Consider the following 72,089-nt stretch of genomic DNA (forward strand, 5'->3'; position numbering starts at 1 on the left):
CTTCAGTGAACCTAACAATTTTTAATGTGATAAACATAAGCCTTGTATTATCAATTTGATAAATCAGATATTTAGGAATGTGTTATAAATAGGAATAAGTTGACACCTTTGTTAAATATTAGACGTCACATTCCCCTCCTAAAAGTATATTGTTCTTTTCTCTGTTACTAAAATATAGAAGACAGACAACTTTTTTGGTTATTTTATGTTAACTTTCTTTTGTAAAAATTTTAATTGTAATTATTATCGACTGTTCTACTAGATTTTTCCATCCTTTCATTTACTTATCTATATTATGACTAACTAGTATGGAACTATTATTATATAAAACAACATGTCAAGAAACTAATCACAATAAAATGTATTAATTTATCAAACGATAATTAAAGTCGATTACAACAAGGAATTTTTGAGGATGAATTTATTGTGTCTGGATATGAATAATGCTCTAATAATGTTATTTATATCGTTTGAAAGTGTTCAATATTTCTGAGTTGTATAACACGATTTATAATCAATGTTGTTGAAAAATTTAAAACAGTAAAACTAATTTCAAGGTGAACGCTGAACTAATCAAAATAGTTTCTATTTTATTACTCTCAAAACAAGTTTATAGTTATGATAAAATAGTGTCAATTGAAAATCTACCTTGTTTTCAAAACAGAAATAGAACTTTCATAAGTGGATATCTTTATTTAATTTGCACAGGCTGTCTAACTGCCTACATAAAAATCTAGTCCTTGGATAAGAGATATTTGCTAATCAGTAATTTTAACATTTAAACATTGATCTGCCTGTCAGTTATATTTTGAGATATCTTAATGTTGAAACTAAATATTGTGATATCTTTATTACATAATTTCAAACATTTATTTCTTGCCAGAAAATCTTTTGATATAAAAAATAAATATATCGTTAGGTTCTAAAAAATATTACACCTCTTCATTAATAAATAAACCCTATCAGCTAAATCCTGCCTACACAATATGTAGCATATCCAGGAAATATGTTACCGATTTTGATTACCAAATATTTTTTAGTTACAGACAGGAGATTGTTAATAGACTGAAACCCTAAAACTGGGCTATGAATCCTGATAAAAATAAATTGCGAGGAAGCAGAACTACTACTTGCAAAACATGGCTTTTGCAACTTCGATAAAGAATTCAAAGAAATATCAAACACCTTCAGAAAATGTAACTACTCAAAACTAACAAAGGACAATGGCATAATGAAAGACTCCTATGCAAACTCTGCAAACATATATACTAGACCTTTTATGTGACCATCATAACTGGCCCACCAATATTAGAATCAGGAGTGGAATATGCGATAGCAGGTTTAAACAATAATCAAGCTGTAGGACCCCACAAAATATTAAGTATCTATGCAAACTCTTTAATAACATATACAATAGTGGAAAAATACCATCAGATTGGCTTTAGTCAACTTTCGCACCAATTCCAAAGAAGCAAAACACAAGTTGCTGCCAAGCTTAATAATCCACATACTCAAAGCGTTCTTAAAAATAATTCATAAGCGGATTTATAAGAAATGTGAAGAGAGAATAGGAGACCTTCAGTTTGGTTTCAAAAACGGTTTAGGAACACGAGAGGCACTTTTTTGCATGCAGTTATTGGTGCAAAAATGCTATGACCGTAGGAGGGTTGTCTTTATTTGCTTTATCGATAACCAAAAAGCTTTTGACAATGTAAGACATGATGTGTTAATACAGCCGTACTGGATAAGGATCCCCGACAGTCTATATATACAAAAAGTAGAAATAAGTAAGGGCGTGAGACAGGGTTGCATCCTCTCCCATCTGCTGTTGTAACATTTATGTAGAAAAGGGTCTTTCAACCTGGACAGCGGATTGAAAAAGGTATCGAAATACTTAAATGGAATTCCCCTAAATAATTTGCGAAATGATGATGATACAGCTAACATAGCAGACAACACAGAAGAATTACAAGAAATAGTAAATAATATTAATATGGTGGAAGAGGAATATGGTATCAACATTAACATCACAAAAACGAAAGAAATGATAATCAGCAGACAATCCCCTATGCAAGTACAGTTGAAAATAAAAAACCAACTTATAGACAGAGTTTATAAATTTAAATATCTTGGAGTTACCTTAAACAATAAATGGGACTGTGATGAAGAAGTGAAGATATGAGTAGCAATAGCTAGAAATACTTTAACCAAATTCATTAACTACCTTTGTCGGTGCGAAACTCATTTGGTCTCCGTATACTCGTCCTAAAATGGTCATTAATAATGTACGGTAGCGAGACGTGGTCATTTAAAAGTAAAATCGCAACACCACATTGAAGCATTCGAAATGTGGTGTCTCAGAAGGTTGCATAAAATTCCATGGGTCGACCATATTACAAATGAAGAGGTCTTAAGAAGAAGTAATACCCAAAGACAGCTTCTAAACATCGTTACAACAGCGAAAGGTCTCGGAAAATCTAGGCCATATTTTCAGGCGACAAATTTAAAAATCGTTTTAATGGACAAAACTGAAGGTCGGAGGGGACCAGGTCACAAACAACACCCATGGGTCAGATACATAGGAAACTCATGTGACATACTACAATTGTCGACCATGTATATGTGGATTAGTCAACCTCATATGCTATATACTGACCATGTAATAGTGGCATTTTCAACATATTAAAAAATATCAGGACCAGATAGTGTATTTAAATACGGCTGTGAAAAAGTTAAAATTAACATAAACAATATAAATTTATATTATGGAAATCATAAGAACACACTTTCATTTTAGTAGGAGCCCTGGTTGTTTTTTACTCCTCTTTAATTAATCTTATCTATGTAAAAACTGAAATTGCATGATTTTTTTTGTTTGTCAGATAATAAGTATAACATTAAAGTCTTAAACAAATGTAATTCAATGTGATGATAAATAACACAATATACACTGATAAGAAAAGCTTTATTTTTAAGCTGACTTTTTTTAAACTAGCCAACCTTGAACACTTAAATTTAGATGGTATTTTCACATTTAAGTGTTGCAAACAGTAAAGATAGAATCTCTGAAATCTTATCAGATATTTATAAAATAGTAAAATAACATTTAGTCAAATAAATTTTGATTTTTGAAATAAAAATAAATTGGAGTGCTATTTTTTTATAAACGTTTATACACACACCACAAACACACACTTTATATGCAAAATATATCTTTCAGACAAGCTTTCTGTAACTTTGATGTATTTTAGTTGTAAAATAACGCAAAAAGAAGTCTAAGTTCAAAAATTAAAATATATAAAACTCTGATAAGAGTTTAGCTTTAACGCAAGGGTCAGAAACTTGGACACTTACTCAAAAGGATAAGAATCTACTGGAAACTTTCAAAAGGAAAGCCTTAAAATCATATATAGAGCCATAAATGACAACCTGTTATGGATGACACATTTTAATTTTGAGCTATACATGTGGGGGCATGTGTTAGGGATGAAAGATGAAGAACTGGACCAAAAATCGATGTTTGAATAGCCTGTGAGTCACAAGACAATGCTGAAAGCCAAAAAACTCCCTCCAGGAAAATGTGGAAGCAGATCTACGGGTAGGTACTGAAAATAAAGTCATGAAGAAGACATGACCTGAATGAGGAATACTGAAAGGAGCTTTTAAGGGGATCCCAAGGCCCGTCAATGCTGTAGAGCAGCGGTGCCCAAACAGTCGATCGCGACAGCTTCTGGAGTCGATCGCAAAATATTCAGATTCTGATCGAAATATTCCATGCTTCTGAGGCAATCTGACCGCGTGACGTTTGGCGAATGTTACTGATTGTTCTCGAGTGTCCATTCTAGTAGAAGTTGAAGAATTAAAATAGCAATATTTAAAACATGAAATGGGTACGACAAATATCTCACATCAGGCTTACGGTTGGTACTCAGTAATTACGCAACATCTTACAAACAATTGGAAAGTATTTTCAGAAATCTACATATTTTAGTATCTAGGCTCCAATCTAATTGTAGTAGTCGGTAGTCGATCGCTTGTCTTTAAAATATTTTGTGATAGATCGCAGACACTGTAAGTCTGAGCACCTCTGCTATAGAGCTATAAAAAAAAAGAATAAAAGTCTAGAACAAGAAATTCTACTTATCAAAACAGGCTAGATTCTGAATTTGAGAGAATTTTTAAGTATAGGAAAGCAATACAAATACGTCAAGAAATGCATAAATGCAGGCACACAAGAATCCTTACATTGAACAGATTAACACAAAAAATAACACTAAGTGAGCTTGAACAAAATATGATTTTAAAGAACCGCAAGAAAATTTATAAGAAATTAGGAAACCAATTTGTAAGAAAAAAAAAACAAATGGGAGAATTTACTCCATAATACATGCACAAGCATGCAGAGTACTTACAGAAAACAAGGCATTTAATAATAATAAAAACAAGCAAAATAATCACTTCAGACTAAATTTGAATGTAAAGGAAGTATGCAACTTGCTAAAGAATGGTAAAGACCAAATTATGGGAAATATAGGATGAGCACTCATAAAAAGTGGAACTGATAAACTATATTCTCTATTGATAAATTAATCACAAAACCAACAATAACCGGTATAAATATTAACAATCTAAAAGAAAACATATCACTACCAAAGGAAAATTGATGAAGTTGATTACAAATCATCCTTGATAGTCAAAGAAATTGGAGGCCCGCAACAAAATAATGAACATAAGGAAAAGTATTAAGGAATACCTAAGAAAATACAATGAAAGACTGGTAGAAAATACAATCGAAAACATAAAAAACTATAAACTATAATAATAACCAAGAAGATGTACCAGAAGTCCTTCCGGAAGAGTAGAATCGACAATTACAAAAATGATAATCAGTAAAGCAGCTGGAATAGATGACCTAACAGTGGAACTGCTTAAATATGCTGGCAAAAAACTTGGAACATCTTAGCAGGCATATTTACGAACTGCCTAAGATCAAAATGCATACCAGACCACAGGAATACAGCAAACATAATTCTCATTAATAAGAAAGGTAGTTAAGAGGAATCAAAAACTACACACCTATAAGTCTACTAGCAATCATACACAAGATATTCACAAAGGTCATCAACAACACATTAACAAATGCATCAGATGCTTCACAGCCAAGGGAGCAAACTGGCTTCAGAAGAGGATTCAGTTCACGCTTTGAGAACTAATGAGTAGACCTAAATGCAGCTAGCAATGAAGTTGGCCTAAAAATTAACTTAACAAAAACAAAAACCATGTACAACGAGCTAGTGGATGTCCAAGATGTAATAATAAACAATATTGCACTTGAAACAGTAGACGAGTATGTATACCTGGGACAATTAATACATAAATCTGGCTCCTTACTCCCAGAAATCAAGAGAAGAATAAAACTGGCTTGGGCATCTTTTGGTAAAAATGCAGTTATATTTATATCCACGATGCCACTCTACCTGAAGAAAAAAGCATTTGATCAGTGTATACTACCAACCATGACATACAGCTGCGAAACTTGGAACTAAAGAAAGATATAATAGGGAAACTCAAAGTCACTCAAAGGTCAATGAAGCTATGCATGCTAGGTATAACAAAGAGAGATTGAAAAAGAATAGAATGGATCACACAGAAACCCAAGGTTACTGATGTAATCCAAATGAAAGAACTGACAATTGATAGTCTACTCGAATTACACTGTGGTATAGAAGAGACATCAAGAGACCAAGAAGACATCCAAATTTAAGATGGGACTATTACTTAAGGAAACAATCCAGTACAACATGGCACATGCAAGTGAAATGGATATAACAAATGAGGATAGAAAAAAGAAGACAAAAAGGAAGATATATTTATATACATCCTCTTCCTTGTCTTCCTTTTTTCTTCTTTTTTTTCTATCCTCGTTTGTCATATCCATACTTGTCTGGAGTCATCTATTCTTTGCAGATCTTTGCACTTAGTTATCTTGTTTTGAAATTAAGAGTTGACTCTAGTTCTAGCTGATTCCTTACTACTTTATTTCATAGTTTATCCATTCATGTGACACCTTTAACTGTTCAGAGATACTTCATCTCTACTGCTTGGATTTTAGTTTTTTGTTTTGGGTCATGATTCACATCCAAATGTTAGTATTGGTCTGTATATAACTTATGGACATTGATTGATGTTAGTTTTGAAATATCTTTGTATTTTTATAAAAGCGCTGTCCATTGCATATTATAATTTGATTGTTTTGTCTACTATGCCGTTTATTTTTAGTTCTTGTTTACTATCATTTTCTCTAGTGCTCAAGTCTACTCCTATATTTACAACTCTTTAGTTGTTATATATTTGATCCTTTGATTTATAGATTTATCTCTTGCATTTCTTCACTTACTACCAATACTTTTGTTTTTTTTATTATAAGAATATAATTTAAAAAATATCAGAAATTGTGTTATACAGAAGAATGAATACAAGGTAACCCCCATGTTATTTATTATATATCTATGTTTGACATAATAAAGCAATGTTCAAAAAAAGAGATCTGGGATTCTACTTTGGGATCTAAATAACAAGTCACTTGATGAAGCAAATCAATATTATGTAATAGGTTAATAAACAACTAAACCAAAAAGAGAATATATTACACTATAGTGAAGGTAGTAAAAATGTATAGTGGCAAAGTATGGTTATTAAAGGAAAGGTTGGAAAAATTATTAAAAGTCATAAAGATGGATTATTGGAGACAGCTAACAGGAAAATGAATAAATCAGTAAAATCAGTCATACTGATGAAATATGAACCAAGCAATTTGTAAGTAAGTATATATATAGGAGGGAGAGAGCAAGGCAGATTTAAAAAATGCCCATATGGTACTCATCAAACTACTATAAGACAAATTCTTGAAAAATATTGTGAGTATAAGCAAAACATGTATCAGATGTTTACAGATTTAAGATAGGCTTTTGATTTAATTAATAATCCAAAACTATGAAATTCAATGGTTGAGCTGGGTATACCTAAGAATCTAGCTGCGGTAATGTAAATGTGTGTAAGTAACTCCTTTGAACAAGTTAGAATATCATAGAGGGAAAACATCAAATGCTTTCTGCATAAATTGTGGACTTATGACAGGGAGATCCACTATCCCCATTGTTGTTTAGCCTAATATGTCATGTGAATAATTTATCCGAAAAGCAATCCAGACATAGTTGCTAAGGGAGCAAAGATCATTCTCGCTGTTAATGATAACATAGATGTAGTAACACAATCAGAATTAGAAGTTAATGATATTTTTTCAAAACAAGAATGATGTAGGAGCACCAATCACCAATGACAACAAAGTAGAACAAGAAGTTCAAACATGAATAATGGTCAGATCTTTTTTTTGCAATGCAACATCTAATTAGATCAAAACTTCTCTCACGGGTACACAAATACAGTTATACAAAACCATAATACAACCAGCCATTGTGTATGGAAGCGAAACATAGATGCTAACGAAAAAGAAGCAAATAAATTGCTGGTTTGGGAACATAAAATACTTCAATTAATATATGCTCCTTGCAGAGATAGTATGACAAACAAATGTAGGTACAGACACAATGAGTTAAGAGTATCTTTTAGAAAGGAAAATCTAGTGAGATATATAAAGTTACTACAATCTCCTTATAAATAATGTGTTTTGGGAAATACCAGATGGAAGAATGTCTATAGGATGGCCTAGAAAAGGTGGAAAGATGTAATTAGAGAGGATCTGGAGAAAATTGGAGTGAGACAATGGAAAAAAGGACTGACGGAACATGGAAGGTAATTGTAAATACAGTAAACATTCACGAAGAGTTGTAACATGTGGTCATCAAACTAATGCAAACATATGATAGTTACCTCAAGAGATTTTGTGGTGGCCAAAAAGCGTTTCTTCTTTAAATGTGTGAACATTTAGATAGTAGGAGTATTATGGAGTAAAAACTATTCATATTGAAAGTAATCATATTACTGTATTTATAATAATTCAAATATTGGATATTGTTCTGTTGCCGAACAAATAAAGGCACATTTTCTCTAATAGTGCAAACATGTCACATCCTAATTCATTTGGAATGGGAAACAACTTAAAATTAACAAAAATAGAAACAATTGTAATGCATATTCATGTTGAAACTTTCATATCCCATCACACAAGACAGTCCACCTAAATTAACAAACAATGATTTTAACTACTTGTGGGGAATAATGCATTAATAAAATTGCAATAGTGTTGAAACATTTTTTTAATTCAGTAAATGTTTAATATGTTTAGGAATGTGAAATTTGTTCATAATAGACTTGTTAATTAATTATAATGACCACTGCCAGGATTTAACTAGAAGAATTACAAATACTAGAAGAAAATAAAACAAAATTAAATAAGAATTGATTTATTAATATGTAACTCTTGAGAGAACACAAAATACATCATGGCCAGTATATAGTAATATAGTAATGAGGAAAATTTTAAATTACAAATGAAAAAGATTTGAATATTTTGAAAAAAAAAACATGTGTCACAGGAGGCAACAAAGTGACAAGAAAATAAAATAAACACCAAGACTAAAAACTGAAAGGAAAATACCTAGAAAATAGAATCTTGAAATGTAGTACTTGTTATTTTTACTGAGCAAATATATTTACGTACAATATTGTGTAAAGTTTATGATGTACACATTATGTTTAAGCAACCAATAATCAAATATTTTTAGCCATATGAAGAATGGATTTAATTTTACAGTGTGACCTTGTATGGTTGTGTAGGTATACCTATAAAGAGTGGATGACCTATAAAATGGCCTGAAATCTACTTGCAAATGTAGATTTATTTTATATAATTCACTTTCCAATATTTATTATCAAGAAGATATCTTTATTGATGTTATTTACTAATCCTATTTAATGGAGAAATGAGTCACATGTTCATTTCACACTTTCTCTACATATATATTCTTTTATAAAACATACCTATCATTGTCTTTGTCATTAATAATTTGTAAACAAATGTCACTTATCTCAAATTTTATAACAATGTTGATATAATCTTGTTGAAAAACGCAAAGATAAGAGACACATGTTTTTTTTTAAAATGTCCAATTTGTCCAAATATTTGGTAGAATTTAATGTAGATTAATGGACATGGTAAACAAGTAAATCACAAATTCGACTCCTCATTCCCAATCTGAAATTTCATTTAGTTGAATCACAGATTTCATAAATTTATACAAGATGAAATTTGAAAATTTTCAAGTATAAATTATTAATTTTAAGCGTATTAGCAGTAGATTCAAATTTAAGCGTATATAATTCTAATTATTTTAAGGTGTCCACAAAAAGCTAAATTATTTTGCCAAATATATTTGGATTGGAAACGGACATGAAATACACCTGGAGTACTTCATGTTTCATAAAAATGAGGTAAACTACACACATCAACAATGTCTACAGATAGATTTTTCCAACCAGTACTGCCCAAACCAAGGATAAATATAATCGAACCAAAACCTCTTATCATACATATCAATTCTTATAAAATTATAGAATCCTAAGAAAAATCATTGAATGATTTTTGTGAAACTGCCAAACAATTTTCTCAAATTTCAAATCAATGATTGTTCTTCTACGAGACTCATTCTTCCTTCAATTTGGACTTGCATTATGTTAAGAAGTAGTAATATATAGCAATATGTTATATAAACCCAACTATTTGAGGTAAAAATCTACAAGCTAAAAAAGATGATTTGATATTTTTTATAAGAAAGTAACAAAGGAGGACCTGCAATGATTGCATTATGTAACAAAAATACTTTTTTGAGTTTGACAGAGTTCTGATCAGTAACAAACAGCTTGTGTTTTACACTCAAATGACATGGATTGTAATACCTTTTAAATAAGCATGAGATGTAAATTGGTTACAAATGAGCAGAAAAAATGGATGGCCTAAATATTAATTCTAGATACAAAACTGTATTATATAGTTGAATAAACACTTTTTAGCATTAAACATAAGATTATATTATTTTTAAATGTTATAAAATATCAGTAGATTATGTTGATGAGTGTAGAACTAAAATATCCAACTTAACCAAAAAGTTCATAAAAATAACATTTTAGCAAGTTATTCTGCTGACGCAACTCATACTTAAATTTCCTACAAAAGGAACAATAATATTGAAATGAAATATTTACTTAGTATCCTATTTGTCCTGAGGTATAAACCGGAAAACTGGTGTTCTACACTCGTCGTCTGAGTCATAATAAAACTGTTTGGTACTAATTCCTAGTTGTACTCTTTTCACAGCCTCACTAACTAAACTTCCATCTCTGAGGAATTTTTGTAAAAGTTCGTAAGGATCCTCATTGGTAATTTCCTGTGTTTTGTGTTTACCAATACAATTCGGATCACAACACCGTCTGTCACTACATTTGGGGGGTCTGCTGTATGGAGATGCTCTAGAAGATCTCTTTGATATACTGCGGGCTCGAGTCATAGGCTTGTATTGTATTGTAGCAGATGCTGTTGATAATCGCAGATTTTCCTTTATTTCTAAAACTAGGCCTTCGATATCTTTTGAAGAAATACTGAACTGAGAATTAGCGTTAGACGTCATATTACACATTTCGGCTGACGGCATTTCTATTCTTTGGCGTATTTCCATGAATTTCACACTTTTATTGTTTTGTAAACACTATTTCAAAACACAAATTAATAAACAACAATCTTACCGATTGCACTACCTTCCCCTCCAACAAATAAATACAATATAACTATTGTAACGAATGTGAAACGTGGGCTACGAAGTTGAAACAGTATATCAACCTCATCAATTACTGCTTGTTTGGGTGCTTTCATAAAAACATGCGCCAACAAAAAGTAGTTCCACTTAAATATTGACGAATACGCCCGAATACCGTCCAAATGAAAACAATTATGTTCGCACAACACTTTTCTATGACTTTTTAAAACAGTCTGGACTAAACTAGACTTATTTTTAAAATTATTAACTTCATCAAAAATTATGTAAACAAACCATTTCCAGGCACTAAAACCGTACAATCAAGGCTATTCTTGTTGATGTTGTTTTGTTACCGACTGACGTCAAAAATAGTGTCATTGGTGGGGGGGCACTGTTTATTTACATTTCCTAGACTGTTATCGGTGAACCGAGAGCGGAACGACGACGACGGATGTATGGATTTTCGATAGTGACAGGGTAGAACTAGCATTTTTCAAGTTAATAAATCAAAAGAGAGCGAGGACATGTAAGATTTCATTCAGCAGCACTGTTCGGCTGATATTATTACCTCTTTTTGTTTGATATAATAGGTTTTATGAATACATTCTGAATTGATATAAGTTTGTTATTATAATATAATTTATTCCTCTAAAAATTTTAATTAGTAGATATTCTGCATAACCTGCTCAATTTTTTGTCTTTAATTGCCATTCAATCAAATGTGAATTAAAATAAAGAAAAATAAAAATACGTTAAGTGTTATGAGAAATGGACTTATTATTGATAACATATTAAAAAGCCCTAATGTGAATATAGGCCATTGATTATGTACTTTAGAAAGGAACTACAACCCCAAATATGAAAAAACCACGGAGTGCGACCATTTAAAGGGGTGCGTTTTGGAGAAATAGGTGAATTTGTCCCTATGCACTAGGGTGCATTTGGGTAACTTCTGTGAACGTTTTCCACATATACATCTACAGAAAAGTTGTTCAAAATTACATGTCCTATCGAAATATCACCTTTCAAAGTTAAAAATAATTTTTTTTTTTTGACAGAAATATATTCAAAAACGAAGCAAACAAAAAACGAGAACATACGCAATTTTTCTCTTAGTCCCCGTAACTTTTTTCCACGAGGGTATAGGTATAGGCATTGCTGTACATAAAAATTTATCGTTTCTCTTCAAAATAACATTTGGTAGAAGTCTTTAGGATTTACTGTATCTGAGATATGATTTTTCAAAATTTGACACTCACACCATTTTTGGGCCATTTTCCCTATTTTTTTGCAAAAATTGTTCTATAACTCTTTTCTACGCAGTTTTAGATATATGCAATTTTATATTAAATAAAAAGAAAACATAATTACCTTTAAAATGTTCTGCTACAGAAGGCTCTAGGACTAATTTTAACAGGTTGACCGCCAGCGTCTTTCTCCTTGCATTACCAACGAGTCATTTGAGTACCACATATGGTATACCACCAGCATTGAGTACCGCATATAGTGTTCTACAAAATTCTAAATATGTCTCCATTAATTCCATAACCACTTTCTAGGATACAGATATACCAGGCTGAGCTTCTTTTCCAGCATAAACTTTATATTGCAAAGTGTAAAAAGGGTCTGTGCACAACTTAAAAATTTTAACCCCATACTGATGCCTTTTGTCTTGCAGGTACTGCCTAAAACTTAGCCTAACTTGAAATGGTACCATTGACTCATCTATACACAGTAACATTTCGGGAATTACACAGTTATTAAACTTATCCACTAGTAAGTCAATAAGGGGCTGAACCTTGTGAAGCCGATCTCCGGGAACCTGTGTTGAGTTATCTGAAATATGAAACATGCTGCAAATAAATATATTTTAGTTATTAAAACCTGATATAAAATGTTGTAATAGTACCTCAAAATCAACTCAAATCGGTTTCTGGTCATGCAGTCTGTTAGTTTGCTATTATATAACTGTGTTTTTTCCAATAATGAGCCAAAGAGGGCACATCTACTAAACCCATCCACATAAGTATCCACAGCTTTTAATTCTTGCATTTCTCTTTACATTGGGCCCTCCAAGACATTGTTGAGCATAATTGTTTGTTTGATTTACTAACAGAGATACCACTTCTTCATAAAAAAAAAACAGAAGAAATCAAAAGGGCTGGAATCTTGCATTGTATCTATTAGATCGGGGTTTACGCCTACTTCTTTGGAATTCGTATAATATTTTATATTTTTAATCCTTTGCTGATCAGATATTTGCCAATCTTCCGATATGGAAACATTCTCAGGTGCTGGTTATTGCTCAGTATTTAACTCTTCATTTCTCAAAACTTCATTTTCACTAATTTCATCACTGTCTAGTGCATACTCTGGCTCCGCTGGGTCACTGTCATAAAACTGCGACATAGACGATGATCCGCTTCGTATTTCTACAGTCTCAAACAAATGCAGTAATCTCTTCGTTTCTTTGGAATCTATTATTACAATTTACAATCTCGACTGCATTGGAAAGTAACAACAGACAACTACAGAAATCTACAGGTCGGTAAATATTAGAATATAGTATTTTATTGTGAGTACCAGAGGTGGCACTCATGGCTCCCTGATTAAAACATCACTCTTGGGGCCATGAGCACCAACATAGGTACTCAGGTTAAAAATGGTGTGAAATACTTAAAAAGATATTAATTAAAAAATTGCTAATAAACATTTTTGTTCAACAATGTCTGAGTAATAATGGAAGTGCCCTAAATAAGATGATATAAAATGGGGAATGCTGACTTAAAATACTATGCTCTGCTGACGATGATGTCCTGGTAGCGGAAAAATAAGACGATCATTAAAGGTTCTTACACCATTTTAAAACAAGAAGGAAAAGTTTGACTATGGTAATAGCAAATAGCAACTAAAAAAACAAAATCTAACGGTAAAGTAGTATAAAAGACAATTAATTTTAAGTATCTGGGGATAGAGAATTCGAGATCAAGCAATACGGAAAATGAAATAAGAGGCAATCTACAAAAGTTAATATTGAAGCAAGAAGCCTAAACGACATAATATGGAGTAATAAACATCTTGATATAGACATGAAAACGAAAGTATGTAAGACAAAAATACGTCTCATTATGACGTACACTGTAGAAATGCGGCTTTACACAAAAACGAATAATGGAACCAACAGAGATGAAAATACTAAGAAGAATAATCGGCGAAACTTTATACGCTAGGAAAAGAAGCCGAAAAAATAGAAAGCACTGTAAAACAGATCCAGTTAACATGGATGCAAAAATATAATAACAGATTATTCTCGATAAACTATTATTATACGGCCTTAATGGTAATATTTTCAAAATTCATCAAGCACTTTCTTAGCTCTAGATCCTTCAGAGTCTCTGTAAATGGTTGCCTATCATCACCCCACATCCAACAAGACGGAGTCCCTCAGGGCTCTGTATTAAGCCCCACATTGTTTATTTTATCAATTAACCATATATGCCACAGTCTTCCCTCCCCAATCAAATTTACTACATATGCTGATGATCTTGTAATTTATTGCCATGGTGTTGCGACCACTACCACTTGCAAACTTCTCCAAACATCAGTGGACTTATTACAAAACAGATTGACTACCATCGGCCTGTCCCTCTCATCTACAAAATCACAACTCATTAAATTCAACAGAAAAATACTCTCCACTGCCCCTAAAATCTTAGTAAATAACCAGCCTCTCCCAGTCGTCGATCACCGCAAAATTCTAGGACTAATATTCGACTCTCGACTTTCTTGGAAACAACATATTCAGAGCTAACTAGAGCAGAGTGCCTAAAACGTTTAAATATTATCAAAACACTTTCCCACTACCAATGGGGCGCTAGCGAATGTACACTTTTAAAAGTATATAGGTCTCTTAATCGCTCTAAACTTGATTACGGCAGCTTTATATATATGTCAGCATCCAAAACATCCTTAAAAACCCTTAATTCAGTGCTATAATACTGCTATCCGCCTCTGTTTAGGAGCTTTTCGTAGCAGTCCAGCTGAGAGCCTCTACCGCGAAGCCAACGAACCCCCTCTTTGGCTTAGGCGCCAATATCTCCTCCTTTCTTATGCTGCCTCTACTTCAGCTAACCTTTCTAATCCAGTACACACACTGTTGACATCCAACTATACTAGTACTCACCCTCCTGCTCCACGCATACACACTATCGCCCTCCTACTTCCAACTTTAATACCACATATAAATTTATCCTTAACTAACCCTCTCCCGATCCCGCAGAATTCTCCTTGGACCAAAACTTTACCGAAATTTAATGTGTCACTTAAAAAGTTTAGTAAGGCAGAAACCAACCAGGATTTGATTAAGAAATCCTTACTAGAAATTCTTAATTTTAAGAAATTCGATCGGGTACTCTACACTGACGCATCAAAGAGCGAAACGGGGGTTGGTTGTGCGGTTACCACTATGGAAACAGTCGTTAGTTCATGTCAAATACCTGCCACATGCAGCGTTCACACTGGTGAACTGTATGCTATTTACCAAGCCTTCAAACTCTGCACAGCACCCAATCAACATATTGCCATCTGTACAGACTCCCTTGCCTCTACCCAATCCATCAATAATCTATTTACTAATCACCCTCTTGTAGAAAAAATCCATGACACTTACCAAAATCTTATCATCCACGACATCCATATCATTATCATATGGATTCCCTCTCACATCGGTATTATGGGTAACGACAACGCCGATCGCTTTGCCAAAGAAGCTGCTGTATCCAATTGTACACCACATATTATACAAATTGCCAGTGACCTAAAAACTAATATAAAGAAACTCGTACGAAATTACTGGCAGAATCATTGGAAACAATCCACTACATTTTTACACCAAATAGATCAGACGATTGAGCGGTTCATTATCCCTGGTATAACTAGAAATGAGATGGTTGTTGCTAGAAGATTACGTATCGGTCACACCAGATTTACACATGGTCACCTAATGAATTCTACACCTAAGCCAATCTGTCACTATTGCCAATCTCCACTAAGCGTTCTGCACATCCTTGTGGACTGCCCTCATTACAATAAACGACGCCAAGAACTGGGCATGAAGGGCGACATGACAGATATATTATCGAACCAGAGTCAAGTCATCACAGCTATCCAGTTCCTGAAGCTAGAAAACTTACTAAATGATATATAACTATAGTATATTATAATATGTAATTGTACCTTATATATAATTGTATCCACGGTGCCTCGTGCTAATGGCCGAAGCTGTCACAAGCACGTTAAATTAAATAAAAAAAAATATAATAAAATAAAAATATTGATAGTATGAATATATAGTAAGAATATGTAGAGATAAATCATTAATAGGGCAAAGAAACATAGGGTGACCTAGTGTTATCTTTTGGAGATTGAACAGCCACTGTGTCTATTAAGAAGAATGAAGAGAAAGAAAATAATGGATTTTCAAAAATGAAGGTGGGCATGGTATTAGATGTAACTCTTTTACTGGATTTGTTAGTCCAAATATGTCGGAAATAAACTTTTAAGGTAAGTTACTATTTCTAAGATATTTATATTTCTATTTGTTGTGTCTTTATAGCCTCTATGATGATCTAATAATGTAAAATTTTATGTCGGTTGCTATATCTTGTATAGCGATAGAGAGATATGTCTCAAAATACTTTTTATAGAAGATCTACGCATATTCCTAGATTTTTTGTTTGAAAATTTTACACTACGTGTGTAAAATAGCTTTGTAGTTTTATTTATTGTAGTCATTTCACAAGATGCTGCGTTTTTGCTGTATATTATATTTCATTACATCTGGATATATTTTTGAGGACTTAACCTCGAATCTAAGGTCTTTCCCGTACACATAATCCTCATAACAGTCTAAATGTTAAAATATATTATTTCTAGATTGTTTTTCGTTTAATACTTGATTCTTGCGACTGATCACACTGTTTTCAGCTTTAATAATGTATAAATATTCTTCTTGCTTAGTGGATGTTAGCAAGCATCACCTTATTAAACACTACCCAGAAAAAAAATTCTGTTTTTTGTGCATGGTAAACTGTCTCAGGTTTTAAGATACGGTATTCTTTACGGTAAAATACGAGTCTCTCATTAGACGTACAAGCTTCTGTGCGGCGTGAAGCAGGAAAATACATAATACCTCCGTATTTTAAGCTTCAGATCCAGAGTTATATCGTCTTCTTCTTCTTGTAGTGCCTATTCGTTTCGTTTCAGTTGCAAACTGCTGCTCTAAAAAGATTTGTGGCTGTTGTGTTAAGCCACGTACGTAGATTTTTCAGCCAGGAAATCCTTCGCATTCCTGGTCCTCGTTTTCCTTCTACTTTTCCTTGTAGAATTAATTTGCAGGAACCCATATTGTAACGAAATATTTTGCCTACCGCATAGGGTATTACTATGGGGGTTGAAAATTGGGGACAGAAGTTATTGGGGCAGAGATAGGGCAAGCAAAATAAACGAAACTGTGCGAACGGTACTCAGGGTTTGTTTGGAGAGCTGGGTCGTGGATAAGTTGAATGGCAAAGGGGTTGGATTGGGGCAACTACAAAAATAAAACAAAGGGGTACTGACATGAGTCTCTTGGAACAAATGGACAAATGAAACAACAAGAAAGACCTAAAGCTATTTGAAATAAGGATGCCGCTTCGAAGAATCCTAATCTTGTTGGATAAAGGAAAGAAGGCTCTTCTTTCCTAAAATAAAGAACACGAACAGGAGTTAGGAGATTTTTCTAAAATAAACAAAATGGTTCAGAGAGATAAATTAAACATTTATCGTGTCTCACCACAAACAGTTACAAAAATACAAATAATACGTAAAGACTATATTGATAGTCACAAAAGTAAATATAAAAATAACAAAGAAAAACTTACATGTGTCCTATTCGTTTACAACTGAGAATTGCCACATAACTTACAAATGTTACTATAAACTGTGGCAAATAAAAAATGATTTCAAGAATTATCTTTTTAAATAATGAAAGCAATTATTATTTTTTTAGAAAAATGTCTATCTTGACTTTAAAATTTAAAGACAGAAAAAGTTAGCTGAACCTCATAAATCTCACTCTGCACAATGTCTGGGGTCGGGAACTGGATACATTAAAACCTCTGGAGTAGATCTGAGATGACGACCAGGGACAAGGAGATAAGGGTGGAAGCCAGCACCGGCTGGAACACAAACCTCGAAAACTGGTCTCCTTTAAAGACTGAAACAGGCACAGCATAACGGCAACATGAGGTCATCTTCAAAAACTGTTGTAAAACTACTCAATACTACACATTTAACTGCTACTGTCACTTTATACTACATTTCCATGACAAAAAAAGGAAAACGAAAAGACTCCAACAAAACTAAACACGCCTTTAACAGCGGCCGGAATTACCCAGAGTGATCTAATAATCTTTTAAATTCATTCGCTTAACTTAGCATTAACAAAACACTTACAACGGTAAGGGGAACGCAAAATATCCTAAAAGAGGCTTCGATCAAAGAATACCGACAAAATACGCATCTTGTAAAATATAAACAAACTATAAAATGGTTTTTATTAACTTTAGCGACGCAAATAAAAGAGAGTTGAAAGATTCGGTGTTTTAACTTGTACGAAAGGAAACAGAAATACATTAAGATTATTCTTTTAACAAATAAATTATTTTAACAAATACGAGGGGATTTCAATACATATCCAAAGAATTTTCAAATGCTACAATAGCTTCAGGATTCGACGATAAAGCCACATTTCGAAAGCCTCAATTTTATTGCAGGTAGCGTCTGTGAGAGTCCACGACTCAACTCCGTATAATAGTATAGGAAAGATATAACATCGTAGTAACTTGATTTTTATGGGTACTGAAACATCATGGCATTTGAATAGCTTAGCCATTTTTTGAAATGCAGATCTTGCTTTCTCTATCCTACATTTTATTTCTAGGGAATGGTCCCAATTTTCATTGACCTTTGTACCAAGGTAGGTGATGTTTTTACTCGTTCTATTGGTTGGCCATTCACACTGATTCTTTCAATTTGCTGTTTCTTCTTCGAGATCATCATACATTTAGTTTCCTTAATGTTCAGTGAAAGTTTATTTATATCGTACCCACAAAGAATTATCTTATATTTAAAGAAAGCCTATTTAACAGCTCACCATTATGTGTCTCAATGCTTTTTTTTATCTTTCGACGGTTAAACTGCAAAACCTCGTAATTCAGCTTTATGTAGCTTTAGAGGAGAGGCGAGAAACATTTTGACTTCTTTATGAAATATTCAGTTTTTTCGTTTTTTGTGTGTAGGGTTCTTTTTAGGCAGATGTTACACTGGTGCTTTTAAAAAAAAGATTTATTGCAGGCAAAAAAATAACAATAAGTAAACTTCTATTTTGGCCTAAACAGAGATAAATTTTGGTCCTCAAATTGCCTTCTGCAATATGTGTGACTTACTAGGGCAAGTTCGTTGGTTGATCGGCATTCATTAGTGTAGCACCTAATAGTGACTTTCAAGTTTAGTCAACTTTGGGAAAAAGTTAATTAGGAACTTTTTCTCTTCCGTTGGCTCGGATTTACAATTGGTATTCAATTGCTCAATGTTTTGGGTTTGGGTTACTTTTACTTAACTTGCTACACTCCACTCTCCTACACAAAGAACATTTTTTACATACTCGAAGTCGTATCTTATTATTTTTTAAATAAAAGGATGCCTTTTCAATGTTTCTCAATGGCTTATAAAATCAAATTTACTTTTAATAAACCTATTATAATGTTTAAAACTATTATTAGTTACCTACTTTGCGTAGTTTAATTGATACTGTATCAACAAGGCCTTTACAATTTTTTTTATCGTTCCAACTCAACTACCAAAAATAATTGAACAACTCTAACCTATCTTCTTGCTAAATTTTCTGCATAAGAGTTTTGATGATTATAAAGACATATTTCATTACAAGCTGCACCCATTCAAACAAACGTTTAGAAGAACATCCAAAATCTATTTAATAAAACTAAAGAGATAGCTGGAAAAAATGGGCTAAATGTTTGAGACAACATCCGGGACTAAGTTTCCACACTTACGGTTTTCCAGTTTAACTCCACAAGGTGTATCCCGAGCAAGGTTATTGTGCTTCCCAAGAAAAAGGTGAATCATTTGTTGGCCTGTATGAAACTACGGTTTAATATTATAAAATACTTCCACAAGAAGTTTTCAACGTAGATGAAACTGGCATTGTGTAATATAACATAAAAAGATAAAAGTAATAAGTTTAAAAGGCGAGAGGCGAATTGAAACTATCACATCTCAGGAGAGAGGGCGTTAAGTAACAGGGGTAGCATGTATGAACGCTACAGGAAGTTTCGTTCCATCAATGATGATCTTTCCAAGGAAAAACATTCACAATTAAGATGACACGTGGACCTCCAACTGGGACTTATAAGTATGGGTGGATACAAAGCTATTTATTTGTTAAGAGGCTTCAGCATTTTATAGAACATACTGTACCTACAACAAATAATCCGGTATTGCTGTTGCTTGATCAAAACTATTTACACAGTAGAAATCTATCTCTAATTGAACTCGCAAGAGTGCTTGCTACTACACTCCAACCACTGCTTGTTGACTCTGGACGATGCCTTTAGGAACCTTTTAAAACCTTCTACCCTTAAGCAATAGAAGCATGCCTACGCAATAATTCGGGATGGATAGTTAGCGTATACTACATTACTACATTGCGGATTTGGTTGGCGAGGGTTATAAAAAAGCAGCGAACTAAGATGTTGCTCCAAATGGCTTTTACAACACAGAAATGATAAATGTTAACCGGTATATTTATCGTCAGATTGACTTTGCAGAGGAAAACTATTATTATATATCTTTTATTATTATTATTATTATATATATGTATATATATATATATATATATATATATATAATTTTCCTTTGCTATACCAAATATTGAAAAGGGACAATTTTAATTTTATGTGCTTTTTGTTGAAACAAAAGAAACTTTTAGAACTTCAGTAGCGAGTATTCCCTCATCAGACAATGATAACAGCTTGCAAATGACGAGGCATGCATTGGATCAGGTTTTGGATCACATTCTGCGGAAGATTGTTCCATTCCTGCACCAATATGTGGCGAAGCTCTCTTGAATTTCTGGAGGCCGGCACATGACTCTGTAAACGTCTCTTCATCTAATCCCAAACATGTTCTATAGGATTGATATCTGGACTACGAGCAGGCCAAACAAATCGTGTGATTTGAACATCGTCAAAATACTCAGTAACTATCCGAGCAGTGTGGGGCCGTGTATTATTATGCATAAATTTTGCGTTGTCTCCAAGAATAGCCATAAACGGTAAAATATTGTCTTCTAGAACCTGTCAGGTACCTATGCGCAGTCAATGTCTCATTCTCGATAAACGCTAACTGCGTGCGAGCGTTAAACGATGTGTCTCTGCGAAAACAATACGCGACTTCAATTTTCTATTATCCAAGCCAAGTGTTCTCATGCAAAATTCAATCTGGCAATTCGGTGTTCACTGGAAAGCGGCGGTCAAGTTACTTTAGTTCCAGAAGATAAACCAGCAGTATGAAGTGCCCTATTAACTGTCCATTCACTTACGTTTACATTTCTCATTTCTCATAGATGATTTCGAAGGGAAACTGCCATGACCGATCGGTCTTTCAAAGCACTACATCGGTCAAACGACAAAGCGGTCATCTCTAACTGTTATAATTCTGCCTCGACCTGAACTAGGTCTTCGAGTAAGCAGACTGGTCCCTTCGTACCGTTGCCATACTCGCTGCACGGTCGAGAGACTTACACCAACATTTCTAGCAGATTAGAGCTGACCGTGGCCATCGCCACACCACAATTATTGCCACCACAACAGAACTTATGCTCATTGCAATTCACTGACAGTGATAGCACTACACAAACAATTTACAATTGACGTTAAAACCACAGAAACAAAAACTATGCTGATAATAGTTTTTAGGAATTAGGGCAATGGGCCAGCCCTATTTATCTCAAACGCTTATGAAAACAGCAACAACAATTTTTTTCAAGCAATCCATAAGTAAACTATGTCAAAACCTAAAATAGTTAAAAAATAATAATTTCTAAAATACATTCAAATTTCCGAGTGACCTTAATTTTATGCTCGGCAGTGTATGTATATGTCAACGCCGCTGCTTGTCAAGAATCAAAGGATAACGTGGGTTAAGAGGGTTACCGTTGATTTTGATTTCAATTGAGTATTTTGAGTTGTTCTGTAATGTATAAAAATAGTAAAATGTAATATTTTGTCACATTTAAACAATAAATACTAACTATCAATAAATCAAATTAATCTTAGAATATATAACGATAATTAAAAAATGTTCTTGCTTGTGGTAGTTGGGCTATGCCAACCATGGTATTAGACTTGTTTACAGCATAAAGACGGTCTCTACTGTCTCCTCAAATTATAAATGCTCCCGGGTGATAAACAAAGATAAAAACATACAATATTGTATGTTGTTTTTCTCTGTTTACATAGAGGGCTTTTGAATTGCTAGGACAACAAGACAGAAATGGCTAATTTAATTACTGATTAGAAATGATTGTGTAACGTGTATCTACGTATACTTTTTATGGATTTATTATCAAGTAATTGCAAATAATTCGTTCAAAAGCTGTATCATCATATAGTTTTAGGATTGCTTATTGCATAAATTACTAGTAAAGCCAAAAAGTATATTTAATTATTACAATTTTTACTTCTATCTTATGTTTAGATCAAAAGTATAATTTACCGAATTAAAGTCTATATTAGACAACCCGTATTACGGTGTCTTGTGATAAAAGTTGCATAGTAGTTAGAATCTAGTAAAATAAAATTAAAACAGTTGGATGCGTATTCACTTTTTATTTTTTCTTTTTTTGCCAAACACGGCAGTTTAAAATAACAAGACTTAAAATAATTTAGTGAAATATTCAATCTAACTTTGTAATAAAGAAAAATAATGAATTTTACAAAATCATAAATTTTATTTACGTATAGTGGCCCAGTCGACATTCCTACTCTGGCCTGTAATGTTCGTATTGTAGGTTGACAGTTCTATGGCTGAGTGGAAGAGTAAGAAGAGTAGTCGGTAGAGAGAATTAGCCCGTACCATGCGTTTGCAAAAATTAAACAATTCATTTTTCCCGATAATTTCTTCAAATTAATTAAACTCTCTATTCTAGTCATACGGGTTTATCAATCTTTTACTAGATTTGTGATTATTTCATCATCTCCCATACACAATTTTGATAAAATGATCAGATCTAAACTTAAATTTATATTGCTGATTTTAGTAACATTTAAAGGTGCGTCTATAAACAAAAATATTTCGGTCATTTTTAAACTTATAATAAATTAAAAGATTTCCCTTTTAGGTGGTTTATCTAGTGGTCTTCGCTGTTATGTTTGCTCTGACGGGAGTGACATGCCCTGTATTAATTTTGATTCCGAAAAAGAAAAATATGTTCAACAATGTGGTGCTTCGCAAAAAGGGTGTCACTTGAAAGTTGAGGGTAAGTTTCTTTAAAATATTTTCTTGAATTAATAGATATGTGTTGTATTTTGACATTTGTGGATTTTTAATTTAGTGTACAAATTTGTCAGTGAATAATTATAGTATGTTCATTGTTTTTATTCATAAAAGAATTATTAGTTTATCCAATACAGCTTTAGTCACGGAATTTCGGGGTCCTATAAGTTGAATATTTAAAGATTTTCGCTTGCAATCTGTCATCTTTTGATGATATTTTTAGTTTTTCATCGGGTGAATGTACAGTATACTTAATTTTTGATATATTTCATATTTTTGGCTACTACATTTTCTGTATATTTTTTAGACACATGCAAACTTGTTATCTAAAATAAACTCCCAAGTTATTTTGATTCTTCTTTTTGCGCTATTTTTATTTCTGGTTTCATTAGGCTTATTGCGAATATGCAGAACCCCCGTGGCGCTAACAAGAGGATAGCTCATATTTCTAAACCATCCATATAACTTTTGGAACAGGAAAACGATTCGTTCCATTGTAACCTACCACCAAAGGTGGACCGATATATGCCCGATTTAAATATTCATTTTCCACAACCTAAATAATTCATAACCTCAAATCTCCTCCTCCTTAGCTCGACCTAGACGGAATTAAGATTGAGATTGAGCACTGATTTACAAACTATTAGTTGCTTCGCCCATTTTTATGGTAGAAATATTTTGTAAAATGTATCTTTAACATAAGTCATTGTCTCGTCACCACAGAGTACTTTTGAAGAACTAAATTATAGGATTAAACCATTCAACTGTGAAATTTTCATTATAAAATAAATTATCTAAAAACAAAGACAATTTAACACAGAAACGCATATTGCACTTATAGATTTTGAAAAACTCTTTCGACCGGGTTCATAGACACAAACAATTTTAAATCGTAAAAAAAAGAATTCAATCAAAAGAACAATTATTAAAAGCAAGGGCGCACCCAGGATCAAAACTAAGGGGAGGGTAAGTCTTGGCTTTTCAGGTTATGTTACGACGAAAAAGCCGAATAAAACCAAAATTTTAAGAAAATTGTATAATAGCAGTGTTTGATAAACTAAGTTATTACCATTAATTAAAAAAAAATTACCCTAGTGAAATTTCTTCAAGTAATTTCATTTTTTTTGGATTTAAAGAAAACTTCTTCAAAACTCTAGTTTTAATCCAGTCGTGATTTTCCTTGATGAATTTCCGATGGACATTCATCAAACACAACCCAGTCAATCTCTACCCTCCCATTGTATTTGTGATTTTGTGAGCCAGATCTTTATCATTCGAAAAGTACTGAAAGATCATTTAACAATAGCCGTAATGTATGAGAAAGCACTTAAGTGCGTGCAATATCCTTTAATTTATCCTACTGCTAAATTCTTATTTTTCCACAGATTATATCACAAATCTAATTCTGCGGAGAGGACTAATACTTTGATCTTTGCTTGTCTTATCAGCGTTATAAGTGTTTCTTCTAGCCTTAGAGAGTTAAATGGGCCGTGAAGGAAAGTCGATCCTCAATAGTGACCCTTATTAGATCACAAATTTCCTTCATCGCCACGTTGTTATTTTCCTAGGTTTTTCCAGTCGAAAAGCTTGGACTATTGTCGTCAATTATTATCTCTGATAATTTCAATTTGGTTTTTAAATTCTATAAATATTTGAGTTGATTATAAATTATTACGTTAGGAATGTCCTACGATTAATTTTCGTAAGAGACTCCTGGTTCGAAAAAATACAAAATTAAATTTCTATTACAAAAAAATTACTTTTGTATTAAAATACACAAATGACTTAAAAGTTTTATTTAATTCAGTTTCATTCGGTGGTACAAATTCGACTCAACTCATTTTAATCAGTAACACTGGTCACACAATTATCCATATAAAACCCAGTCATAAACTTTTCAATTGTGTTTTTAGAATACGGATTATCATTACAACATTTCTGCAGCGCCTTTATTAAATGAAACTCTATAGTGGCACCCAGAAGAAATGGACTACAATTGACTCCAAAAAACAACCCTCTTGTGTCGAAATACAAATTCCTTTCCTTCATCGTTCACCCATAGGAACCTCAAAAAATCTCTGTCCTTTGAATGTATAGAAATTTGAAGAAAAGCCTTTCGAATATCCGACACAACTCCTACCTTTTGTTGTCTGAATCGTAATAGAACAGAAGGCATACGTTCAATAAGATTAGGCCCTACCTCCAAACACTGACTTAAAGAAGAACAACCCTATTCATGAGATAATGCGTCAAAGACTGGCCTAATTTTTGTGGTTTCACTATTATTTTTAATAACGGGCCTGTGAGGTAAATAATGCACGCAATTATTCTCTTCGGGATTATTCACTATTTCAATCACACCCTCTTTCAACCACTCATTGAATATAAAGTTATACGATTCAAACAAATTAGACCTTTTTAACTTATTTAAAGTATTATCTAACCTTCTCCTCTCTCTCTCTTGTCGTTTCCTCATTGCTGAGGATCGTGATTTCCTACAATGCGGGCTGTCAATTCTCTCCATCTCTTGCGATTTTGGGCTGCTCTTATGGACTCGGAAAACGTCTCTCCAGTGGCTTTCTGTACTTGATCTGACCATCGGATAGGTGAGCGTCCTCTGCCTCTACGCCCTTCTACGTTTCCGCATACAATTAGTCTTTCTAAGTTGTCATTGTCTCTTCTCGCAATGTGGCCAAAAAACTTTAAAACATTTGCAAGACACTGAGAGGAGAGTCTGGTCTTTACCTAGCGACAACTAAATTATCTGAAATTAAAGGATGCTTATTCAACCAAGGTAACATAACTTCATACCTGCCTTCGCTGTCACATCGTACAGTCTCGTAGAAAAAATTCTTAGCCTCTTTGGCTGCCACCTCTAGTGTCATTTTTTCTACATGGTCGGTTATCCCAATAACATCAAGCTCCCAGAGTTTCGGTACAGAAGAATTATTAACAAACAACGAAAATGTAATCATACTTGTAGTAAAATTAGAAGCAACTGCCGGCACCTTGCCCATAAGAGTCCAACCTAACAAAGTTTCAACTGCTACAAGACCACATTGTAACTGATATTTCCTCCCTGTATACAATTTGTCTACAATATCAGCTCCAAACAAAATCTCAATTGGTGCTGTCTTTCCGACATCGCTGAGTGAAATATTCATGTCACTGAGTTCCTCAATCCAAGGGCCGTCATAAATAGAAGAGACATCTGCACAAATTTTTGGTTGATCTAAGGCATCAAATGAACAAGCGTAGGTTCCTTCACACGCAGTTACCTCGTACAATTCATGTCGTTGTTCAGAAGTGCTTCTACCGCCAAATAACGCATGTAAAATCTTTTCCGTTCCCTTAGCAGAAAATCCCATTTCTTGCGCGGTACTTTGTAAAATATATGTCCTCTGCGATCCAGTGTCAATAAGTGCCCTTACTTGTTTAGTAACATGTGCACTTCTTATGTTTATTCGCAGAGTTTGTAAAAAAACCCGTGTATTATTCAAATTAGCAAGCGTCTGATCCTCAGTTATATTTTCTTCCGAACGGGTAGTACTTGAGGTCGATGTATCAATTTTATTAACAGGCAAATTAGGGCACATCAAAACAGCACGTGATTTACAACATAATTTACAGTTCAAACGTCCTCTATACTTTTTAGAAGATTGTCCTACTTTCAGACATCGAAAACAGGCTTTCTTTTCTGACAATGCATTTCTGCTCCATAGTAAATTTTTGTGCTTTAAAACAATTTGTACTGTCATGCTGCCTTTCACAAAATACACACCTGTAAACCTCATAATTTACTAATCCAGCAGCGGTCGCTAAGGGCTGGTCAGTTCCTTGCTTAGGTAATTTTACATTTTTCTTGGCAACGAGGCTATTGAATTTATATTTATTTTCAGTCGGTAAACCAAAACCTTCCGTTGATAAATCAATTTTTTGTTCATTTTGAACTTAACTCTGTAAAAAGTGGACGTTTCTTAGCTAAGTTAGCAAAAAACACTTTTACCATTTTATGCTCAGAAGCTGCCTTGGGACAATTAAATTAAACTAGTGTGCATAACAATGGATAAAATGAGCATACGGAAAAGAACGTCGAATTATACCTTGAACTACATTAATTTTGCCTTACATGACAGCGGCGCCTCATAACTTTGGCGAATTAACTTATTGAGGAGTATTGTTCAATTTTAAATTATTAAGTTGCTCCAAAATACACTTACTAATGCCTTCTGCATTATGGGAAATATCCTCATTGAATTAATAAAACTCAGACCGTCAATACTGATAAAATTTTTGGCGAAGATCTTTAATAAATGCCTAATCAAACAAGAAAATATTCCAGAAGATTGGAGCTTGGCGTGTGTAAGCTCTGTCCACAAAAAAAGGAATTAAAAAAAGGTAAAAATTACATAGATATAAGCGCTATTAGCTCATTGTGGAGGTTGTACGCCTGTATGGTCGATTAATAAAATAACGAATCGAAAACCAATATGAGGAAATAGAAGATTAGAGTGGATTCCGTGCTGGCAGATCTTGTGTTGATAATTTGTACTTCAACAAATTATAGAGAAAAGAACAGCCAGAAATTTACCGACTTATTTAGTGTACGTTGACTTAGGAAAGGCCTATGATACACGATACAGAATTTATCAAAAATATTTTGTGTTTTTTCATATAATCCGGTAATTTATTTGTACAGTAATCTCGAAAAACCTGAGCTTGTTATTCCAGATAACATGAACTGATTTTCAAATACTTAATAAAATTTTAAAAATTACGCATATAAAGGGTGATAAAAATTATAATAAAAATGTCTCAAACCTCCAAAGAAAAGATATTAAAATAAAGATATATTGTACTAAACATTCTGTACAACAGATTCTGCCATTCGTCGTAAATATTTATTGGGTTTCTAATAATTGAGTGACTCATAGAGGAATTCCGCGAAAATAACAAAGATTTGCACTTCACCCTAAGCGGAATCGGCCTCCTCCTATACTTTGCGGTCGTTTTTAGCGATGACGAATGACGACTAAACGAAAAAAATAGCGGTGACAATGGAAGGGAGACCAGAATCGTTAGATATATTTGATAAAGGTGAACGGTCTTATAATTGGAGCATCCTATATGGTGTCGTGTTATATTCACTATCGGACTGTAAGAAAAACAATACCAAATCTGTAACAGAATAACGCAAAGTAATAAATCAATCTCTCATTATAGTACATTTGAAAATGATTGACAGCACAAATTTTATAGCAAAGGTCTAAATACAGGGTTGGTAAAAAAAAAACGTAATAATTGATAAAGTTTGTTTAGTAGAAAATGGTTGACTTCAATTAGTGCGGTCGTAAATATTATTAAATTTATCTGACTTGGCCCATTGTTAAGACCGGTCCGGAGCGATAAACAAACGAGGTAGACACAGTTGGTCTTTTGACAATTAACACTGACTAGACGGTACTTCTATAATAAAGCTAAGGATCCACAAAATTTACAATAATTGAATCGCTTATTTATGAAAGGCCTCTTGTCACAAAATGTAAATTTTGGAAAACAAGTAAAAACTGTTTAATTTTGTAAAAAACGATTTTATACTTTTCTGATTTTTCGAAACATTTTAAGGACCTTAAAACTCAAAATAAATCATGTTAGTTACACTTTTTAAAATCAATATTTTATTTTTTTTATTATTGAAAATAGCTGACAAAAGGCCTTTCATAAACAAAAGTGTTGTTTTACGGGGAAAGTTTTGGTAGATGAATTTACAGCGTGTTTATTTATAATTAATATTACTTTATTAAAACAGTTCTAAGACAATACAATTAGCTACAATTAATAGCCATTTTATACATTTTTGCTCATTTTTTGGTTGCAACTGTAGGCCATTGGGCAAGCTCATTGTAAAACCACTTGTGTTCTTGAGGGACATACTGCAAAAGTTTCTTCAGGTCATTAATTTTTTCTTGATGAATTGCTACCTTTGATTCATGAGTGCCAAACGGATAGACGGACAGTTGTCTAAGGTAGTATATTTCCTGCACTGAAATCGTGGGAAGCGATATGTTTGCCATATAATCAAAACATAAAAGCATCGCATTTTCATGTTCGGCATAGTATTCTTTCGTCTGTCGAAGGGATGAATAAAACTTTTAGGCTACGCCTCTTATGCACAAGTAGCTGCGCAACTGCAACTCGTTTTGCTGTTTCATCTAACTGATGATTTTTTATTGTAGTATTGAGCAGTTCACATTCACAAGTGTCAATTTGGGGCCTTCCAAATCTATAATTGAAATTGAAATGTTCTTTGAAAAGTTTGTAGTAAAATCTATACTTCACGTTTAACTCGTTATATTTCTCTTGAAACAAATTGAACATTTTTTTTATGTCCAGCTTAGTATCTAGATATTTTATTTCCTTAGAAGAATAGTGACTTGTTTTCAGTGGAAATGACTGAATGTGTTCTTTTACAAGATCCGTATAATCTTGTGGAAGAGTCTTCCGATTATTCTGTTGGCCTCTTAAATCTCTAGGAGACTTACCTTTCACAAGAAGATCTTGCAGTCTTCTTACTCCTTTTTCACCAATACCGTGCAGACTTAAAAAAGCCTTTTTGCAGATGTTGATCCTTTTCTCACGAAGCAAGGCATAGAATTTAAAAGAACTTTTATGCTCAACAGAATGTTTGGGCTTAAAAAAAATTTAAGGTTCATCTTCGGAAGTGTTTTGTTTTAATCTTGACCTCCTCTTCTGTATGGGCCCTGCTTCTATTAAGGACTGGTAAAAAAGGTCTTGCTCATTTTTGTTTGAAAAGTTTACCCCTCTGCATAAAATTTCAAGTTGGTCCTCTTCACATAACTTCTCGAAACATCTCAATCTGCATCTGCAACATTTGAAAAAGGTTACTATTGTGGAACTAAGCTAGGTTTTAAAACTGACTGCTAATTATCATCTTATTTCCTGTCTAAAATAGTACATTATAAGATAAAACGTAACTTACGAGCATGGTAATCCTGTTTTGCGTGGTTCAACAACATTTCCTATGTAATTTATATATTCTTCACCACGACATCTAGCTTTCTTAATTCGATTAACCTTATATTCTTCCTGGTAACGAACACCCCTCTTTCGCTTCTTGCTAGCTGCTTCTATTTTAACGACACTTTCACTCTATGACATTATTTCAAAACATAAATTAAATCACTTTAACAATTACTGAAGAGAAATATTTTATTTTATATAACATAAAACAACAAGAGGTTAATTATTAATCTCCAAACAGTGAATATCTCTCAAAAATCAGCTGACCGCGCAATGTTGCCAACAGTGGTTTTATTTATAAAAAGCCCCTTGTCATTGACACGAGGCTTTTCATAAATAAACAATAATTTTAAACTAATATATCTGATAAAGTAATAACAAGACATGAGGCTTTTCATAAACAAACGATGTGCGAACATATGGGTTATCATTTTCTAAGTTAAACGAAAATTTGAAAAAAAGTGACATGAGGCCTTTCATAAATAAGTAAAGTATATTGCTTTGCCTTATATACCCGAAATTAATGTTTTCAAATGAGTTTTAAAATAAATTAAATCTATTTTAATTGCTAAGATTATATAAAAACAAACATTAATAATAATTTGTGGTTCTGAAAAGAACCGTTTTTTTTAATCGTAACATTTGTAGATTTGATGACAGTATCACTCCACACATAGTTCTGTTTCGCTATCGCTATCCTCATCTAAATTAATTATGATCGGTTCAATTATATTATGGTCTACATGCACATATGGATTTTCTTTATTTATTTCGTTTCGGACTGAATTTCTCCAACTACTTGGATTAATTAAACTATGGGATTAAACATACAATAATAGGGTGGAAGCCGCAGCACTGTATGTCCCATTTCCTCTTCCTCCTCCGCGTATACTTTTTTTTTGTAGAAAATGCCTTTAAAACTTCTAAAAGCTCTTGTTTGGTGTAACATTCTTTAAAATACATATCATTCCTCTCCATGTAATTGAGGCTATGAGTGCAATAACGGACTAACCACAATATTAGTAAGTGTTAGAAAATGGGTTTGAAAAAAAAGTGAAAATTAGGAGATCAACTATAACCTTGTTTAAGAATATTTTTTGGTTTGAATGAATGGAAGTATGTTATATATATTACTTGTTTAATAAATTTGATAATAAATTTTGGATAAATACCTATATTCAATTTTTTAATGTGGGTTGGTCCACTTTGCATTTAAAATATTTTTAGTTAGTGAATGGGTTATCCCACAAAATAATACACTCAATATTACATCAAAGACTTTATTACCACAGAATGTGTAAAAAAACATCAGAAGTTAGAATGTCTAATCTTCTTCGTCGTCAAATGGGCCAATTACTTCACCTCCGGCTGCTTGAGCTCAAGATCTCAGGTTTTTATAAAATTCATGGTCTATAGGTGGTATCAATTGCATTAACTGAAGAAGATCTTTTTTTTAGCTTCGTTAATGGTATTACCATTTGGATACAGAAGTGACAATTCCATTGTATTCTTGAAAACAGATTTCCTTTTATTAAGATCCACTGTTTCAAAATACACATCTTCATTGTTCGAATACTTATATTGGATAGTATTGGGAAAGTCTTTCCTAAACCTTAACCATTGAATTTTAAGCCACTCTACCTTGGTTTTTGATTCGGAAACTTTCCTGTTGGTTGTATTATTTTCAAGCAATTTCGTAGAAAAAAAAATTGTTTTGTCCATGTTTATTACTGTGAACGGATTTTTCTTTCTAGCGTACTTTATCACTGTATGCCAGTCTTGAGGTATAAATACATGCGGGTGGAATTTCTTTTCTTTTTCTATTATACCAAAATCTTGGTCAGACGGTAAGTAAGAATGACCACTTACCAGAAACTTGTGGTCTATTTCTTTCACGGTAAAATCTGGAGATGCAGTTATATAATTGCATAGTAATGACATTTTAATATTACGATTCTGACCGCCACATTGGTCAGAATACATAATAAGTCGTTTCGATTTTACGAAATTTTTTATGTAAAATAAGATGCAGGATCCTACTTCTTGAGGACCCCTAGAGGCGACGGTTTCATCCCACAGAAACATAAATGAGTTGTTGGTTCCCATTTCATGAACATTGAAGAAGTAGGTCCATAATTGCCGCTTGTAGTAACAAATTCCTGCGGTAAGCACAGGTGTAGGTAAAGTCTTCATTAGATCGAAACAGATGACTGATGCGTTTCCATTTTTTGCCATTTCGGTGTCTCTTTTTAAAGAATCTCTCACTCTTCGCCTTCTTTTGATGAAGTTCTTTTTCAATTTCGAGTTGTTTACTTGATTCACTAGTGGCTGCCTTTATTTTAACTTTAAATAAATCACAATTCTTACAAGAGTCAGTAATTGGTGGATGAAAGTGTAAATTATATTCCTTGTTGAACGTTTCTCGGAAAATAAAATAGGATAGGGGATTCTGTGTTTCACCTTTATATAACTCAAACATTTTACCGAGACTCAAATCCGGAGACAAAGTATTTCCTATGGTTGCTTTTTTCCCGCCCATAATGTGATTCGTACCATGGAAATTTTTCAATGAACTCCTTTAGTTCCATTTTCTTTGCGTCAGATGTTTTATTGTGCGGTGGATGTTTGCCACGTTTATCACAAGGTGGTGGTGTTCCTATGGATTTACGTTTGAGCAGTCTGTCTAATCTACCGGCAGAAACTTGAAACACCACTTGAAAAAATGGTTTCCACACCTTATGCTCCACACCTTCCTGACTGGGTAAAAAGTAAAGTCTGGTTTTTTCCCTCTTAGATTCTGGGTTCAGAGTGTAGCTACGCAATTTATTAACGACTTTAATCAGAGCAAATAAATATGCAGTTTGCAATTCAAAGGATTCTAAAGTATAGAAATTGTTATGCAGTTCCATTTGCCTTTCTGCTGGAATCAAAAATGAACACCTTCCTTTACATTTACATTCAAATGGTTTAAAAGATTTTGAATGTATAATTTTACCCGATTTAGTCTCATACTCTTGTCCAGCACACTTTTTTCTTTTGGTTATGTTTCTCTTTCATTTTTCAGGATTGCGGACACGCTTTTTAGGCTTACTAGATGTCGTTGTTTCCGCTCTGTCGATATCTGCTTCTGTATCGTTGCCTTTTTCCACGTCCCTATTAGTTTCCGCCAAATCTCCATCCAAAGGCAAGTACTCCGATCCAGAATCCACATATGGATCTGATTCTGAGGCTGAGCCGCCTGCAACAAAACGCACAAATTAGAACCATAGAGAAATTTTTTAATCTAATTTTTAAGAATAACAACTAAATAGTATTATTTAAAAGCAAACTATCCCAGAAAAACAAAATTAAATCATAACCTAGAGACAACGTTTTTTACTTTCGTACTTTTTTTATTTATCTTTACAAAATATACCTACCTCACCTCTACTTACAATAAATTTTTAAGAATAGCAACTAAATTTATTAAAAGCAAATTAAAATATAAAAAACTAAATTATTTGAAAGCAAAAACTATCTAAGAAAAATAAAATAAAATCATAACCTAGAAACAATGTTTCTTCCTTTCATACTTTTTTATTTTTATTTATAAAATATACCTACTCACCTCTACTTGTAGCATCTTCATCGAAATCCATATCAATAGAATAAATATATTTCACAATAATTAAAAGTCACAATAATTCACAAAAAGATCCAAAAATATCAATCAAGAATGATAGATAAACATATAACTGTCAGCGGCACAGTGGACTAACCGCGCATGGTCCACTTTGCTTCTCAAAGATCCTATCAAATATAGAGTTCCAAAACTACTTTAGTGCAGCCATCTAGGAACCAATGGAACAATGTGGATTGGTCCACTATGCAGCTGATAGATTTCAACTAGACGGTTAATATTCTACAATAAAACAAATTTTGAATTTTTGTGGGTTGGTCCGTTATTGCACTCATAGCCTCAATTTTGAATTTCTAATTTAGTATTATTCGGAGCTTATGTTTGGAGCTTACTTAGTTGGCGACTGTGATAGCTTGCATTGTCCATTACTATCACGCTATTTTGAGGAATGTTTGGCATAAGATTATTTTTGAACCATTCTTCAAAAAGTTCTGCCGTTGTATCTTCGTGGTACTCGACGCAGGAGTCTTCGTGGTACTCGACGCAGGAGTCTTCGTGGTACTCGACGCAGGAGTCTTTAATATTCTTTGCAGAAAGCCACAGGGCATTTGGAACCCAACCATTTTCTGATCCAGCATGTAAAATCGTTATTATGTTCCCTTTATTTGACGGAGCTTTTGTCTTACATTTACCGGAGGAATCGGCAAATCCTTTAGGTCGCGTTGAATCTGTGTCAAACCATGTCTCGTCGAGGTAAATTATCGGACGATTTTCAGAACGGAATTTTCTTATCGAAGGTATATACTCATAACGCAATTTTTGTAATCTATGAGATTCTATAATTACTTGTCTTTTGTCAATTATACGATATCGAAAGCCCATACTTTTCAAAATTTTCCATAAACTGATGAGGCTACAGCTTATTTGGGTTTCGTCAACATTGAGCCGTTGCTTCAGAGCTCTTAATGTAGGCATGCGTTGCTCTTCGTACATGGTATAGAATTTTCGACATATCAAGTCCTTATCGACTTCATCCATACATTTGGTGGAACTGGAATCTTTACGTTTTTTCTTGTTTCTACGGGATTTGATGTAATTCATTTTACTGTGGTCAGAGGTATTTTCGTCAAATCGCATATTTCACTCGTAGCGGTCCTATTTTAAGTAAGGTACTGTATATAGTTTTTACAATTTGCTTTGCATCTACAGATAAATGTTTCTTCTTTACCGGAACACTAGAAGAAGCCTCATTATTATTATCCCGGACGCCACATAATGATAGAAAACGTAATGAATAAAATGAGTAATACTAAATACTTCCCGTGATACATAAAGACAAACACATTTTATCAAGAACTCGTATTTAAATACTGGTTGGTGTTCAGTTCCATAAACTTATTATATAAATACCTGAAAACCCTTAAAAGGTGATTAACAAACCCGTCGCGCACTACCATAGAATTCGAAAAACCCTCTTATCAGTACAGTTTCGTCAATATAAGTCTTATCTGTATTAAATAAATTATAATAAGTTTGGATTGTACGCAATTAAATCAGCATTAAGAAATGAAAATTGACAAATTTTATTTTACCCGGAAACATATTTAAATTTTACCTGAAACCGGGCCTTTTATACTATTATCGGTTAACCCAGGATGTTTATAGTCGGTACTAATTGAAGTCAACCATTTACTGCTAAACAAACTTTACCTTCTTATCTGAATCTTCACTCGACTTTAATATGATCACTCCGACAAACCTCAAATGCAATAAATACATCATACAATGTAAATGAGCAAACCCTAAGAAATTAACCAATAACTGAACGCCTCAGTGACAGAGAACATAAAATTACTTTAATATAAAAAAACTAAAATGTCAATATAACGTCTTCTTCTTCATGTGCCGAGCTCGATTATCGAGCGTTGGCTATCAAATTGGCTATAGTAATTTTGTTGAAGGCAGCTCGGAAAAGAGATGCAGAGGATCTGTTAAACCAATCTCTCAGGTTTCTAAGCCATGACGTTCTTCTTCGATCTGGCCTTCTTCTTCCGTCTACCTTGCCTTGTATTATTAAATGGAGTATATTATATCTCCCTACGTGGCGCATAACATGGCCAAAATATTCAAGTTTGCGATTTTTAACTGTTTTGACGACTTCCGTAACTTTTCCCATCCAATGCAAAACAACTTCGTTACGAACTCTATCCACCCAACTTATTCGTAGGATTCTCCGATACACCCAGATTTCAGTATATAATGTACCCATATTAATTTTTAAAAAGTTACTAAATATTGGTTTAGGATATTTCTTTACAATTTAATAATAAATATATTTTGAGTATTAGCGACAATTAGTAATCATCATCATTATCAGTTTCTTCATTTTCCACGGAAATAATAATTGGTTATATTGTTTTCTCTAATAACATATCGAGTTTCCAGAACGTTTCTTCCTCTGCTATGACACGTCTTATAGCTTTTTGCTAATTGTCAGATGAATTTTTTTATAACTTGACGAACATCTTGAAGTTTAAATGTATTATTTCTCGCGATATATTTCTTGATTTGATCCCAGATTAGTTCTATGGGGCTAATTTCACATTGATAAGGTGGTAATCGCAACACTTTAACTCGCATGTTCTTTTACTATTTCACTACACTATACTTCTTAAATTTTGGTGAATATTGACACATTTAGAGGGAAAAGCTTCATTAAAATATTGCTACTCTTCATTTATCATACTTGCTGAAACCAACATTTGTTCAGGGAGTATTTTGCAATGTTGTTAATGAAATGGAACGTTTAAATAATAAAAAGAAACATCTTTTCTGTTTTATTCTAGTGAGGATATACAACAATTTTTTTACCCAGTAATTGACATACTGATTTTGAAAAAATCAATTTTTTGACATCCTAGTTATTGACATGAGAAAATCCCAAAAACCTAATTATTAATGATATTACTAACTATTTATAAAAACGAAACTATATTAAAAAAAAACTGTATTAAAAAAGAAAAGAAACTTAAATGAAAAAATTAAATTGAAAGGTATTTAAGGTGCTTCAAATACATCGATAGGCTTTGAAAAGTTATATTTTAGCCTATCTCCTGAAGTTACAATCTCAGGAGTGTGTAATTGACCGATTATATCTAAAAAATTTATAGTTGAAACATCATTTTCGTCAGTTTTAAATTGAGTTTTTCACTTCTACCTCACTGTCTTTAGAAAATATGTTTTGAGCAACACAAGCATACTTATATGTTACAGTTTTTCATTTTTCCCCACGAAACTTAACAAGCAGATAGTCTCCTATAGCAACTGCACCAACAGCATCTACTTCTGAAAATTCAGTTTCTTCTTGCTTATTGATTTTTATGTCATCTAAGCTGTCACCACTTTCTATCCAGTCTTCAGAACTTTCAGAATCAAAGTTTCTTTTTACCTTTTCTTAATTCGGTCTAATTTCTTTTGCTCTCTTAGAAAAGCTCTCTCTTCTTGTTCTTTAAGTTTAAGTTAAATGCGACTTAAGGGTTGTCACTCCCGAAGGTACTTTTTAGAAAGGCTCTTTTAAAGGTACAACTAACAAAGTAACAGCACTTTATTTAATTAAATTACAACTGACTTTAAAATAGAAATTTACGGCATATCGGCATTTGTCGTTTTGGACTTATATATTTCAGGCAATTTAGGGAACAACTTTCCTGATGTCAGCCAATAGTTCGACGTTTTATTGTCGACATAGTCTTGACTGACCTCATTGGGATGTTGCCCATGCAGAGGTTTACCCATGCAGGTGCGCATTTTTTCGCAATTAGTAAGATGGTTTATGTGCATTTTTGGTTCCCTCAGTTTAATCGGTGTTGTGTCATCTACTGTGCAAATCGCCAGATGTAGAGTAGATGTCTCTTCCTGCATCTGAAAATTAGTTCTTAAATTAATAATCTGTTTTTCTAATTGCTTACTTTTATCATAAGTCCTCGTCCTCCTAAATACCGCGGTAATATCGTTCTTCCTACTGCACTTCGTGGATGGTGTTTTTGTGCTTTTGTGAGGTGTGTTCGTACTTTTCGTTGAAGACTTTCTATATCCATTTTTTTTTCACTTAACAATACCAAATGAATAGCTAAGCACGAAAAATACTTAGGTGTTTAGTGCCTTAAACAAATTTTTACTGTTAAGGTGTGAACGAAGTAACTGTTTTACCCTTCGTATAAACTCCGTTATCTCAGTTTTCATATACATATCATTTTCACCCATGACCTCGATGTTCTGGCCATTTTGCATATCGAAGTCGCCAGGCTGAACCTTTCCTCTGACTATATTTAAGACACGACACTTGTCAAGACCGAAGGGCATACTAATATCATTAGAGAAAATTCCCACAGTCTTTAGCAACTGATCGAGGTGGCTTCGAGTGGAAGCTAATAGTTTCAAATGATTCATATACAATAGTATTATTATCATTATTAATTAAATTATGAATTCACCACAGTGTAGAAAGTTAAAAAATATTATACAAATTTTATTTAATCGCTCAAGAGCAAAATCATCATCATCTTTGGCTCTACAACCCTGTGTGGGTCTTGGCCTGTTCAAGAATTAGTCTCTATTCCCCCCTATTTTCGCCCTGGCTCTCCAATTTCTGACCCCTAGATTCCTCAAGTCATCTTCGACTTGAGTTTTAAATCTAGATCTTGGCCTGCCTCTCTTCCTGGTTCCTACTGCCTCTTGATATAATATCTGTCTTTACGGGTCTCCAGTGTCCATTCTTTCAAGGTGTCCTAGCCAACCTAGTCTATTAATTTTAATAGACCGGACGATGTTGCATTTTTCATAGCATTGATACAACTCAAAATTGTAGCGCCTGCGCCATAACCCACTTTCTTGTACTCCTCTTCTTGTCCTCTTCTTTAACAGTTCTTCGTTGCTTTTTACCATAGTCCATGTCTCTGACGCGTATGTCAGGACAGGTTTAATATGAGTTTCATATATTAATATCTGGGTTTTTCTGCTAATTATGTGTGATGTAGAGCTGCTTTAGTCCAAAGTAAACTCTGTTCACCAGGTATATTCTTCTCTTAATTTCTACGCTTACTCGGCTGCTGTTATTTAGTTGTGTTGCAAGATATATAAACTCCGAGACCCCTTCGAATGTGTATGCTTCTGTCACCAGATCTTGTGGTGCCGCTATTTGTGTGCTGTTCGTGACCTTCGTGTATTTTGTTTTGGATACGTTGACCTGCAGTCCTATTGTCTTCGCGGCTTTTTCTAATGTTTCGAAAGCCTATATCAGGTCTCTTTTTGTCCGTGTTACTATGTCAATGTCATCTGCGTAGGCCAATATCTGTACACTTCTATTGATGATCGTACCTCTGGTTGTTATGCCCGATTTCTCTATGACTCTTTCTAGCGCGATGTTAAACAATAGGCACGATAGACTGTCTCCCTGGCGTAATCCAGTATGTGTTTGACTTTCGGAAGAGTTGCCTTTACCAATGTTATTAGATGCGACGGAATATCTAGTTCTGCCATGGCATTATAAAGTGCGCTTCCGTCTACACTGTCATAAGCACTTTTACAATCTATGAAGAGGTGGTGGGTATTGATTCCATATTCATATGTCTTTTCTAAGGTTTGTCTGAGAAGGAAAATCTGATCAATTGTTGACCTTTCTTTTCGGAATCCACATTGGTATTTGCCTATTTTTTCCTCAGTATATACTAGTAAATGATCATAAAGTATATAAGCCAGTACTTTGTAAGCCGTATTTAAGAGGGTAATGCCTCGATAGTTGTCACATATTAGTGGATCCCCTTTTTTGTGAATAGGTATTATAATACCTACATTCCAACTGTCTGGGAGTTTTCCTTCTTTCCAAATGGATGCAACAAGTTTTATTATGTATTTTTTTAGCGCGTTTGCTCCATACTTGAACAGCTCAGGGGGTATACCATCTTCTCCAGGGGATTTGTTGTTTTTTAACCTTTTTATTGCCTTGGCAACTTCTTCTTCTGTTAATATATTATTTTTCTCCCTCTTATCGTCTACGTCTCCACTGTGGTCATTTATGTCAGTCACTTCTCGGTTGCCCATATTTAATTTCTCAGCAAAATTCTCCGCCCATCTCTCCACTATTTGATCCGGCTCATTGATAATTTCGGCTTCCTTACTTTTTATTATGGTTATTCTAGGTTTAAATTCTTTTCTGTTATGGTTCTTCTAAATGTCGATTTTTATTTTGTTTTAGTATCTTTTTCTCTGCTTGTCTCATCTGTTTGTACTCCTCTTGATTTTGTCTTGTCCTTCTGTTTTGGAGTTTTCCATACGCCTGATTCTTTTTTTGAGTTGCCTGTGCGCATTCCGCATCATACCATTCTGTCCCCTTCCTTTCCTGTTTCTTCTTTCCTAAAACTGTTGTTGCTACTTCTTTCAGGATATTTTCGCACTCATTCCAGTAATTATCTATGTTTTCAACAGTACTACTCATTTGGTCTTCTAGTTTTTCTTTAAGTTTGTGTTCAAATTTTCTAACTATCTCAGGGTGTCGTAGTCTGTCCACCTCGAATTTATCTTATTTGCTTCCTTTACCTTTTTTTGCGTTAGAGATTCGTGCCCTTAGTTTAGCCTGGACCAGGTAGTAATCGGAGTCAATGCTTGCGTCCACAACAACATGGTCAATTTGATTGATTGTGTTACCGTCTGGGCTAACCCAAGTGCCTTTGTGTATATTTTACGCTCAAAGCATGTGCTGGCTATCACCATATTCATTGAGGCGGCAAGGTGTATTAAGCGTGTTCCATTGTTGTTCGACTCGTTATGGAGGCTACATTTTCCCATGGTGGTTAGGTAATCGTTTTCTTTTCCTATTTTGGCGTTGAAATCTCCAACTACTCTCCAAGCTCAAGAGCAAAATAAAATAAAATTAATGTATGTACTTACCTTTAATTTCTTCTGTCCTTGTAACCACAACACAACATGAAACAAAGTTTGCTACGGTTACACTGTTTACATTACTTACGTTTAAGATTAAAATGACACAAATTATCCGGCAGCATGCATTTATGTTATTTGATCACAGACGAGTATTTTCCTGAAAAATCCAGGACTCGGCGCGAAAAACAGGTTAAAACATTAAAACACCAAAATATAAGATTATATTTTCTAATTGGTTGTAACCTGAAGTTGTATACCTATATAAAAATTGAAATTTAAATATACAATTACAATTTATTTTCTTAAATTAAACTTTTGTGTCACTAGTACAACTCTGGTCATATATTTATGTTTTTATAATTATTATAATTAGTTTTTCCCAATTTTTAGGGAGGCTCGCGCCGCCCGCTTGACTTGCCGCCCGGGTGCCACCTTGCACCAATGGGTCGGAACGGCCCTATACTTAAGCAACTCTCACGTTTCTAATTTTTAATTCTACCGATCAGTAGTTTAGTGATTTTTTATTTTCGACAAATTGACACAAACTAATGTTATGAGTGTATTCGTTTGAATACAACAACACCCTGTAAACATATTTTCCCAGTGTGTTCGCTTACTTATTGTAAACGCTTTAACGAGATGATTAATTATTTATTCAGCCATTTATGCGATTATACATACACTAGTGACTACCACAGTCATTAAGCAGTACTCATGCTGGTTAAACATGTAGATTTCCAATTGCTAATGTCATTAATAATGCTTGAAATAATAAAGTAAATATTTAAAACGCTTCCATGATAAAAGTTCAAACAATTATTTATGCAAATTAGCTTTCAGATTCCAACTAGTTTTGACAATATTTCAAAATGATATTCAATATTAAAATAAGATTCTCGTGTGAGAAAATATTGTATTTGCTTGCATTAGAATTGCAAAGTTCTGTCGTTTGAATTTAAATGATCGGCATTGACATAATACAGTCGTATTTATTAAATCTAACATTTAAATATGGACTGATTTACATTTAAATTCGTAGTAAATATAAATTCCATAGTGAAGCTATTGAAAACTGTCGATTGGATCAATATTTTGTTTGTCTGAATCTATAATTAATTGTTTTTCTAAACATCTGTCGTACTTTTTTTGATTTCTCGATGTCTCCCTTTTCTCTCTTTATATCTATATTTCTCTCTATTTCTCCTACACTTTTCTTAATTCATTAGGTCAATGACTTATGTTTCCTTAATTTTTGAATATTAATATAGTGGTGCTTGTTTTCCATCCTCTTGGTATCTTTTCTTTTTCAATAATTTTGTGAATTTTTGTTTTACAAAATGAATACGTTTTCTGTGGCATAGACAACAAACAATGACTTTAAAAATAAGATTCCCTAGATTGTGTTCTTCGTGTTATTCTACGATCTACGGAATAAAAGATTGGACATTAAAGAGTATATTCATTCTTCCAGGACATTAGTACTTATTCCAAATAGATTTTTATATTCTGTCCTCTTGAGCTTGATAGCACGAAAACGAAGGATGTGCCGATCAGTGCCTTCGAATTGGGTATAAATGTATGGAAAATGAAATTTTATTATAATCTAAATTTATTAGAGTACTAGACCAATGAAATTAGTAATAATAAGGTTTTTTTCGTCATAACTGTATAGACGGGTTTGACAGTTGAAATGTGTAGCATGAGATATTACAAAAAGGCTCTCATCTAGAGATTCATCAATTTTTTAGTGGAAATATTTTTAAATAAACAATCAAAGCGTCAAACTCATTATTTTGCTCATAACTTAAACACTTCATTCAACTACCTTCTCAGGACGTACTTCATATTTGTGGAGGATTTCGTTAAAGGCAATCTTTTTCGAATTTGGCACATTAAAACTTTAAAGTATGTTCTTTCAAATGACGTTAATTAGATATCTTAATCTATCTATCTTAAACAAAGCTGCTGTGAATTATTAAAAAAAAAGGGTCAATCTTCGCTCCGAATTGTCCTAGCACAACTTTTTTGTTTAATTTGTGAAATAATACAAGCTTTTAAATACGAAAAAATAATTTTCCTGCAGGCAATGGTTAAAAAGATATTCTAATTGTAAACGATTTTGCAATATTCAAAATTGTTCTTTAAACAACTGCAATCAGTTATAAGTATTATCCAATTTACATGAACTGGTATCACAACGAAAGCTGTAAAACAGCACCGGTTTTAGTCGGATTTTAAAATCCATTTAAAAGATGTCATCTTCCAATCAGCTACCACAAAATGCATCATACTCAAAAGCAGTTAGTCAACCACGTAGTATATTAATCCCAAGCAGAGATCAAGCTATTTTGTTTACCACTCTAGAGAATTGTACAATTAATGACTATCTTGAAGGATTGAGTCAGCATATAGAACCGAAAAATATAATTTTCGCATCCCGTATATCAAACGGTAGAATATGCATATATCTATCATCCAAAAACCTAGTAGATAAATTCATAGCAGAAACAAAGAAAATAATAGTAAATGGAAATATACTAGAAGCGAGAAGATTAATAACTCCATCAGTCCGCTTAATTCTGTCCAATGTATGTCCAAGCATACCTTCTAACATAATAATGGACGAATTAATAAAACTAGGTTTAAATCCTCTCTTAGACATATCATATCTACGGATAGGAGCAACCAATCCTGCCTTTAGTCATATTCTAAGCTTCCGAAGACAAATTTTCGTTTCACCTTTTCCAGACAACTTTGTACTACCTGAATCTTTTATTATCGAGTTGGAACAAACATCATACCGCATATTTATAGCCCAAAACGAAAATTGTTTCAAATGCAAATTAACTGAACACCAGGCAGCTAATTGTAAAAAATTTTTCACCTTCTAACCATCCTCACAATGATAGTGCAATGCAAACAGAAATAAGACAAAATTCATCAATAAATCATACTCAACAAGATAATCTACAAAATACTCCCGCAATCTCAAATACCACTCCCTCCACACTTACTACGTCTTCTCAAACCACATTACAAAGAGTAGCAATCCCAAATTTATCAATAAACCAAAGCCAACAGTGCTCACTACAAAATACATCCATACATTTGACCACTTCTTCAGTTAACACTACAATCGCAACACCTACATCGTCTGAGTCATCCTCTAATACCCAAAAACATAAATCAACCTTACCCGAAACAAGTCAACACATACCTCCAAATAAAAATACACATTTGAATTCTTACGAACCCCAAGTAACTTCGAACAAAGCAACCGGAAAAAGAACCCTAGAAGATGCAATCACGCCTCCCTCCGAAGAAAACTTTGAAAAACCTAAGCTTCAATTAAAGAAAAAAACCAAAACTGATTACAAAAACTTAAGAAATGATATACCAAATCTCCAAACATTATTGGAACCAGTTAGAGAATATGTAGAAAGGGAAAAGCAATTGTTAAGCTTCGATCAAGTAGTGGATCTATTCGAAAATATACAAGGATCAAAAGACATAATCAGCGTAACAAAATTGTACTCAGAAGACTCTTATGTACTTATAAAGTTTCTAACGGAATTACATTCATACTACATCGACAAAATAATGAAAACCATAAGCACCAAATTAATACGAAAACTTGGCAAACACATAGGTTTACTCTCTACAGTGAAAACTTCATTATCGGAAGAAGATTCTGACTCATCGGTAAATAATTCCTCTAAAGAATAATAATATCACTGTTGACTTCATGTCTGTTCCATCACAAGTCTTAGGAAAAAACATGAATATTAAAAAACACAATAAGTTATCTTAAAGACTCAGAACTGTATCAATTATTGTAATTTTTTCTACCTTTACCTGTATTATATTTTTTAGGTCGCTAATAACCCTTGTGGTTGCAGCGTAAATAAATAAAAAAAAAATTGTTCTTTTTATAAATAAACCTTCTTTTATAAGCTACCCGTAGAATTACTGTATTTATTATTTTCGGACTTATATTTTTGCAAAAAATTGTATGAAAAACAAATAAAATAACTTTTAAACTATTTGACCGATCACTTTGAAATTTTGATCATAATTCCTACAAATCCCAACATTCCATGTAACATGCAGGTTCTAAGTTCATTTCTAAAAAAGTTATTAATGTTTGTAAACAACCAAAATTTCTAACTTATTTTGCAACAACAAATAAGGATAGAAACATTTAACAAACGCCATTTTGAAGGTTTTTATATGACTTATAAGTTTCTTACTTTCAACTTTGTTTCGAATGTTTTTCTTTTTTCTGATAGTCGAAAAAAGCGATAAATAGATTCTTGTTATAGAGGTCCATCCACTACTCAAAGCTAATGTTGTTTGCTTGGAGTGGTCAGTGTTACAAACAGGGTAATTTTTTTGCTTATTTGCATGAACTACTCGTATAATATCTCTCACCAAGCACAACAACATTATCATAATGCCTTCATTTATCACGTCTACTGCTGGACATAGGCCTCCTTTAAACTCCTCCATTCCTTACGGTTTCGTGCTCTTTGTTGCCAATTTTTGGTGAGGTGATACGCCTGATGTCAGCCCAACGTGTAGGTGGTCTTTCTCTACTACGTTTGTCTGCTCTTGGCCTCCAATTTGTAATTTTGCTCGTCCATCGTGAGTCGTGCATTCTCGCTACATGGCCTGCCCAGTTCCATTTCAGTTCCACTATGCGTTCCACATCAGCAATACTTGTCCTTCTTCGCAGATCTTCGTTCATTATTTGTTCCCGCAACGTCACTTCCAGCATATACCGTTCCATTGGTCTCTGTGCCACTCTGAATTTCGAAGCCGTAGTTTTGGTTAGATTCATAGTTTCCGCCCCATAGGTCATGATCGGTAATAAGCATTGATCAAATACTTTTCTTTTGAGGCTAATTGATATATTGGCCCTAAGTGAGTCTAGCAGTTTTCCAAAGGCTGCCCACGCTAAAGTAATTTATTTTTGGATTTCGCATATTTGGTTATGCATGCTGATTCTTATTTCATGACCCAAATACGTATATTTCTCCATCAGTTCTACCACTTCTTTGTCTTGAATAGCTAAATGGTTATTGAGGACCATATTTGTCATAAACTTTGTTTTGGTGAAGTTCATTCTGAGGCCCACCTTCGAACATGCAAACTCCAGTTCATTTAACATATCTGTGGCTTCTCCTAAATTATCTGTGATAAAGACAATGTCATCTGCGAAGCGGAGATGGTTAAGCTTTTCGCCGTGTATTGTTACTCCTATGTGGTCCCAATTGACCATCTTAAAGGCATACTCTAATGCCGTTATGAATAATTTCGGTGACAATGTATCTACTTGCCTTATCCCACGTTTTATTTTTATTGGTCAAGTCTTATCGTGTATCTTAACAGTCATAGTGGCATTTTTGTAAATATTGTAAATAAGTTCACTATACCTATGGTCAATCCTGCTGTGATTCATTGCTTCTATAAGGCTGTCTATTTCGATCGTATCCAACGTTTCATTGAAAATCTATGAAAGTGAGGACAAGAGGTTTGTTGTATTCTATAGATTTTTCAATGAGTATCTTTACTGTATGGAGGCGATCATTGATACCATAATTTGAACGGAATCTTGCCTGCTCTCTCGGTTGGTAGAAATCTAATTTTTTCTCCAATCTTGATGTCACTAACTTAGTGAAGAGCTTGTATATGTGGTTCAACAGGCTAATAGCTCTATAATTTTCTAGGTCCGTTCTATCTCCTTTTTTATACAAAAGGATGGTTATAGCATTGTTCCATTCTTTGGACACCTCTCTTTGTTGCAAACATAGATTAAACAGTTTCCTTAATTTATTTAATAGCATATCTCCTCCATTTACGATAGCTTCTATTACAATTCCATCCTCACCTGGGACTTTGTTCTTTTTCATTTTTCTTAATGTTTGTCGAATATCTTCCACCTTTATCTATGACATTATTAGTTCGTAACCTTGATTCATGATCTTCTTTAAAATGGCTGTTTGTTTTCCTGTTTGATCTTCTCGTCTACTTTCATAATTCCTCGTAAAACTCTTCGACGACCTGTATTAACTCGTCTCTACGTGATATTATTTCATTTTGCTTGTTTCTTAATTTATGAATTTCGAATTTCTCATTCGTTATCTTTCTACGTAGAACTTTTAGGCTATTATTTTCCTCTGTAGTGCGTTTAATATTATCGGTTTTAAATTTCCTTAAATCTCTCCTGATTGCCTTCGAAACAGTTTTATTCATTTCTCTTAGAGTGTGGATGTCTGAATTCTTATCGCTTCTCATTTGTTTTGTTTATTTTACTACCTGATTTTCTTTTAGGACTGTGCACTCGGTGACGTTCTTGTAAGGCGTTTATTTCGATAAGATCGTTCTCGGAAGTTTCATGCAGTAGTAGCTTATTATTGATATGTGCCTTATATTGATTTATATCTAATGGGGGTGTCTAGATACCCTGAGATTTATTTTTAATCATTATGTTCCTTTCTCTTTTTATGTTGATTTAGACTTTTGCTCGTATCATTCTGTGGTCACCGCTTTTGGTGAACTTGTTAAGTACTGTTAAATCTTTAATTATTTGTTTTTTGTCAATTATGATGTAGTCGATTTCGTTCCTTGTTCTACCGTTTGGACTTTGCCAGGTCCATCTTCTGTGCATCTTTTTGTGAAAGAAGCTGTTCATGTTGAATACATTATTCTGCAGTAGGAATCCTAGTAGCGTTTCTCTTCGATCATTTCTTCCTGGGGAACCGAATTTTCCCAAGGATGTTTCTAGCTCTGCTTCTTTTACACCTATTTTTGTTCGCGTGGTTTTTATGGACAAAGAAGACAAAGAAACCGATTTCTTCAACCGATGTAGTTTGAGGGCCAATCTGATAGAATATATGCCCTGATTTCAGTGTTTTAAAAGTTTCAGCTCTCTTTCTAACTTCGCTGATTTAATTTTATTAATTTCAGACGCATCCTACTCACCTGGGGTAAATCTGTATTCTGATATCGCGGTTTTAAGGGGTATATTGGCATTAAAACACAACGCCTGCCAGACGGGTTGGCGGTGTTCGCAGTATCACAGCTGGTTAAATCAACTTGATTGCCGCCTGTGACTTTGTGGTACCGCACCTGCCAGAAATTGTATTCCGTTGAGTACTCCCCCGCCTAGTCTGTCTTGCGCAGAGTACTAAAGGACCCCATCTTAGTTCGGAGTCTCTTCTTTACACCAGCTGGGACCGGCACAGACAACATGCCCCAGGTTTACTTCAATTCCTTTGTTAATCCTTGTCATGACTTCGTGGTTTGTTACATGCACTGTCCATGATATCTTCAATGGATCTCGAATAGAAAGTGACTAAAAGTTGAATCTTTGGTGTGAACTGCTTAATGTTTGATGTATAGATTTTAGGTGTTATATATTATAAGTGCTATATAAGTTGTGTTTTGTTTATATTTCTCAGGAGACAAAAAAATCAGATCCTGTTTTGAAAAAAAAATTGACGACTGCAAAGTAGCAAACGAAGTGGAATATTGCTTCTGCTCGACCGATCTGTGTAACAGCGGAAAAGGTAAGTTTTCAAGTATCACAGACGATGAAGATTTAATTGAAGGAAGTGGAACCAGAGTGATATTTGACGTTTCAAAAGAAAAGGAACTAGAAACTCAACCCAAACAGAATGTTACTGTTACTTATGTGCACTCTGGAGGGTTCAGTATGAAAGCAAGTCAATACGTTGCAATTGTTGTCATAAATTTGATTTTTTGTATTTAAAAAGTGAATCTCCAAGTATTACTGAATCAGTATTAATGGTTTGTAAGAAACTGTGTTTGTTGTATATACAAAAAAAACTTCTTGTCATTCCTATTTTATGAATCCATAAGATTATATTTAACCATTTGTATAACACACAAATGTTTATATACCGCTTTGTCAAACGTCCACTATTTGGACCTAAAATTGTTATTCAAGGGATTCATTTGCTCACTGTAAAGTTTAACTTGCTAATAACATTTTTAAAAAATGTTATATTGGCACTTTTGGGGTATTTTACGAAACTCAATATGTCTCTAATATTTATTGCTTAGGGAATACAACTGCTGTGCCAAATTTTAAATTTTGAAAATAATTTTGATAACAATATATATATTTTATCATATTGAATTTGGTTAATAAAATTCTCAATAACACTTTAGCTTGTAGTACTGCCCAGACTTACCAGCTGCTATTAATTGGAAATATGGCAGCACATTGTATTAAAATCCCATTGTTTGTATCTATTATATCTAGGTAGTGCAAATTTTACTAATTATTTAAGATGGTTTTGTTCAAGTTTACATTATACAAACAGGTAAACGTATAATGGAACATGTACAGCGTTAAAACACAGCATTCTATTGGAAACTAAGTTTACCATCATTTCTGTTTTCTATAAGTTCATAATAAGTTTTATTTTATCTCCATATTTCGTGAGCCACAAATTGATTGGACAAAACTTTAAGAGTCTTAGGTTTTTTTTATTAGATTTCTTAAGTAAAAAACATTGTTAGACTTTTTCACTGATCACTGTGTTAATGCCGAAGTAATTCACTCAAGAAAGATATTCGGCCATTCAAGTATCTATAGGGATGCTAAAACTTTTGCCAATAGAAAGCTTGTCTTAACTGAGAACCAACAAAAGAAACTATGAGTTAAAGTGCTATTTATAATTGTAATATATTTATATTAGATTCAGTATACTAAGTATACTTATAGTAGCTTAAATTCTTCTTTTAGCTATAGTAAGATATTAGTCAAAATAGACAAAAGTTGAGAGCCAAGATTTCTATTGCTGGTCACATCTAATAAATTCGTTTAGGATTTTTGAAGAATCTTCATATTGCTTTGCCCACTTTGTTAATTTTTTAAAGATATCTAAGTGAGCAGTATCCAGTGAAAACACCTGTGATTATTCTTAGTTTAGTCCTCCGAAGCTCGTAAGAGTATTTTTGCGTAGCGAAGTGAAGGTTATAATAACCTTTTGGCTTGCCTTTGGCCTGGAATATATTCCCAGTAAGTTACACTAGTTAGTTCATTTTCTTATTTTCGGATCCTCCTATCCTCCATTATGCGGCTTTTTGGTACACCACAGAATGGTCCTGGCTCGATAATCGGAGTATTTTTTTCTTTAGCAAGACTATCAGCAATCTTATTACCAACAATTTTTTACGCCCTGACACCCTCAGCAAAAGTACTTTGTTGCATCCTGCCAGTTGCTTAAGAGACCTTTGAACACAAAAATCGATTTCTAACAGTTCCATTTGAATCAGATTGAATCCATTTAATGATGAAGGTAATCAGATGAAGTGTTATCAAATACACTCCCTATGTCTATGGACACCCATACTACCACTTCTTTTGAGGAGATAACCTTTTCGAGGTCTTTGACAGACAATGCAATGCATCCATGACAGATTTGTCTGGTTGATAAGCAAATTGTTTTTCATGAGGTATACTTGACAAGCATTCAGTTTTTATGTAAGTATTTAATATTTTTCCATACAATTTAGAAGAAAGGATGTTAGGCTAATAGGACTATATGATTTTGGAAGGCGCTTGCCACTTCTAGCAACAATGTAGACCCTAACCTGTCGCCATCCTTTTGAAATATAACCTAAAATGAAACTAATGTTGGATATTTTGTTGGGTCCAAAGAATAAACAACAATAATGAAAAGCTTACCTCTAACCACTATAACTAGATCGACTGCATAGCCCAAATCACAAAATCCTTGTCATTTGAGCTTTGTTACAAGATCGTCAACTACTATCGATCATCGATCAAAGTGGAGGTGATAAGAATCCTTTACAAGGACAAGCTGTACCTGGTCTTATAATGGTCGACTGATCTCCCAGGTCGGTAATTATATTTCCAGTAGTGAGAATGGAATGAATTTATGGGTTTTCTGTTGCGACAGCATTAATAGACTCCACTGAGATGTTCAAATGCGGCCTCTATATCTACAAAAGCACATAATGTCGTTTAATTTGATTATATGGCCTTTCGCGATCTTTAACAAGACAATGCAAGGCATCTAGAGTGCAGTTATTTGGTTGATAGGGAAGTTGTTCTTAGTGGGGCGGTAGACTTGACAAGTATTCTGTTCTTATGTATGTTTTTAGTATCCTTCCATAACTTTTAAAGAAAAATATGTTAGGTTAATAGGTCTAAATGACTTTTATTCCTATAGAGGATATTTATCACTGCTAGGAATAAAGCAGACTTGAATCTAATGCCATTAAATATTTTCGCTACGTAAGATAGTAGGATAAACTGTGGTGTGCTGACTTTGATTAATTGATATTGGAATTTTCGAATACTTACGAAAACTTTTGTCTACACTTGACTCGACATTCGATTTTCTACCTGACGAGTGGTAATGAGCAACTATATGATATAAGTTATTGTCACAAAATTGTAGTAGCAAAAAAGGATTAATATTTTTTTAAAATTAAGGAGTATTTTTGGAAGAATGAGAATTTTAACATTTTTAGAGTTGTTGGTAGTTTGTTCAAAAATTATATCATTTTGGCCTGTTTGTATACTATTTGTAATTCTCTTTTTAACTCGGCCAATTTGATATATTTTTTGAATTGCTTTGATAAACACAAGTGTGAAATAACTTTAGTGACAAGATTATTTATTTATTCACTTTATAAGTGACTTTACTTCTTAAAAAAAAAACTATTTGTAAATCTTTATTTTTGTATGTTTTAATGCATGAAAAATGATTTGCTATTTTATTATGCAGTTATTTGTTGACCGATTGATATTGTATTTTATTAGTAATAAATTGTAGGTATTTTTCCAAAGACTATAGCTTTAAATATATAATATTTTTAATACAGTGCTGGTAAAAGTATACTGAAAGTTTTTAAAATCCGGTTCGATATAAATAATATTTCTTATACAGGACTGGGCCAAGTGGCGTAATGTCAAACGTGTTTGTGTCTATTTTAAGTACGAGTATATAATTATGACTTTTGTGAATCTAAAATTGTACAGTAAAACGTAAAATTATTTATGAGTTACTGTTATATATACACATACACAAACTAAAATGATACAGAAACAGACGAATTCCTTAAGAATGAAATATATGAATGATACTGTGGTTTATGCCTTTGCAAGTTGTAAGCAGCGCCAGTGTCGAAGTAAACATGGTGACTGATTAATTAAATTATAATATACACTCGCGATCATAAAATCCGGGTCACCTTGAAAATCACCGATATTTCATTTTTAACGAGCTTTATTGTAAATAATAATAACACAAATACAAACTAATGCATGTTGCTGAGAATTATTCTCGGCTTAGCGGTTTCCTTTGTAAGAAATTCCAATAGTGCCGAATTCGCGGAAAAGTGCATACTTCCCAAAATGGACGGTACCTGTAACTGCCGGTTGTTTTAAATGTCTCATTTTTGCTTCGACTTTCTGTTCAAACGCAACGAACAAACGTTTATTATTGCCACCAATAGTGTTTATTAGTGCCATTATTAGTGTTTATTATTGTTTATTTTTTGCCAAAAATGCCCTTGACTATTGTTGAAACGGAACAAATTGTTGCGCTTGTGAAAGACGGTCACACTCAACGGCAAGTCGCAAGAACTGTTGGCGTAAGCCTTTCTACGGTTCAACGAGTGCTTCAACGCTTTCAGGAGACGGGTTTGCTATCCAGACGACCTGCCTCTGGACGATGAAGAACGACCACGGCACGAGATGACCGTTTTCTTGTGTTTCAGGCTTTGCGAAACCGGACCTCAACTGCGATTATGCATCGAAATTATCTACAGGAATTACGAAATCGCAATGTTAGCGTTGCAATAGTCAGGAGAAGACTTCGTTATTTTGGACTATCTTCTCGGGTAATGGCTACAGGACCGCCACTTCGCCTGGCGCATCGAGTTGCACGACTAGCTTTTGCTCGATAATACGCGCATTGGGGAATTAACGATTGGAGCAAAGAGTTATGCTCAGATGAATCCCGTTTCTGCCTAACTGTATCCGATGGACGTGTAAGAGTTTGGAGGAGAACCGGTGAATGATTTTCACAAGCTTGCATTGCTCCAATAATGCCATTTGGTGGAGGCTCGGTCATGGCTTGGGGAGGTGTATGTTTCGACTTCTGCACAGAACTACCCTTCATCGAAAATGGGTCCTTAACTGCACGAAGGGAGATTACGGAAATTCTGGAAGAACATGTTATGCATACCATGGCAGGGCTTGGAGAAGACGTCGTTTTTATGCAGAAAAACGCGCGAACGCACGTTGCCACGATCAGTATGCAATACATGGACGAGGTTGGAATTACGAGGTTACCCTGGCCAGCTAGGTCTCCGGACCTGAATCCCGTTGAACATCTCTGGGACGATTTGAAAAAACGTATTTAACACCTAAAATCTCCTCCTAACAACGCACAGGAGCTTAAGGATCTGTTAATGAGAGATTGGAATAACATACCACAACATGTAATCCGGAGAAAAATTGAGAGTATGCCCCGTCGTCTGCAAGAGGTTATTAGAGCAAGTGGAGGCAATACACGATATTAGTCATTGAAATTTCACTGATATTTTACCACATTCTGTATTTTCCATTTTTTTCGTATGTCTGTTTTATCAACAATTTGGTTTGTTTTCTGCTTTTTCAACAAAAACAATAAAGAACCGTTTTTTTTTTCTTTCAAAACAAACATTGATGACAAATAAAAAATATGTTAGCCTAAAAAAAGGTTATTACTGCACCAGAGGCAAAAATATTCAAGAAACTTGAAATTTTAAATGTGACCCGGATTTTATGATCGCGAGTGTATATTGGAGAGGTCTTTGATATCGGTCTTATTCTAGTGATTCTCTCTAAAATTGCATATTTTCAAAATCAAAAGAATGATTACTTTTCAAAGAATGTGTAGTTAAACTTGTAGGGTTTGGTTTATGGTCTCTTTTACTGTTTATATGTGTATATATGAAATCTATGCGCTAAATGTCAGAAAGGAGACAGTCATGCAAAAGTAGGGATAAAAAAACTGTGTGCCACTTGAAAAATTTCTTTCGTTTTTTTACAATATCCATTCGATTACTTTTAAATAAATTTCCTTTTCTTGTTTTCTGTCTGCCTCGGAAGGTGACTTAATTATTTCTTGTTGGAAGATGTTTGGTCGGGAATTTATTTAAATTTAAACATCTATTCATCTAAATTACATAAAATAAGTATTGTATTTAGTCTACTGGATAGAACAATTAAATTATCTGGCCCACAATAATTATCCACCCGAAGTTAACAATACTCGTATTAGAAAAATAAGTTTTCCCATTAAAAATTCACCCAGCTTGCCTGTCAACATTCAATAGGTCTTCGAAATACTCGTTTTTTCTGGCAATTACCTTATTTTTCTCCTTAAGAATTCTTCCCTCTCTATTTTTACAGAATTTAGTCATATCCTTTACCGCGCTGTATAACTTCCTAGTTTAATTCTGTTGGTTTAGATTTTCAATTTCCTGAACTCACTGACATAAATATTTTATCCTTTTTCTATTTTCCTATTCTCTTGTACCTATCATTGACTGCAGAAAGAAAAATGATTTCTGTCTATGCGTTCCTTAGAGTCGTCATCAAACCATTCCACATTATTCTTATTCTTTTTTACTCATATTACTTCCCTTGCAGTTACTTCGATTTTCTTTTTTGTGTTTTTCTATCGTTCACCCATACAAATGGAACTTCGTTTGTGCCCAAAAATGCAAATTATTTTAGCTTCTCTTCACATTCTACTTATTATTCTTATATTCGTCTTCATTTTTTGTAATTGTACTTGTACTTGCATTATATGTTGATCTGAATCATCAAAAATGTCTTCTATCAATCAGAATTGGCCAATATAATTTTCTAAACTAGTTCCGGTTAATCCATGTAGGACAAATCAAATGCTTGATTCAGATAAATAGTCAAAGTCAGTAATGCAGTCAAAATAGTGATTCAGAAAAGTAACATACATTACAATGCAACATTAGTGGTAAAATAAGGCAAGCTAAAGAAGAGTAGATTTATATCACTATAATTTGTAAAAGATTTTTCTTATAAAACAGTAAGTCATATAATCAGTGAACCTTACAACTTTAGATTCATCAAAATCATATAAAAGGTGATGCATTTAAAATATTAACAGATAAGGTCGTAGTATCCTGAAAAATTTGACATGAAAAACAAATATGTACACAGTACGATAAGCGAGAAGTAGCCTAATGCGCGTTGACCAAATTTTGTATTATTATACATCTTCTCTGACAGTCAAGCGGAAGAGATCGAGTTCCGAACGTTAAATTCACTACAGTGTTGTCAAGTATTTAAATATTTCTTTGAACTCATCGGGTACATTTTTAAATTAAAATGGAAAGTTCAGTGAAACATAAATGTTTAGGTTCCCAAGCACTGGAAAGTATTTTTAATGTAGATAAGACTTTTAGTAAATCTTAAAAAAATACAAGTGTTTATGGCTATTTTAACGGGTAATTAATTTAATAATAAATTAAATATAATGCATAATTATAAAATATAATTAAACATTAACACTAGAAAGTCGGAGGGACAATTTGGCCCCTCCTGTCTAGTTTTTTTATTTGACGCAATAATAATTTCATATTTTATGACTTCTAATATTTTGGCACAATGCCCTATTTAACACAAAAAAATGTTGTTTACCAAATTTATTAAAAGGTTGTTCTAACAAACCTACCATAGAAGTCTGAAGGGGCCAAACTGGTCCTGTGTCAGTTATTATCGTTTTCTCGGAAATTCCACGATTCTTTCTTTCACTTATGTGAAAGCTAACTTAAGTTCCTTACGTTTCTTGCTAGAAGGTCTTCGTTCATTTGTATTTCTTAAAGACATACGAAAAATAGAAGATGTTTCGGGAGGCGAATTTGAATTTGAAAAAATAACGAGTCAGACGACGAAGAATACGTACCACTACAAAATAGTGATTCACGTGACTCTGATGCTTCAGATCAGTTAAAAAGTTTTATTGTACGAGCGTTATCAATTTATATAAATACTGCTTCTACTTCTCAACAACACGATTCAGCTATTATTGTGAATCCAAGTGCATCTAAGCTAAGTCGCAAGAGAAAATGAGGTCAACAAGGAAAAGCTATTTCAATCGGAAACAGCGAAAAATCAAAAGGCGGAGCAGCATGGAAAGTTATTGGTTCTGGACCAGTATCTGGTAAGATTATGATTTTTAGTTTCTTCATATTCATTGAATGTTCACTGTCATTATAGAACGCCACGCTCAGCCCAATATTTGTCGAGATGAATCAGGTCCTACTTCGTATGCAAAAAGGAACTTAAAGAATAAATGTGTGGTAAGTGCTTGGCATCTTATAATCAACGAGAGCATTTTGCGTTATGTACAAAAATGCACTATTACAGAAGCACATCGATGTTTGAAAAATGACATATGGACTGTAATTTTGGAAGAGCTGGAGGTTTCCCTTCCTATTATGTACGTAAGAGGAGTCTACGGCCAAAAATTTTCCAACCAACAGCTTGTGGTCAACAGTATGGGGTCCTCAGTTTTTTAGGAAAACTATGCCACGAGACGGATTCAAGGATATTATAAAATATCTCAGATTTTGTGTAAAGCAAACGAGATCTGAACGATTCAAAACAGACAAATTTGCTATAGCCACTGCGGTTTGGAATGGATTTATAGAAAATAGTGGTGCATGTTACAAACCGAGAATGAACCAGGAGCAATAAATGCATGGATTATTTATAAAGAAGTAACTGGAGGTAGACTCAGTCGTCGTAAGTTTATTCTTCAGCTGTGTGAAGAATTACGGGCTCCATACCTTGCCGCTCGAAATCTGGTTCTACCAACAACCAGCACTATTACTATCCAAAAACGAAAAAAAATGTCAGTTGAAAATATTTTGTAAAGGAAATCATATTTCTAATCAGTGCCACGGCTGAAACAAGCAATGTGTGGCAAATGCCTATCGTCTAGAGTTGATATAATTTCTTTAAACTTGGTTTTTGTTGATTTAGTACACATTGGCCCTGCAGTTCTTTTAATATCGTCGCTCTAGCGCATTTGCGGTCTTCCTCGTGGGCTTTTGGCCTCATATAGCCATCGGCCATCCTTAAGACGTTCGTTATGTCCAGCCCATTTCCATTTCAGTTTAGCTGCCTGTTCGACAGCATCTTTTACTTTTGTTCTATTACGAATGTCTTCATTGGTTTTATGGTCTTTGAGTGAGATAACCAGCATCTGTCGTTCCCTAGCTCTCTGAGTTTTTCTGATCTTCTCCATGTTTATTTTAGTGAATGTCCATTTTTACATCTTAGAAGCACTAAATGCAACTTTTATTTTATATAAAAAATTATTATTGACGTGAGCTTACAATCAGTTCAAAGGATAATTAAGGAAGGTCGAGAAATAGAAAATGGTAGCTCAACTAAAATAATAAGTTAGTTAATATTTAATGTACATTATTTTCGTAATATTCACATCATAACTAAATTTTTGACGCGGCAACACCGCATTCGGAACAAGCACTCATGAAACTTTATTTTCTATTTACACGCAGATGATCAGCCACTTTTTGCTTGTCGTACTCTACAGAATATTTCATAACTTTTTTGTAAATACTAAGTATAATATTTCATGTGTTTCTCTTGCATGTATCTCTTTAATTAAGAATACTATAGCACATTTTAAGTTTGTATCACCTCGTATACACACATGATATAGAAATAATACCCTATCATGATCTAAAAAGTTAAAAATATTTTTTTCCGACCATGTTTGGAGACACACAAATTTCTTGATTATGTTAAACACCTGTTTGTCAGCTTTAAATATGCATCAGTATAAGGTCACGGCTATTAATATTCCTAGAATATGAGCAATGCCAATTAATTTGTAAAGCTCCAATTTAAATATCAAACACATTTAACGTCTTGTCAAGTTTCAACGGCTGTAGAACTCGTATAAACTATATTTCTGATAAAATGTCAGCTACCTCATTCGATAAATATATAGGTAACAGTACTTTAAGTGGATAGTTTTGCTTGTTTTCTCGTTGGAACTTTATCACGTTAAAACATTTTTACAGTTATCTGTCTCTTTAGTAATGTCGGTAATTATTCTTCCCAAATTATTTATTTTATAATACAACATGTACCAGGACTTCTACAGTGTAACTAAGAATTATTATCGAGGATTCTTAATTTGGGTAAAATATTAAATGCAGTGTAAATAGGACCGTGCAAATTAGTCCATTTATTTACAAATCTTAAAATAATAAAGAATGCGCATTCCGCTGCACTGTATATTTAGTTGTTGAGAAAGGTGTTGCAGTTCTTCTAGTGTTCTCGCCAGAAGGACGGTATCGTCAGCATATCTTATGATATTAAGTGGCTCACCGTTATTATTAGGCCCTCGTTGACTTCGGTCTAAGCAATTCTGAGATGCTTCACTGTATAAATTAAACAACAGATTATACGTCACATGTGGTTTTTCTGCGCTCCCTCGAAGGTACCACTTTCTTCTCTCCATCGTTTAGAGAACTCTTTCTGATTCTTGGTATGTTCTGTGATATTCTGTCATTCTGACCTTTCTTTGTTTTCCCAATTGGTAACCTTGAGAGTAAGGAATGCAAGCTTATCTTAGAATAGACCGAGACCCACTATGGGTTGTAGCTAATGATTATGATAAACACAAAGCACGTGGTGTTCGTGTGTATTAAGGTATAAAATTTTTTATTTTAAAGAAGATCTTTTCGGAATTGAATCATTCCATCATCAGTTTACTAAACGAAAGAGTAAAATACCAATATTAAAAAACAAGTAAGTTAAAATTTAAATATATAGAAAGAACACGTTGGTTTTTTACTACTTACATAAAAAGTTGTTAAAAACATTGTATGGCCACATAAAAACATTGGAAGGACATCCGTATTAAAAAACAATCCTCATGGTATTTATAAAGGTAAATGCAATAGACTGTTAACTTGTTGATTAATAAAAACTGAAAATGGGGGCATCTTACATGACCCCCTGTAGCTGGTGAGGTTTTATCGACTTACATTACCTCTGATCTGTGCTGGACTCTTGGGCTAACTGATAGAAAGATGGTATGAAAAATCAGTTAGTACCCGTCTGTTTGTTTTTTAATACGGATGTCCTTCCAATGTTTTTATGTGGCCATACAATGTTTTTAACAACTTTTTATGTAAGTAGTAAAAAACCAACGTCTTCTTTCTATATATTTAAATCTTAACTTACTTGTTTTTTAACATTGGTATTTTTACTCTCTCTTTTAGTAAACTGATGATGGAATGATTCAATTCTGAAAAGATCTTCTTTAAAATAAAAAATTTTAAGCTTTTAATAAGCATTTTTTATACCTTAATACACACGAACACCACGTGCTTTGTATTCAACAGGTATACTAGCCACTCCTGGATATCTTCACTTCATGGTTTGTTCCAGTTTCACTTTTAATTATGATGAACCTTGGTAGTTCTACTGACTCCATGTCTATATCTTAGTTTTGGTCTTTCGTTTGACCTACTTACTACTGGTGTCTGGCGTATTATTTTTTTGGTATTACACTCTTCTGCATCCTTTCAACATTGCCCGGCTAGCGTAAACTTCATAAATGTAAATCTTAATAAAGGGGCATACTAGTGTGGCACTCGTAGCTCGATTGACTAGTTCATTGTCGGTCCCAAACCTGGATAAATAAAGGAGAAGGGTTGGGAAAAGCCAGTCACACATTCCCGTAAGAAACATGCCTACGAGACCTATAAACAAGCCTCGTATACGGCAGTCTTATCCCCAACAACTTATTCAAAGAAATATGCATTACGTATTCGATTAATGGAACGTTTTTAACATTTAATAAATCAGGAGCTCAAGCATCGCTGCTCAATAAACTTGAGAAAGAACGAATAAAAGAAAGGAAATAGAATAAATTTTTAACTTCTCAATTATTAATGCCCATAGCCCGACTGAAGATCGGGATATAGCAATAAAAGAGTTTTACGAGAAGTTAGAAGAAATGTATGACAATTCTCCGAGAAATATTAGGCGAAGATTATATTAATGATGAAGATTATATTAGGTGACATGAATGCACAAATGAAGCAGCCGCCTCTCAAATTGATTACGTATTAATAGACAAAAGACCGCCACAGTTATCCTCGATGTAAAAAAGCCGAAGAGGAGGAAGCCGTAAATCTCATTACTGATTGGTACACTGAAAATATGGATACAGGATCTCGAGAACAAAGATAAGTTTGAACAAACAACATAACAGCTAGACATTGAAAAACCGAGCCAACGAAATGTCAAGCAGAAATAAATCAAATACTGGTAAACACAGACAACAACACTGGCAACAACTGAGTTCCAGATTGTAAAATGCAGAACAGAAGACCAAGAGGATGGCACCCAAAGAATAGGAGAGTAAAGTGGCAGACGATGCGCACATTCTTCGGAACGTCAAAACCTAGAGGTGAGCGGTGTACAACAGCGTATATTGGAAGCAGAAATTACAGCAGTTCAAGGCTTAATTCAAGCTATAGCACCATTCAAAGAAAAATAAGAAGGTAGTTTATCCGATTCGTCTGATTTCCTGAGCCAAAACTATTTACTGGAGACAGTTGTGGAGATCTCTGCTACAACGTCAATTCCAGAATTTGCAGGTTCATTGCTAATTTATTTCCGATTCACTCTCAAAAATATCCCGTTTGCCGTAGAACCTATTTGCGCTTAGAATCATTGGACCTTATTTCTTAAACTGCTTAATCATCTTGTCTCACTATAAAACGAAACTATACGTTCTTATATATATTAACCGTTGCCTTTGCTTTTGTCGCTTACTATTAATTCATTCCTGCTTGCCAGGTGATGTTTAGGTTTCCAGTAAGTTTGATTTTTATGTATAGCAAGGACTGCTGCGACAATATATCCGACGATCCGACATAATATATCTGACGATACCACAGTCGGTGTGGTATTCGGTTAATTGTCTCTTGTTGAGGATTAGTCTTAAACCTACTTGTTTTGAAGCATTATCTGATTGTTTTAACATTGTTTAAATTTCATCTATGTTGCTCTTGATTAAGGTGATGTCATCAATAAACTTTAAACGATTAAAGTATGATCCAACCCAGTTTATTTCCAAATTTGTCAAGAAATCTGTTGTAAAAGGACTTCTAGTGCCAACATGAATAGTTTGGGGATGATGGTGTCGCGTATTAACTGATATTTTGCCATTTTCTTTAATTTAAACGTGAATAATGATAGTGACATTTTATCAATTATATTGATACATTCTGACGAGTACTATTATATACTACTAATACTCATAGATGTTCTAAAATATAAATAAATAATAAAGCATTTAGCATAGTTTATATTTTGCTATAGAAAATAACATTAATTAACCACGAATTATAAATGATTATGTCAAATTCTATGCATTTTATAATTATTAACCAACGAAAACTAAAAAAAGTTGTATATTTAATGAAGAGCAGGATCTGTTGTCCTCTAAATAAGAAATTTACAATGCAAACACAAAGCAAATATGGTAGCACCACTTACATTTCTGACTTATCTCAGTGTGGATTTTAAGGATGATCCGATTATCATTCCGAATCAGTTAAACTTACGATCTCAAGGATAACAACATATCACTTTTTTATAAAATCGGATCCGTCCCACCTAATAAGCATCAATCAAAAATCCAATCTACATATTTTAATTTCTTACTTCTACCATTATTAATTGCAACAATCATTTTTCCAAACAAACATCAGATTTAAGACTGAGTAACAATTCCAAAAAAAATATGGATATGTTTTTTTTATCGAATTTGTTCGAATATTGGAAGCATTAGATTAACTTAAACCTTAACTACCTCAGTTATACGTTTGTTTTGGTAGAATTTAGTTGTATGTTTTTGTATTTCTATATAAAGTCCTTTCTAGTCGCATTTACAGGGTGTTTCCAAAATAATCTAAACTTTCTTAGCACATTCGCTGCCACTGTCGCCAAAAGGCGTTTTGTGCTACTTGAGTCAGGTGCCGCTGACTTAGAGACAAATGAAAAATTAAATAGGTTCTTTTCGTATTGGCTCCATACTAAAGTAACTGAATATATACGTGGCAGAGAAAGTGAATTATCATGTTTAAGATACTCGAAAAGATATTTCAGCTTGCACAATGGAACGAAAAGTGTATCAACATATATGGAATTCCTATTGTAACGAAAATTGAACTCATAGCCTCAATTATTTACACTGATTTATTTAAACGTTTACAAAACGTTTGTAAACGTTTACAAACGTTTAAATGTCAAAAGATTATTTCTAGCGAGTTCTATTCAACGCTAGGTCATTTCATTGAGATTATACAATACATCTTCACCCAGCTTTTAGCATATGCATCATACTTGAGATCCAGACTTGGCACCCTTCTTAGCTCTGACTGTCCCGATCAGAAATTCCTAGCATCTTTTCTTGGTGACGAAAGAGACAGGTATTTTCAGCTCTGCACAAGCATTGGTGGAATAAGTAACAGTGCACTTGAAGGTCAGGATACCTGTCATCTGGATGGCGCTGTCGCTTGCATCCGGATCCAAAATTCTTCTTGCCTCTGGTAGCTTAATATCGGTGAATTGATAAGCCTTTTCGCAAGTCTTCGAAATTTTTGACATTCATCATTCCATATGTATTCGTTACCCTCTTCGGTGAGCTTTGACAAAAGCTTAGCGATATAAGCAAATCCTTTGACAAATCGTCTGTAATATGCGCATCACCCTAATAAACTTCTTCGTCTGTATCTTTTGGTACTGACTATTCCCAAATTGCTTTAACTTTTTCAGTGTCAGGTAACTTCTCGTCGAAACATTTTACACTTGTTTGGGCTTAATTTTAAATTAGCTGCACGGAATCGTTGGAACACTTTATTCAGATTCTTGGAATGCTCGTCAAATAATCTTCTAACCACGATCACGTCATTCCTGTCAAAAGTGCATTTATTAGTCTCTCAAATGTAGCGGAAGTATTACCTATACCAAAGGGCATATCTGTAAATTACCAAAGGCCTGATTCTATTGCGAATGCGGATTTCTATCGGTCAGCTGGTTCCATTCCACTATTTAGTTCAGTGTAGATAACCAACGAGACCCGGAGAGAGTATATAAGGTATCGTCTATTTTGGGCAAAGGGTAACTATCTTTGTTGCTGACGGTAATAAGTACAAAAACATATGCAACCGTCTTTTTTCTTTACCAGGACTATAGGTGAGGTCCACGGAGTATTTGATGGTTCGATAACCCATTATTTGCCCATATCTCTAATAATTTATTCAGCTTCATCTCGTTTCGCAAACGGAAGTCTTCTTGGTTGTTGTCTGATTGACTGAGCATCTCTAGTATATATTTTGTGTGTCCCTATGCGTGTTTTGCCCCCATCCCTTTTATTAAAAGCAAAAACATTTTGGAATTCTACCATTGTTTGTGTCTGTTCACTGTCAAGATCTTGGCATGTATTAATGACCATATCAATAAGTTCTTTTGGATACTTTTGCGTCGACTTCAGCCATACTCACAGAACAAATCATCGCTACAGGAATACACTGTCCTATCAAAGTTCTTCTGCTTAATTTTTCGCTTAGTAAGGAAAAATCCTCACCGTCCAGCTGGAGGCTTCATTTTCAACTTGTTGTTTTTTCTTCCCTAGGCCCGTCTGTTCCAAAGCTGAAAGCCGTTATTACTGAAGCGTATTATGTTTGCTGTCCATTGTGGTTTCTTACACCCAGTCTAGAATTTTTGTACCATGTAGAATTTTGTACAGATCTTTTGCTTGATGTGTCCTAAATATAAAAGAGTCTCCTCTTGGTTCCCTATTTAGTTTTTGTCTTTTCATGTGTAGCGACTCGAAATCGCATTCTGGTTACTTATCGCACAGTCTGCAGTTAAGGCGTCCATTGTAAATGCTTATTTTATTCAGGATTTCTCTTACAGATGCATGCCCGGCCAACATTCCTGTTACTGTTCTCATTCTATTCCTGCCCATATGGAGCAGTTCCTCTGTTCTTTTTGTACATGTTCCACCAATGAAGATTTTCCTATGTGTTTATTTTGGGATTCTCTCCCAATATCGCTCATGACTTTGCCAGATCCAGTTCTCTACATCCTTATGTACTGCAGCCTTTGGTACTCCCAGAGTCTTATCTGGTCCATTTGATTCATTTACATCTTCCGTTTAACATCTAGTACAGCTCCAAGTTTTTCAAAGGGTAATATTTTTGTGGATAACTATCATCTAGTCCGTATATACCGCCGTATTAACTTCTCGGAATGTTTTAATGATCTCACCATATTGTGCTGATGCCGGTGATAATCCACGATGGTCTCTTACTATTTCTGGTCTTGCAATGGTTCTTATTACATCCGTTTCAATCTTGGCTCAGTGTATAAGTTATGAACTCCACCAGAGGACGTTATGTTAACAGTAATTAGAAGAACATTACTACCCTTTGCTAAATTGTCTTTTCAAAGTCTTTAAATAGTCTTCGGTAAATTTAATAACTATCTAGTCCGACGTGAAGTTCATTTAATCCTTCTATTCCGAGTCTTAAAATGCTTTATATGTCCTATCCTGATCCTATCCTGTAAGTAAAATATCTAACTTCTATGAGAGCTTTCGGAATATACAGTCTTAGAAGGTTGCTCAGAATTCTATGGGTGGTCCACGTTGCAAACGATGAAGTCCTAAGAAGAGCTAATATCCAAAAAGACCTACTAGATCGTATCTACCTAGGTCGTTTAACAGCGAAAGGTTTCATACTTGGGCCATATTCTAAGAAATGACAAATAAAAGCTATTACATTAATGCATAAAATTGAAGGTCGAAGTGGATCTGGTCGCAAGCAAAATTCATGGATCAGAAAAATAAGAAACTGGTGCGGCATATCTAGTATTAACACAATAATCATACACATATTTGTAGGAATTTCTAGCCTTAATATTCAATGAAGATTATCTTGGAAACACCCTGTATTTTGATATTTGAGGAAAAACATAATAAATATTTTGTTCATGCCATTATGTCGGTGTTGTTATTTTATTATTTAAAAATTTAAAATGGGTTCATAATGTCTACTTAATAATGTTTCGTAAAGACAAAAAATTGGTCCCCAGTTTATGAACGTCACCTCTGTTTTAACGATGGTCTTCCTGTCTCTTTTTTCTGGCGTACCGCTTTTGACTACTTTGTTTATTGTATATTATAACACATCCGCATCAGCAGGCAACAGCTATTAGTAAACAAATTGATCCAAGTAAATATGGGTGTAATAGTACAGTAATTTAATAGTATAGTCATTGTATACTTATTTTATTACGCTTGGTAAAAAATTAAGTGATTGATAAAACTAGCAAATACAGCTGAATACATCTTTTCTCAGAATCAGTTGGTTTTAATTTAAATATTTGCAGGTTTTTAATTAGATAAATATTTCAAGTAGCTTCGGTAGTCCATACAGAATCAGGTCAGAACGCATTCACTCGGGTCCTGAAGATTTATTAAATTTCATTGATCTTTTTCTATTTTTTAACAGCTGTCACTTGCTCCATTAATGATATTTTGTGTGACTATCGTTGTTTTTGATTGTTGTTCACATATTTTTTATGATTGTCCATGTTTCGGAGCTCTTTATATGTCTTAGAGGGTTGGTTCTATATCTATTTGCACTATTTTCCTGTCCATCTTTTGTTTAACTTATTGTATGATTCAAGGGCGCGCGATCCATGAATGCAAGGGAAGCATTGCATTATCTAAAATTTAAAATTTATTTTTAGCAGTAACTACATAATCATATTTCAAATTGATTTGTAATAATTCAAATATTTATAGATAAAATATGTTTTGCAAGAAATCATTAAATTACGTTACGAATGCCAATTACCGGAATGGCTGTTTTTTTTTTCTAAATCGTCCAAAAAGACACATGCTTTAGATGTTATTCTTCAGAAAAGGTTTCCTCGAGCAGCTTCCACCAGATGGAACTACAATGGGAGGCTCATAAAATGTTTCCCAATACCGACAATCCCTAATAGAGTTATTTGAAAGCTTTTTTTAGTATAAAGACCGTTGGGACCCTGAAACTGTGAAATCTTCAAGAGGTTATTCGGAATTACTCAAACGAGATTTTGATTATAATATTTTGCTTTTAGTATTTTTTGAAATATTTCCTTTTACAGACATTTAATTTGATGAATTGCAGAATAAATTGAATGATATTGGATTTTGTATTCAAAAAATTAACGAAGTCGAAATCAACAGACATAGGGAACAATTTGATATCATCTGGCAAAAAACTTGCGACCTCCAAGAGATGCAACCCAAAACGCATTAGAATTGACGATGTAGGTGACATAAAATTATCTTATCACCGACTTTTTTGTGAAATAGTAGATAACATTTCCCAGCAGCTTAAAGAAAGACCTAGCACCTGTGTGAGTTAAAATCTGTGGAGTAAATATGCCAATTCTAGTTTCCTGGAAGATCCTTTTAATTGTCTAAAAATGCAGTATGCTAACTTTTTTGACATTATTTCCCTGCATTCCCAACTGTGCGTTTTCTATGCTTCGCAACACTCTATACAAACTGATACTAATTCTAAAATGCTGACATTTCTTAAACAAACTCACTGAGCTGGATAAAGCATGTGGTGAGGTTTCAAAATTATGTGACTTAGTGATGACAATATCTGCTACAAGTGCGTTTGTAGAATGAAGTTTTTCTGTACTAAAGCGGATTAAAAACTTTTCAGAAATTTCACAAGTGAGGAAGTAAGAAATTTCACTTAGCGATTTTGTCAATTAAAAAAGAACTTATTAAAGAAATGTCTGAAAATCCCAGTTTTTATGAGTCTGTCATAAACGAGTTTGCGAAAGATGAGAGAAGAATCTAATTCTAGGAAAAAAACAGGTCAAATTCGCCTTTGTATCCTCGTAGAGGGCTCTGCAGAGGGCTTCGACCGTCGCGTCGCAGGTGAAGAATCCCCTGCTAAGTCCGTCTTGGCTATGGACTATTAATGTGTTTCGGTTGGTGTAGCTAGCCCTGAAAAAGACTAGCTATTTCTTCTAGGAGGGATCCCAGAGTGCATGTGACTGTAGGAGAGCCCGTGAAGGACTGACTGGCATGACCATCATCGTTGTCTGGTTGTTCTTTTTCTGTTGGTTGTTTTTCTTTATGGCTGATTTTGTTGTCCTGTTTTAGGTGGGACACCTCTTCAGGACGTGGGTTGTTTTTGTTTGGTGTCGGCATGCGTCGCTGAGTTGTGCTTACTGGTGGTATGCGTGGGTGGCTGTAGTCCTGCGGAGGAGGTGGTGTCCAGGGTGGTTAGAGGTGAAAGGGTTTGAGCTAAAACGCTCCTTTTCAGTAATTTATTAGAAAAAATTGTATAGTTATGAATTGTGAATGAATTTAATTAATAAATGTATAGATATGGATCGCGCAGAGGGCAGTTGTGGCTGCAACCTCAACAGTCGACAGGTATAATTGTGCAATGGGATCGGGAAACCACAGAAAACCGATCCCTCCCTGTCCTTAGTAAAGCTTGAAGTGAGCTATTTATTAGTTACGGTGAAAATAAAGTGGAGTTGCCTCTAGAATATCAATGTATTCATCAAGGAGTTCGTTGCTGGTAAGAGTCACCAATTTGGTGGGTGGGAATGGGAGTGTGCGTTTGGGGTGTCTGTTGAATACATTGCCGAAAGATGAGCAGGTAGTTTTAATGATATTTTGGGCTCTGAAGTTGGTTTTGATTGTATAACTCCTGCTCAGAGAGGAGAGCATCTCATTGATGGGCTGGATATTCTATAGTTGACATATGAGGGCGGAGAGGTAGTCGTGCCGTTTGTAGTTTACTCTACGCCAGATTCCCCGTTCCAATCCAGCAGTTGTTGTGTAAGGCGGCGATTGAACTAGGGGTTGCAGCCAGATCAGCCCTCCAGTTTAGTGTTTCTGTGAACACCACACCGAGGTACTCTATTTGGTTACGGAGCTGGAGTCAATCACTCCAAAATCATAAGTTCATTCTTGCGGCTAAATTGTGTGTAGAGTATCCGCTGAGATTGAAGTTCTAAAGAGAACCAATTGTGTTTTATTGACCAGGTCAAAGGGATTTTAAGCAAACCTACATAGAGCATCTGCATCTCGAGATGTTGTCACGAGAGCAGTGTCGTCTGCGTAGAGTAAAGTGAGGGTGCGAGTGTTTCGTGGGTTAGGGAAGTCGCTATTGTATATCTTGTAGAGTATAGGTGCTAACACGGAACCTTGTGGAACTCCTGCTGTAGGATTAAAGAGGCTGAGAAATAACCTCGCATCTTTACCGTGATTTTACGTTAAGTGACGTACGAATGGATAAGTCTAACGAATGTTGCCTGACCTGAAAATCGCCCACTTTTATACACGCGTATTATAGCAATCTTAGGGAGTTCTAGGTCAATTGGCCAATAGGAAGGACTTAGAGGTTGGGCGATGCATATTGGGTGCACACTAGTCCACAGAATTATGTAAATACGGGGCCAAATTCCTAAAAATTTCAAATATATTACAAATTGATAGATCCAAAAATATAAAAAATAGTGACAAACATATATCTATCAAAGCTATTCAGCGATGATAGGAATAATGAAATTTTACCTTATCAAGTTTGTATTGACGGTCCAGAAGTCATGAAATCAGAAGGGAAACATGTGCTAAAAAAATGCAAAAACCAAGAATGCTATTGGCTCCGATAAAACACCGAGTCATTTTTTTAAAACTGGTGGACGAATAAAGTATAAAAGTGACAATAAAACTTTTTAATGCAGTATACAACACCGAAGTGATTCTCCCCCTTTAACTTACAAATTGAAAATAGTCTAACTGACGAAATAACTGCACAACGAGGAGTTAGACAGGGTTGTATTCTATCCCCAATATAATTCAATTTATACAGCCAACATTGAAGGCGTTGCAAATGCATGACTCTAAACACATGGACAAGTCTCAAAGAAATACTTATAGAAGCAGGAGAAGCGAAAATTTGGGAGATAAAATTACATAAAAAAGAAAGCCTTGGATGACAAAAAAGATTGACTAGCAAAAACAAAAATTGCCAGGCATATTTAAGCATCAACGGGGAAAGTGAGGAACACATACTGGTAGCAAAATATTAATAGTTGAACGACATGTGCAAAGAGCTAGAACAACTGAAGCAAGAGCGCGAAAACCGAGAACTGCAAACAGAAAGATTTTAAAAAATCTGCAAGCGTTTGGAATGTGGCTCTACAGACAAAATCGTATGATAAAGATCAGCTGGACCAGTAGAACGAGCAATGCAGAAATCTTAAGGAAAATAGATTAAGAAGCGAAAAACAGTTTACCTCGGTCATATAATGTGCCACACTGAGTACAAACAGTTGCAATTAATCTTGGAGGGAAATATAGATGGAAGAAAGAAGTATAGGTCAAAAGAAGACATCGTAGCTGAGAAATATAAGAGATTGGACGATTACCAATGGAAATAATAACACGCAGTTCAGGATAGAAAATCATTTGAAGTAATGGTCGCCAATCTCAACAGAGATGGCACAAATAGGAGGAGGATAGCGTACCAACTACACGGACCTAAGTTTTGATATGTCTTTTGTATTTTTGTGGATAAATATTGATATAGCTGGCTTGACTAGTGTTTCCAAATAAATGTACGGATGATTTAACTTTTTTGATTGCTTTTTTTTCTTTGTAAAAATGGTTACGTCTAGGTTACTATTTTTGAATTATCGCATCGTTTCTTGTTTTTTTTTTTATTTTGGATTTCTTGTATATTCAATGTTTATCCACACAACACACATTGTAAAACGTGTTGTATCTTCTTTTTCTTCATCATATCTTTATTGTCTTTTTAATCATCGTTTTACCCGTTCAGGAGCGTTACAAAATTGTTAACCCTAACTACCTGTTGATTTAGTTGACATCTAAATAAAATTCTAATAGTTTGTGTTATGTTTTCTTTAATAATCAGAAAAGCTGTTCTGATAGGTAGTAACGATAAAAGCACTTGCCAATATTAACTAAATTAACAATCTTGCCAATATTAACTAAATAAAAAATATCCTTAAAAAGTCCATGATGCGTAATGCGTTAGTTATTTTTGTTAAATGGTTAAATTTAACAGTTTCCTGGTATGAAATAATGAATATTGATGTCCTCAGCTAAATACGTATTGTCTAGTCGTTTTGTCGTTAATAAGTTTAATTATACACTAATTGAAATTTGTGAAGATATTCTTATACGATTATTTGTAATAAACGATGTACATTTTTATTTTTTGTTTTATTTATACCTTTAATAGGGGCTAATTAATAAAGCTGTCTACAATGCTTCAACATTATTTGTTGTGATCCTCTTAAGTGGCTAAAAACAGAAGTCGTCAAACGGTCAGTCAAATTATTGAAATAATGAACAGCGTATTCTTTTGGTTAAAGGATTGATTTCCGTAAATTTAGGAACAACAAAAGGAATATTTTACGGTGTATGTAAAGAAAAAAGCCTTTGATTCAATGACGCATAAATGGCGTATAACTACACTAAGACTATAATGAAGTCGATGGTAACAAGCACAATATTATCTTTTATAAATTGATGATTTAAAAATTCCTTCCACTCGAGACCATCTGAATAAATGCTAAAAACTGTAGAAATTTTGTCCAATAATCTACGTACTTTGGACTGGACGGTAGTAGTAGTATTTTTACTTTGGTCAGGGAAAAGACCAAAACGTCGAAACCATGGACGAAACAGAACTGTTTTAAAACTTTGTTTAAAACACTAAACACCTGTGAATGCTCTGCCCTTGGCTAATCATTTAACTGAAGTATTCTTAAATGCCAGTTTAATAATCAAAACAGCTTATTACAAAAAATATCTTGTCTCTCTGTTGAAAATCTAACAAACAAATGGTGGGCAAATAAAAACTCTCCAACTCTGGCTGTTACTTTTCCCAATTTATCACAATATTCATTCAATGAAGAAGGGATTCCATTCTTTGGCTCCAATTATGACATACTATATGAAGATAAGCCTGCTGTAGTAATTTCTTCATCTATTTCAATTGTTCACGAAGATTTAGTAATACAAAACAAGCTGGAAGACTGTAACCATTCTTGTAAAATTTATACCGATGGCTCAAAATCGCCTGCTGGTGTTGGCTGTGCCATTTACATAGACAATATTCAAGAGTATTTTCAGTACAAATTAAAATCAGATTGCTCAATATCCACAGTTGAATTGGTAGCCATTGTCAAGACGTTGGATTGGATAATTAATAGCACATTATATTTCGAACGATATATAATTTTATCTAACTCACAGTCCATCCTCCTCGCATTAAGCCACTTCTCTAAACACATATATACCAACAGAGTAATTGTATATGCGCTTGAAAAGCTAAGGATCCGAACTTCTCTAAGAAGTATTGTTAACTTTGTGTAGAGGTTAAAGGCCACTCTAATATTCCAGGCAATGAAAAAGTAGACCATTTGGCTAAAGCCGCTACTTTAATGGGTATAGAATACAACGAGTTGCCCAAATGGGATTTAGTTTCAGCTAGGAAGAAACATGTTATACTTAATTGGGAAATTGAGTGGCAATCCTTTACTAACAGTAGCAAAAATACATACTGCAGTATATATCCAACTCTTCCATCTACTCCCCCAAATAACAGAAACTCAATCTCTCGGAAAATTTATACTATGTATGCCGCGTATACATACTGTCGCAGAACGTTGCTTCCATTCTCTATTTAGGTAGTCGAAATCCAACTATTAGATCGATTTTATGGGAATTTTTCAAACGTCTTCTTCTTCAAGTGCCATCTCCGCGGCGGAGGTCGGCAATCATCATAGCTATTCGGACTTTTGAGACGGCTGCTCTGAAAAGTTCATTTGATGTACATCCGTACCACTCTCTCAGGTTGCGCAGCCATGACATTCTACG

General features: G+C 33.9%; 1 protein-coding gene across 1 annotated transcript; it reads left to right on the forward strand.

Moving 5' to 3' along the window:
• The first annotated feature begins 22,935 nt into the window (after nt 1–22,935).
• On the forward strand, nt 22,936–58,821 carry LOC140452369 (uncharacterized). The gene is made up of 3 exons (XM_072546575.1): nt 22,936–23,160; nt 23,230–23,367; nt 48,447–58,821. The coding sequence occupies exons 1-3, from the start codon at nt 23,109–23,111 to the stop codon at nt 48,755–48,757; spliced, it is 501 nt and encodes a 166-aa protein (XP_072402676.1). The 5' UTR covers nt 22,936–23,108; the 3' UTR covers nt 48,758–58,821.
• Nucleotides 58,822–72,089: the final 13,268 nt, after the last annotated feature.

The sequence above is a fragment of the Diabrotica undecimpunctata genome, chromosome 10 (genome assembly GCF_040954645.1).
Source record: "Diabrotica undecimpunctata isolate CICGRU chromosome 10, icDiaUnde3, whole genome shotgun sequence".
Taxonomy (NCBI): domain Eukaryota; kingdom Metazoa; phylum Arthropoda; class Insecta; order Coleoptera; family Chrysomelidae; genus Diabrotica; species Diabrotica undecimpunctata.

Excerpts from the sequence above, each read along its gene's own strand:
- LOC140452369 (XM_072546575.1), top strand. The coding sequence starts at position 23,109 with ATGATCAGATCTAAACTTAAATTTATATTGCTGATTTTAGTAACATTT. Across the intron at positions 23,161-23,229 it reads GATTTTAGTAACATTTAAAG|GTGGTTTATCTAGTGGTCTT; the intron begins GTGCGTCTATAA and ends TTTCCCTTTTAG. Across the intron at positions 23,368-48,446 it reads GTGTCACTTGAAAGTTGAGG|GAGACAAAAAAATCAGATCC; the intron begins GTAAGTTTCTTT and ends TATATTTCTCAG.